Source organism: Cryptomeria japonica, chromosome 6, assembly GCF_030272615.1.
Source record: "Cryptomeria japonica chromosome 6, Sugi_1.0, whole genome shotgun sequence".
In the NCBI taxonomy this organism is placed as follows: Eukaryota; Viridiplantae; Streptophyta; class Pinopsida; order Cupressales; family Cupressaceae; genus Cryptomeria; species Cryptomeria japonica.
In genome coordinates this window covers 651,214,098-651,286,186 of record NC_081410.1, presented here as the reverse complement: position 1 = coordinate 651,286,186, position 72,089 = coordinate 651,214,098, and the positions used below count along the sequence as shown (strand labels likewise).

At 37.5% G+C, this 72,089-nt stretch overlaps 1 protein-coding gene across 1 annotated transcript; it reads right to left on the bottom strand.

Annotated features, from left to right (window-relative positions):
* Nucleotides 1–18,934: 18,934 nt before the first annotated feature.
* On the bottom strand, nt 18,935–51,334 carry LOC131033172 (probable aldehyde oxidase 4). The gene is made up of 5 exons (XM_057964318.2): nt 51,020–51,334; nt 48,496–50,235; nt 19,880–20,139; nt 19,449–19,658; nt 18,935–19,258 (listed from the first exon to the last, which is right to left on the bottom strand). Exons 1-5 carry the CDS (start codon nt 51,168–51,170, stop codon nt 18,935–18,937), a joined length of 2,685 nt encoding a protein of 894 aa, XP_057820301.2. The 5' UTR covers nt 51,171–51,334.
* Nucleotides 51,335–72,089: the final 20,755 nt, after the last annotated feature.

Genomic DNA, 72,089 nt, shown 5'->3' with positions numbered 1-72,089 from the left:
AGTAGTTTTTGATTGTTTTTCTGCAATTTTTTATGTTTTTTTGTATATCCGATTTTTTCCCGATTTTTTCCCGATTTTTTGAAAAAATCTTATACTTTTGTTTTGCCAATTAATTCCCCAAACGATTACTGTTTCTATGGTTGAAACCACAATTTTGTATATTTCCCCAAGTGTACAAAATTTTCAACCAACAATCCAACACCTGTTGTACTATAATTTTCTCAGACTCAAACCACAGTGAAGTACTTGCGGCTTCGTTGGAGGTTCTTCTCTCATTTGCCATCACATGTTCCACGTCGACTTTGGCTTCTCGAAATCTTTCCTTCTCCATATGGAGATCTGCGTATGCTGCCTTCTTTGATTGTAATCTGGTGATCACTAGTACTTCCTCATTCAAGTCCTCCATGGCTAGCATATTCACTCCTTTTCGTTTTGGACAGTTGGTGTCTTCATGATTACTCGGTCCACACCACTTGCACAACATTCCCAAATTAAATTTGATCACTTTGGTATTCTTGGGCAAAGTGACTCCATTTGTTGCGCTTTTGACACTTGATCATTGGTCTCCCCTTGGCATCATACTGTATTTTGCTTATTGGGCCACTGTTGTTATTGTTGTACGGGTTATTGTTTCCTCACTTGTTGCGATGTTCGCGAAGCGATGCATTAGAATTGTTTGATGGTTTTGGAGTTGTGGTAGTTGGGGTTGATTGTTCCCCTTGAGTAAAGAGCACTATATGCTTCTTGTCTTTGGATTGTATGGGCTTCTTTGATTGAATGTCCCAATACCTGACAAATGTCGCAAAACAACTTCTTTGGACAATTGGTTTTTATGTGCCCTTCTACTTTACAGTCAATGCACCATAGTTCCTTGCTTTCCTTAGAACTCTTCTTCTCGACCTTTAATTCCTTCATACACATCATGTCTTGCCATAGTGATTCAACAATTTTTTATTCTTCATCACTACTATCCTATGTACTCTCATCATCATCCATTTTTCGTTTCCCTTGAGAGAATGTTTTGGATTCACTCTCAATGTCCATCGCCCCATTATAAGCATCGACGTACAATGAGGGAGGTACCACTTTCATTTTCTTACGCAACAAGGGAATCAAACCCTCGATGAACCACCATTTGTTCAACCCATCATCTAGTTGATTCTCCAACTTAACCAGCAACTCCTTGAGCATATGATTGTAAGCTCATACATTCTCATTGTTCCCTTGTTTAGTGTTATAGATTTCATCCGCAATTTTGTTATCATTTCTTAGGAGTTTAAACTCCACCTCGAACGCCTTCTTCAGCACCTCCCAAGATTCTATGGATTCACCCTCTAGCTCTGAGAACCAATCAATAGCTATTCCCCATAGTGTTGTGGGAAACACTCTCAACCAATAATCTTTATCCAACTGACCGGTTGTTATTATTAGAATAATATCTTCGTTATATTTGTTTCTATTATGTTTAATGGTCAATATATTGTAAATCTTGTATGATTAGATTCTTTCTAATTCCGACGATCGTTTCTTGTAATTCTATTTAATGATTGGTTTGATCATTAGTAAATAACATCTAATTTTACCAATTACATTTGTAATATGGTATCAGAGCATTAGGTAAACAAATTTTTTCAAAAATCTTATTCAGCTTATATTTTCAAAATTTTTCCTAAGTCTAAAAAAAAACCTGAATAAGGTTTTTTCGTGGCTCTTGTGACTTCCGTCACGATTTTCCCATCGCATTTCTAGTGTTGAAACCCGCATGAAGATTTCCTGGTGTCTGCTAAAATCGCAATGAGGGTTTTTGTATTTGTGCTTCTGTTCATGCGTTTTCGCGTGACTATTTTGCACAGTCCGTCGTTTGCCTCTCTGCATAACAACCCCGTGAAATATTTTTACAGGCTCTCTCTTCTATTCACGGAGTTTGTGGATTTTCGCGTGATTTTTTAGCGCGATTTAGTTGACTTTCTGTGTGCGACGTCATTAATCACATTGTTTTTTTGTTCCACGATTTCTTCCTGACCACATTTGCTGAACAATTGGTTTTCCTCTATGTGAGGCGTGCAATTTCGGCTCACCCCTACAGCGTCGACCCTTTTTCAGTTTGCAACTCGCTACTAGTTCTTTTTTTGCACAAAATCGCAATCTCTTAGTTCGCAACTTTTCTGATTTGCAGAAATATTTTTTGTGACTAGGGTTTTGACTATAACCCTTTGTTTTGAAGTCCGATTCAAAAACCAAGTGCAAATTCTTGGTGGGTTTTTCAAAACCTCAACTGGTCACCATCAGAATATTTTGGGTGCACAGAAATCCGTACATTCGAATCTGTTGCACCAAAAATTTTCAAGATCTGTCTCGAAGTCAGTGCTTGCTTTCTGCCTTTGTTTTCTTGCACACATCGCGTTTACGCGATTTTACACGTCTTCTACCTCGATATTCGTGCCATCATTTGGTCAACCAACTTTGCTCAATTTTCAGCAATAGCATCTTTGACGAATATTCTGCTAGAGGTAAGTCAGAAATTCAATGGCAGAAATTATAACACCTGGAAACAGGGGATGCTCACCATTTTTGAGTATCGCGTTATTGATCAGTTGGTTCTTGGAAAGGTCACCCGTCCCATTGCAACCGGTCGTGAACAGACAAAGTTTGATGAACAAAATCGTGAAGCAGTCATGCTCATCAAGCTCTTAGTGACCGACGATCAGCTTCCTCAAATACCTTCCGGCAAAACAACTATCGAGATATGGGAACATCTCAAGACGCTGCATGAGACATCTGATAAGAGCAGAGCTTTCTTTCTAAAAAATATGCTCTTCTCTATTGTCATGGATGAGCGCAAATCCCTTTAGGATCATCTCAATCAGATCAAGGAAATCCGTGACCAGTTGGAAGCCATCGGCCAAAAAATGGAGGACATGGTCATGATAACTCTGAAGAGCTTACCAAAGTCCTATGAGCATGTTGTCCTCATCTTTTGTTTGCAAAAAATGAAGGACCACTATGGTAAAATTTTATGAAAAAATTGAAATTTTTACTCTATGGCATGCTTCCCGAGGCAAAATTTTGACTAATCCTTGGACTGGCTTGATCCTCAGTCCATTCTCGAACTACGTTTCGAATTTCGTCCAATTCTGGGTTCGTTTGCTATGCCTTTCCTTCAATTTCGGGTTTTAAAACCCGGATTGCAGGGGGAGAATTTTCTTCAAACTGCAAGTTTTAATGATATTCATTGTTATGGTCTTTGTAGGGGAATTTTTGATCAATTACATGTGCACTTTTGTTTTAAATATGTCACTTGTAATTTATTTTAAGTTTCCCCTTTAATGTTTTTATCTTTTTATTATTTTTGGGTCATTTTTAGTTAAAATAGGGGTTTTTTGGCTCAACTGCAAGTAAACTTGCAGTTTGTTCCAAAAAAACCCCTACTTTAATGGTTTTCACATGTAATAGGGATTTTAAATCCCCATTACATATGTGCAAGTGTTTTTAACTTGTTGTAGGGATCTTATTTCCCTTTTACAAGTATTTTTAAACTTGCAGTTTGTCTTTTAAAACCCGATTTTGACATAAAAGTGCATTTTTGACAATTTCGAACTTGTCATTTGCCTTTTAAAACCCGATTTTGGCTTGGTGAGGGAAAAGTGAAAAATTAAACTTGCTATTTGTCTTTTAAAACCCGATTTTGGCTTGTAAGTGGGAAAAGTGAAAATTGAACTTGTTGTTTTCTATCTAAAACCCGATTTGCTTCATTTTGGACAAATCGAACTTGCCTTTTGCTCCAAAAAACCCGAAATGCAAGGGAAAAATGATTTTTGACCATTTCAAAGCGAATTTTGTGGAGAAATTGTTGGAGGAAGGAGGCATTTTGGTTTGCATCTTATCTTCATGCATTGTTGGATATCTTGCACGCCATTTGGAGGATACATTTGCTGGTTTTTTGCCCTAAATCAGCAACCACGTTTTTCTTTAATGCCACATTTTGAGGGGTTAAATCTTTAACAAATTGCAAACTCCTAAATCGTTTTGCCCTTTCTCACCTAGGCGTGGAGTTTGAGAGGAGTTTTTAGTCATTTAATGATGCCATATCCATTATGCAACAAGTGCCACGTTTTTTCCCTAACGTGAATCATTATGGCTGCGTTTTAGAAGTATTGAATGCCACGCATCTTCTAGAACATGGATCGTTTTAGCTTGAAGCATCAAGGCATTGAGGTTTAAGAAGCATTCAAACATTTTACATGACATTTTGCTCTTGCTTGGAACCACGTTTTTCCATATGAGACATTTTTTGCAAAAAAAAAAAACGTGATAAAGGTTTTGGTATTCCGGTTTTGCTTCTTCATCTCAAGAATTGTTGCATTGTTGGAGAAGCATTTTGCATTTCTAAGAAAGGTATGTTCTTCCTTTCTTCTCTTCTTTTTATTATTTTCTTGTTTTCTTTATTTTTCGTTATTAGTTGCATTTTTGGCATGTGATGTTCTTCCCCTAGAAATTGGTTTTCGTGAAAGAAATCTTCCCCTTTGAAATGCAATTGTTGAATTGCATTGTTCTTCCTAAAATTCCCTCTTAAACTTGTATTCGGAATTTTTAATCTCGATTACAAGTTCGCTGGAAATTCTTGTTCTTCCCCTACGGTTAAGGAATTTTAACTATTTTTGGTTAAAATTCCAAGCTTGAAAAGTGTGAAATACCCTTCCCTTGCAAATTCGGGTTTTAAAAACTGGATTATATGTTGAAAAGTTCTTCCCATTTTCATAAAAATGACTTTCCCGGATATTCCCATTTCTATTCATTCGCGTTCCCCATATCCGTACTTTCCATTTCCATCATTTCCCGCAAGTCAAAATCCCATTTTTCATCCATTTCTCCATTTTCGAATTTACAAGTGTACTTGTATTCGGGTTTTAAAACCCCGATTGCATGTATGTACTTTCCAACTTGTATACTTGCGAAAATTCTCCCAAGATCCGAAATTGGTCAAAGTCAAGATTTTCCCATTTCTACATAACTCCCCTCTTCCTCTCACAAAACCGTGAAATTCAGAGATCAAAGTTTTACCCATTTGAAGAAGAAAGAATGATATTAGAAGCTGATTATGATGTGGCCTTAACCCTTTTAAGTCTTCATCACAGCATTCCAAGTTCACAATCAATGTCAGATTTGCCGGCATCGCCAACTCCAAAGAAAATGAAATACAAATATGACAAATACCAGAATGAGGTTACACCTTCCCAGGTATCTTCTCCATTGGATCTCATCAGGAACATGGAAATAGGGCACGTGGATATGGCAGAATTCATTCACAAGGTAGAAGATCCACAAGATAACAACTTGCAGCGGCTGTTGGACAGCCATATCCATCATGCATCTTCTTTCCCAGTAGCTGCCCTAGAACCGGAGTTCGTTCTTGCATGCGCCCATCATTTTGACAAATAGTCAAGAGTCATCAAAAATGATGACGGTGAAGCTATAATTCGACTTGATGCGGATACAATCGAGAAGGTCTTCAAAATACCTCCTGCACCTGTTTATATAGAAATCACCAAAGAAAGTGCAGCAGAGTATTATGTGAAAAAGGAAAAAGATTGCAAGCAACACATCAATAGATGGATCCAAGAGCCTCGTCCTTCCTTCTCAAGATGGGCAAAGTTGTACCGTTGTGATTTCAAGTGGGAGATAGGAGACACCATCACTCTTCTTAGCAGGATGATGGGTCTTGAGTACTCTAATGTCTTTGAGCCATGGATGTACCAATTCATTATGTTCATACGGCAGTCACATCATATTTCATGGGGTGAAATCATCAGCGATGTTTTGTGCGAACAACTTGCAGCAGTTCCTACCACTATGACCTTTTTCATGAATTCTTATTTGGTATATTTAGCAACATCACTTAGACACTTCCCAGGTCTTTCTACCAAGGGTGATCGCTCGCTTATACCAGTTTGGGAATATTATGACCAGTTGCCATTAAAACCTAGCAGACTGCATTTCAGAAGAGTCCAAGATGCATTCTTTGGATATTTCATGTGTCAGTTTGACGTGGATCTCAGAAACAAAAGAGTATCAGATGAGGCATGGGTCAAGGTGTCTGAATATGGGTGTTTATTCCTGCAATTTCCCACCTTTACCTATATGAGGATTGGATGCTATGATGGACAGCCATACATGCTTCCAAGATACCCAACCGATAAGATAATTCTTATGGAGTTGGGAAGACAGATCATGGCTGTTCATACTTTTCAGTCCGCTAGACATAGGGTTGGAATGGGGATCTCTAGCACAAACCCATTGAAAATTGGTCAATATTCCCTTGTCACATCTGTGAAGGCTAAGGCCATGGAGGCTGAATTGCAGGAAATCAAGCTTAAGAGGTTCAAACCTAGAGCTGATTTTGATTATAGAGGTATGAAGGAGAAGATCAAGAAATCCTTTGTGCATGTTCATCGCATTGAAGACATCTGGGTAGATCTCCGCACAGAAGTCGAAGTTCTGAAGATGGATTACTGCAGGCTCACTGTTGAGCAAATTGTTGACTTGAACTTGGCAGATATCCCACAAGGGATGATCGATGACGGGCATATACTTGATCCTGAATACATTTCACGAAGGGTTGAGGAAGCTCCACTTCCTTTGATCCAATGGTCACACAAGGAGTGCGTCTCCATCCTTGACAGATTTCAGCCTATCTTGGCCAATACTAACGCATGGCTGAAAAGTAATGCTGTTAGACTTATCAAAATCAAGGTTGGTAAAGAAGATGATTCTACAGGGCCTCTTGGATGGAAGTCTGAGATTCAGATTGATAACAAGGAGGGTGCTTCATCTTCAGGCACAAGGATCAAGTTACAAGTCAGTCGTGCAGTAGTGCTTCCTCCTGAGGAGACGACTACTCGTGGGAAGGAGAAATCACGGTTTCATGTTCGGGTGATCGATCTGGATAATCCAGAAGAGGGGCAGCAATCTGATGATGCGCCTAGGTCTCCAGTTTCAGACTCACCTCACGAGGTCATTCCTCCAGTTTCCATTGAGACGCCTCTTTCTCCTCCTGATTTGCTCATAAATGAGTCTCCTCAGAATGCAGTTCCCATTTTAGCATACGAGCCTTCTCCTGATCAACAACGAGAAAGTGTGTTGGAAGTTCCTGAAGATAATCCCACTTGCATTCAGTTATCAGAAATTGATACTTCCACTTCTGGTTTTGAAGAATTTATGAGGCAATCTTCATGCCCATTGGTAACTGAGCAAACCGTGGTCGCTATTCAAACAGATATTCCTCCCAGGGTGACCACGGTAATTCAAACAGAAACTGCTTCTCCTTTGCCTACGGCTGCTACTGGAAGTGAGTTGATGACTTTGGCTCCATGGCTTAGTTCTTTCACCCCGAAAAGAAAGAAGCAGGAGATCTCACCTGATGCCTTTGACTACCAGCAACTCAAACAGTCCAGATCAAAAGTTGCTAAGAAGGCAAAGACTATCGCTAAGGTAACTGTTGATAGTAACAAGATGAAAGTAGCTGAAATTGTGGAGCCTATTGCAGATAAACCACTTGATGAAATGTCAGCTGCTGATTATAAGGTTACAAGGGTAGAATTGGGCAAGCAAACACATGAGGTCATTAAACATGATGCTCAGTTTTCTGTTGCTTCACTAGTGCAAAGGTGTGACGATCTTCTTGCAAAGAAAGACAAGCTAGAAGAAGAAAACCGACAGCTCATGGCAGCCATTCATAAAATCACAAAACCTGCTGCTGAAGGGAGTAACTCCATAGGTTCTTCTGGTTCCCAAGAATCGATTCGTGGAGTGGAAAGGGCTGCTCAGAAAGTACAAGCACTGGATTCTTGGGTTGATCAGCTTCATGATCAATGTATTCAAGTGGTAAAAGACATTTTTCAAATAATGTCTAAGTTGGAAACCATTGAGGAAAAATTGGATCAGACTTCTAACACTTTCAAAAAGAATCTGGAAAGTGTTGAGAAAAGTCTGGCAATCTGGCGTACCATGCCCCAACAACAGCTGAGTATTTTGCAGGAGCACGCCATCATCTCTTCCAGGGTCATGTACTTGGAATTTGAGGAACTCATGGAAAACAAAACCCTTGTTCTTAAATCTCTCATTGAGGAAATCAGTGATGCAAGGAGATTCCGGGATGAAGTCTATCGAGGTATTGTCTCACATTGTGAAAGGGCCTCTTGCAATATAGTAAGTCGGGATGGAGAGCTGATTCTAGAAGAAGAAGTTCTTGCTGATTTACAAATGAGGATTCATAATGAATGGAGGAGCGAACAATTCTCGGCAGCTTCAATTCAAGCATTGATGAAACACCAAGCCTTTTTGCATGAGATCCAGTCTATCCTGGATAAAGACAATTCTGCACTCCTCCACTGTCACGACACTATTGTGAAGACTATGGTTGTTGCTAAGAACACCCGTGAACCGAATCCCGAGGAACTACAAGTGAGCATCAGAAAATTTCAAGGATTCGTGTCTTCACAAAAGGCAACTTAAGTGTTTTTCAACACTTAGTTGAATTTTCCCTCTTTTGTAATCTTTAGTTGTAATTTTGTTTTGACAAGTTACATGTAAAAGTAATTTTTGTAAAATACAAGTTACACATTACTTGTACTTTTGTAATTACATGTAAGACAACTACAAGTTGTGTCCAATTAGGACTGTAGTTGGAATAAGTCTTAGTTAGTTAGAGTAACTCTTAGTTAATTAATGAAGTCTCAGTTATTTATTGGATGAGTCTTGGTGGTTGAGAGAATCTCTCAAGTTAGTTAGGATCCTCCCACCTTTTTCTCAAGGCTCCTCCTCTATAAATACTTGAGAGGTCCATTGTAAATATATCTTTTGGAAAGCAAGCAAAAACTCTGCCAAATTTACAGCAAGAAGTCTTTGAGCTTATGTATGTGGATTGAAAGTTTTTGAAGAATAATAAAGAAGGATTACTCAAGTTTTGAGTCTTTGAGCTACATGTTTGAGTTTGAATCTTTTTGTTTCTTCCATGCAAAGTATTTCTAAAAGAGCTTAGTCCAATCTGATTTGAAGTCTTTGAGCTGCAAGTAGAGAAGATTAATTAAAATAGGAACTCTCTTGAAGGAGCGGCAAGTCTTTGAGCTTGCGTCTATTCTTGAAGAAAAAATTACTGTTTGATAAGAAATAGCAGCAAGTCTTTGAGCTTGCATTAGTTCTTGTCTTTGTGTTAAAAAAATAGATTATTTCAATCTTTGAGCTATTATCTTTTATTCGTTGTAAAATTTAGTATAGCAAAGGGTAGATAGGACTTCCAATAGTCAAGTCTTTGAGCTTGATATTGCTGTCCCGTCCCGAAGGAAGTGACGGAAGTCTTTGCGCTTTCAGGAAACTTCATTTCCTTTCTCTCATTTCACTTGAAAGTAGTTACTATTGTTCATTTTCAATCGCTATCCTTTTCTGTGAAGAGAAAAGGATATTGTCTTTCTTGAAGAAAGAAGGAAGACTGCTGTCCCACCCTGTTTTTATTTCAGTTTTAGTTAGATAGGGGGAGCCTTCCCTTAATTAGGAGAGTTTTTACTCGTGTGCTGTGGTTGAAACCACAATTTTGTATATTTCCCCCAAGTGTACAAAATTTTCAACCAACAGAGCACTTTGTCGAAACACTCAACATCACCTTAGCTGGTGTTGATCTGAAGTTTGCTAATCTATGCACTAAACTTCTGCAATAGGATCGATCGAAGCTGTCGTTCGGTAGCGGTAATAGCTCATCCGCTTCAGAACAAGCATTTGCAGCTAAATCCTTCCAAAAGGATAAAGGTAAATCATAGTCTTCTCAGTCTTCTCAGCAAAAACCCTCTGCTCAGTCATCAGAAGGCTCGAAGAAGAAAAATGTTCAATGCAATTACTGCCATAAATTTGGTCACATAAAGCTTGAGTGTCGTAAACGCTTGGCTGCACAGGCTAAGCAAAGTAGTTCGCAACCGAAAGCAAATGTAGCAGAGCACACTGAGCAAAGTGCATCTGCCTTTTATGCCTTCATGGCTAAAAGACCTGCAGACCAAGTCAAATCCTCTGCCTGGTATATAGATTCAGGTGCCTCATGCCACTTCACTCATCGCTGAGATTGGTTCACTGATTTTCAGCCGTACTCAGATTCAATTATATTTGGAGGGGAAGAGTACACCGTTGTCGGAAAGGGCAATGTACAGATTCAGTCTGGTGGGAGGAAATTAATTTTCCTCGATGTGTACTATGTTCCAGAAATGGAACTCAACCTTCTCTCAGTCAGTCAAATTCTGAGACATTCTCCTCGGCCACGTCACCTTCAGTTCACATCAGTGTAGTATCATTGATCGAGAGACTCGGACAATTGTTGTTGAGGGTCTTGAGGATCATGATCTATTCAGACTAGTTGATTCTAGTGATTCTTCGAAGCTCGCCATGGCAGCCAAGCGCTCCTCTATTAGTACACTCTGGCATCAGCGGTATGGGCACTTAAATGTGCACTATCTTTCTCAGCTTGTTCGGGAAGATCTTGTGATCGGATTGCCTGAGATCTAGACCCAGAACCTTGGAGTTTGCGGAGCATGTCAGGCTGGCAAACAGCATCGGACTCCCTTTTCGGATGGCGACTCTTGGAGAGCCTTTAAGGTACTCCAACTAGTCCATGCTGATATTTGTGGACCTATGGCTACTCCTTCTGTCACTAGGTCCAAGTATTTTCTACTTTTTGTTGATGATTTTAGTAGAAAAATGTGGATGTATTTTCTTCATCAGAAATCAAAGGTTTTTGCTGTGTTTCAAAAATTTAAAGCATTAGTAGAAATAGAAAAAGAGTTTGGTACACATATTGTAACTCTTCAGTCTAATAATGGGGGAGAATTTTGTTCTTCTGCTTTCTCCCATTTTTGTGAACAACATGGCATCAAGCGCCAACTCACTACACCTTACACCCCTCAGCAAAACGGTGTCGTTGGGCGGAGAAACCGCACGATTACCGAAATGGCTCGGTCTATGCTTGAACACAAGAGTGTTCCGAAGAAATTTTGGGCTGAAGCAGTTAATACTACAGTCTATCTTCAGAATCGGTCTCCTACTGTGGCTATGAAGAAGAAGACTCCGGAAGAGGCCTTGTCAGGCCGCAAGCCCATAATCAATCACCTGAAGGTTTTTGGTTCCACTGCCTTTGTTTGGATCCCTGATGCGAAACGCACCAAGTTGGATGCCAAGAGCCAAAAACTCATGCACACCGGCTACCATGATAATCACAAAGCCTACCAACTGGTTGATATTGAGATAGATTATGTCATCTTTAGTCGGGACATGGTTTTTGATGAGGGTCGAGAGCCATTTCAGCTCTCTCCTCCAGTTGTGGATTCAGAGGATCAGCCTTTGAAGGCTTCAAACTTGGGTGTTCGTCTTCCATTAGGTCCACCTGATGGGAGGGTTCTAGCTATTCCAACTCTCGCACCTTCATGAGTTCCTTCTCCTGCGGCATCAACTAGACATGCAGCTGCACCACTTGATTTTCCACAAGATTCATCCAATCTTCTGTGAGATGAACCTGATCCTGTTGCACCTCATGTATCTAATGTTGGCACTTCTACTCTCCAGCCTAAATGGTGGGCTAAGACACTTGCTAATCTTCATGATGATGAGCTCATCGAGGGTAGAATTGCTCGGAAAAAGAGCAAGCAGCCTGGTTATGTCGATTTTGCTCTCATGGCGAACATTCACAGTGTGTATGAACCTCAAACATACACAGAGGCAAAAGGGATACCTAAGTGGGAACAAGCTATGGCAACTGAGCACCAAAGCTTGCTGAAAAATAACACTTGGGTTCTGTCAGATCTTCCTCCAAGCAAGAAACCCATTGGGTGCAAATGGGTCTATAAAGTAAAATACAAGGCTGATGGTACTTTAGATAAGTACAAGGCTCGTCTTGTTGCCAAAGGCTTCTCTCAGTGTGAAGGCATTGATTACGAGGAAACCTCTACTCCGACTGCAAAGATGAGCACCATCAGATTAGTCCTAGCCATGGTAGCTCAGTGTGGCTGGAAGGTACATCAAATGGACGTCAAGAGTGCCTTTCTGAATGGTGAGTTACAGGAAGAGGTCTACATGACGCAACCTCCTGGATTCAAGGTTGCCGGAAAAGAACACTAGGTGCTCAAACTGGTGAAAGCACTCTATGGCCTGAAACAGGCTCCTCGGGCATGGTACATGAAGATTGATAAGTACCTCACAGATTAGGGTTTCTAGAGGAGTCCTTCTAACTCAAATTTGTATGTCATGACTACTGGCAGTGATATCATCATTTTGGTTATTTATATTGATGATCTGATCATCACTAGTAGCTCGGAATCTTTGGTTCAGGGAATCAAGCATAATTTATGCCAGTCTTTTGACATGACTAACCTTGGCCTTCTGCACTATTGCCTAGGTGTTGAGGTTTGGCAGCAGTCTCATGGCATCTTCATTTCTCAGTCCAAATATGTCAGGGCTCTACTAGACAAGTTTTGAATGCAGAACTGCAAACCTACATCTACACCTATGGAGAGAGGCCTAAAGTTGTCGGCCAAATCCAGTTCTCCAATTGAGAATGAATCTGATTTCAAACAACTAGTGGGCAGTTTAATCTATCTCACCTCCACTAGACCTGATTTGAGTTGTGCAATGAGCTACATATCCCGCTTCATGACAACCCCTACATCAAAACATTGGGCTGCAGCGAGGCGAATCCTGCGCTATGTCAAGGGCACTTTAGACTTTGGTATCCTTTATGGACGGACCAAAGACACCAGACTCATCGGTTTCATAGATTCGGATTGAGCGGGCTCTGTTGATGACAGAAAGTCTACATCCTGCTATGTCTTCAGTTTGGGCACAGGTGCTATCACTTGGACCAGTAAGAAGCAGCAGGTCGTGGCTCTTTCCTCGACTGAAGCTAAATATCGAGGAACAGTCAAAGCAGCTTGTGAGGCAGTTTGGCTTCGATGGAAGCTTTCAGACATCCAACTGTCTCAAGCCAGTCCTACACCCCTCTTCTGTGACAATCAAGGGGTGTTGAAAATTGCTAAGAATCCAATCTTCCATGAGCGGACCAAGCATGTTGAGCTTCATTGTCACTTCATCTACAAGCTGGTTGAAGATGGATCCGTGCATTTACAGTATGTTCCTACAGAGGACCAAACTGCAGATATTCTCACCAAGTCCCTACTTCCGGATAAGTTTGCTAAGTTCAGGGGGTTGCTTGGTGTCATAGACAGATTGACCATTAAGGGAGGGTATTAGAATAATATCTTCATTATATTTGTTTCTATTATGTTTAATGGTCAATATATTGTAAATCTTGTATAATTAGATTCTTTCTAATTCCGAAGATCGTTTCTTATTAGAAACATCGTTTCTTTTAATTCTATTTAATGATCGGTTTGATCAGTAGTAAATAACATCTAATTTTACCAATTACATCTGTAATAGTTATCCAAATAGTTTTGCATGTCTTAAAGTGCTTTACCAGATCCTCCGCTATAGTTCCTATAAACTCAGGGAGTTTCTACCTATCGACATTTGGACTTGCAAGGGAGTCACCGTCTTTCTTAGTCAGTATGTACCCTATGCCTTGGACCTATTAAATTGTTTTGCTCTCAACATTTCGGTGCTTCACTTGCACTCACAACCACATACGAGTCCTCTACGCATCTACCCTCAACGTCCCTTGCACTTAGGCTACCTTCCTCTTCGTTCCTAGAGTCTCTTCTCCCTAGAGACTTCAGATCAGCACCCCCTATTCTAGTTCTTCTAATATGGATAGCTTCTTTATGCAATATAAATTATTCTCAAGTATCTTGGGAACCTCATTCTCAAGGTTTCATCCTTCATCCCCTTCATCCCACACCAAGTGTACAGACTAGCTACTCTCCACCAACTAGGTCTCAAGGTTTTCTTCTTCATTCGATACTGACTGTACAGATGGGTTGCCTATTTGGTCAACAAGGTCTTTGTATGCTTTGTCCAAGAGTGGTAGGTGTCTTGCTAGTTCTACCCACTCGCTTTTCAATTGCACACCATCGATGAAATTCTTCCTTTCCTCCCAACTACGACTTCGACTAATGCTGCGACTTTTACTTCTTGGCAAACTAGGACTTTCCCTCAATAGTCCTCCATTTTCCACTTCTGCAATTCTTCTCAACCATCTTCATCACTCACTTTGTTCTCTCAGCCAAAGGGATCTTCTTATAGATCCTACAGTAACTTCCTAACTGCTTGGAGTACGTCTTCTATCCTTGTTTGGTTGCATAGGCATTAATTTTCAAAAGTATGTCTCGTGGTAGTGTCACGTTCTTCTTCTTCCCTCCAATTTCGTTCTCCATACCATTGCAGTAATTGTTGTCTACGTCACTCTCAGTCCCTCTCTTCCCAAAGGTCTCAAAGGGCAATAAAGTTGCATGCCAGCAACCTCGGCAGTCTCCAGAGAAGATGGTCAACTTCGTCATTCACTATTAGGTTATCCCGGATGGCAATCTTGGGAACCTCTCGCTAGAGAGCTTCCCTTTGAATATACAAGACTACAAGTTAATCGATGCTTCCCACAAGTAAACCAAGTCTTGTGTTAGTTCATCTTTTGTTGCATTTCCTCTTCTTCGGGTTTAGTTACTTCTAGTCCTTCCATGGGTCAACCCATTACATTACCATATTGCCTATCTATGAATTATATTTTCCTAGGATTCGTATTGGTAACGCCACCAAATGTTTACTACCTAACTCAACTAGTTACAAAAGTTAACAGAAAAGTACAATAACAAAACATAGGAATAGAACAGTATAACTCATTGTGCATATTAAAAAGATATAACTTTCATTTCCAATTATCACATGCAAGATATGCAATAAGTACAATAACACTGGAAAGAGATGTCCTGACTACAAACAACTACATATAAATAGTGTACCGGGTTGGTTAAGACTACCAACCGCCAATAACTGCCAACTACCAACCCACAAGTAGTCGGGAACTAATCTCCTTAATTACAATTCATAACAATATTTATTTAGCTGACTACAACTACATATACTTTTTGCCAACTACAACCTTGCATGCAAGCACCTAAGGTCTACAAACAAGTTTCAAGCATCATACAAGTGAACTTTGAAGTTTATGATGAATTTTGATGTCATTTGGAGGTGTTGTACCAATGCCATATCAGACCTGCACATGTCTGAAATCAGTTTCTACATTGATGTATCCTTATTCTAATGAGATTTGGTGAAAGTTGGAATCGTTTTGAGGATTTATATCTTCTTGTGTGTGTTTGAGGTGAGGTGGAGACAAGGTTGGGTGAGTATTTTGAGTATTTACCACACTGTTCAGACCTGTTGCAACATGCTACAAGCCGATAATGGACCTGCAATCTATCTTCTTACCACTTATTTGAGATACTCTAAATTTTGGGTTCATGTTTCCATTGATTATCTATGATTTATGAAGTATTGCAGCAATTTATTATATTTTGATGAATGATTGTAAACACTGGATGGTAGTATTGTCAGTGTGTTTGGCATAATCTCTTTGATTATTGAATTCACCCAACTAAATAAGTGGTGGCTTTGTATTAATTCCCACTGAATCAGTGGATGGTTTGGTTGTTACACACCCCACCGAATAAGTGGTTCATTTGTATTATTAAGCTTTCCCACTGAATAAGTGGAAGTCCCCTCTTTGCTTTCTCACTACATAATTGGAAGTTCCTTCTTTATTTTCCCACTGAATAAGTGGATGTTTGCAATTGCACCCTATTGAAAACATGGTTGTGTGCTTTCTTTCACTATTGCATAAGGAATCCATGGAATAAGTAGTATTGATTGGCTGGCCACCTAGTGCATTTCCTTTCAATTGTAGCATTTCAATATAATCGTATAATCTCGAACATGGTATGCTTTCACCTTGCCCATCTTGAGAACTAGGTGATCAAAAACTGGAAGGAAGTTGCATTGCGTATTAAGTCTAATTGATGAAAATTTTCAAAAAAAATAGGGGTGTATATTACAAATCCTCACAATCTCCAAAATTCCCCAGTCTCAACCTCTATTACATCATGAGCTCTTGGAATTTTCCCTACTAAAATCTTGGAACTTTGAACCATGATCCCCCTCCTTCATCCTTGTCAAGTATGTAGACTTTCAATTTTTCCTTTCCCTCATCACCCTAGTATAAGTATGCTATATCCTTAATTCTTCATCTTTGTAGTATTGGATAGTTTGAGACTCCAATCCTCAACCTCTTGCTCCCTTGTCGTTTGCAAACCCTTAGACCATTTCATTCCTCACTTTAAAACTATGCAATATCTTGAAATCATGATCCCCACTCCCTCCTACATTAGGTATCTCTGAATCTCAATTGCCACTACTTTCTACATCAATCATCTCTAGATCTCGATCCTCACTCCTTCCTACATTGGGTATCTCTAAATCCTAATCCTCAATCCTTCCAACATCAAGTATCTCTGAATATTGATCCTAGTTCCCTCTTGCATTGGGTATCTTCAAATCTTGATCTGCTCCTTCCTACATCAAATAGCCCTAGATATTGATCCCCTTTCCTCACATTGGTTATCTTTGAACCTTGATCCTCACTCCTTCCACTATTAAATGTCCCTGAGCTTTGATCCTGTTTTCCCTTATGAAGCCACTCGAGCTTTTAGAATTTTTGCTTTCATCTTGTGAATCTTTGAGGTTCTCCCTACAATCATACCTCTTGCAAGAGTTATTTGCAAGGATCTTGATAGCTCATTCCTCATTGTCATGTCATTCTGCCTTTTTGGCCTATGGACCTTTGCATCCCCTAGCATCTTAGCATTCCTACATCCCATTCCCCAAGGACCACACCCCTGACTTCAAATAATTGGAGATCATTATGCCAACATACTGAAGTAGAAATCCATTTGAACATCTTAGCTCCCAATTATGCAGTCCCTCTTGCAATTGCATCTTTTGGGCATGCATTTTATCATACCCTTGTTTTTTGCACACAAACTCTACCTATCTCCTTGCACAAACCAAGATACCATAATGGCCTCAAATGAATGCAATAGTACAGAGGAAGACATTTAAACATTGGTTAGCAAATGTTAGCCCCTCAGAGGCATAGTTGGTGTATGAACTCAGATAGTTGTTGATGCAAAGGGCATGGTTTGTTGTACATGTCCATATAAACCTGTTGCTAGTGAGCTTGGATGACCTGTACACTTGTAAATGACCCTTGCTCTCCCTCCAAGTTTTTAGTTGGTGGATTTGGTTGTCAGATTTTGGTCCCTAAGCTAGTATTATTTAGGCAACTTCATCACTTCACACTTTTTGGCCAGCATATCAAGCAAACCCCCACTTTACATAGTTTAAGAACTTGTGTTCAACTATTAAGTCTAAGGATGAAAACCCTTGGGTTCTAACGATAGGTGGACAAAACCCCATTGATTTCCTAGAAATAGGACAAAAATGCTTTGACTTCAAAAGAGCAATTTCTCATAGAAATTATAATTTGCACTGAAAGGCGTAAGTTGTAAACTGAAAAATTGTAACAGAGTTTTTTAAAAAAATCAACATTATATGTTACGATCTTTATCATGCAAATAGTATGAAGGTTATTTCAGTATATTTTTAATTATGTTTGCCAGAGTAAATTTCAGATTTGAAAAAATTCACATTAAATTTGAGTTAAGGTTACCACAAAAACAATTTTCAACTGGTTTACAATTCCTTGCATCCATGAGGCTATTAGAAACCAAAGTGGAGAAAACTGAGACAATGACCATGCTAAAGAAACTCAGCACGATAAAAGAATTAAAACTGATGTCAAACATGTGGCGAAACCCTGGTTAAGAAAGATTACTTCAACCAACTTAGACATATACAAGTCTCCCTAACCTAGGAAGCAAAACAAAGTGATGAAATGTGGGAACCAAAACAAGAGAGAAAAATTGATTGTGAAAAAAATTCAGCAAGAAGCTGACCTGTGTACATCAATCTGATTAATAAGATGGAAAAAATCAAGAAAACCAAAATGAGTTAATAAAAATAGGTCCCCTGAATTTGAGTTAGACTTGGGTGTATTGTGGTCCCAACATATTACCCTAGAGATATGGAGGATCCTAGATTCTCTTGAAAGACAATAGCAAGCTTAAGTATAAAAAAAGGCTGTTATGCTCTCAAAAAATGGCCCACAAAATGGTAACGTGAGATGAATACCCCACAATAGTGTGCACTTAGCGCACAAGGGCTTTGCATCATGCAATGTTTCAGAACAAAAGAGAACTTCAGAATCCTTGGTCTGTATGTCTACACCTTATATAGGAGACATATGGGGTCCTAACAAAGATGCCAATCCTTTAGTTGAATACCGGCTTGGTATTGACTCCGGAAGATCTATTATCTTACACTAAATATAACTCCAAAAATTGATGTACAAGTTGCTGTTGTCATGTAGTTAATAATGTAATTTTCTAGAAGATGGTGGGCTGTTATATGTGTGCAAATATATAGTGTGCAATACAAATTCCTTTAGTCGGCCTAGAGGATTCCTCTTTTTGTGCTGAGCTTTCTTCTTGATTTAGGTCAGTAAGTCTGAGAGGGATGCTGATTTTTATTTAGTTTTCTTTCCTTGATTTTCTTCAATACTGTTTTCTTGTCACAAATTAGACTTATTATATTATATATATATGAGTATGTGTAAATTATTAATTTTTTACCTAGTAGTGATTTACAGGAAACTCATTAGTCACTCTTCTCCTAACACTCTCACACCTAACCAGTTTTCACATTTCATTTATTCAATCCATCGCTACTCCGTGAATAGTACAAGGCTTTGCAAGCATTGGTAAGACAACTGGAAAACTAACTTGTTGAAACACAGCAAATATTGCGAATTTATATGCCTGTATATGAATGTTCAATGCTCTTATGCAAACGTATAGAAAGTTGTATAACATTTGATCAAGGTAGCTCTAAAACTAGTTAACAGAAAACATGGACTAAAATGAAATTTCTGTTTGCAAGAACTTACAGGTATAGATCTAAAGCCCTTCCCACCAAATCCACCACCCACTCTTCTTGTTATAACGCGCACATTATGAGTAGGAATGCCAAGACACTTTGCAATAGTTTTTTGTGAAACATCTGGGTTCTGGCATGCGCTGTAAACTACCATGCACTCATCTTCATCTGGTATAGCTAACACAGTCTGGGTTTCTAGATAGAAATAATACTGAGATCCAGTTCTGACCTGTTAGAACAACTGTTCAAGTTAGATATGATTTCCAAAAATTATTTTACGTGTATCTTTAAGGACCTTTGCTTATCATCCTATCATAGACCTTAAAATTGAAATGTGCTTCAATTGCTTTTACGGTGAACGGTGCTGCAGGTCTTTAGCCGACCTTATAACATGAAGATTAATTTTTTGAACAAATTACCTCTGCAGATTCAATCCTAATATCTGCTTCTGACATTCCTTTTGCAAGATCTCCTACGGGCTTAGGAGCCACAATTTGGGGAACATTATAGAAACTGTTTTTTGCTCCTGCATCTTCAACAGAGAGAATAGGAGGACCTAATGTCTCACAATCATAATCTACACTCACTTTATCAGCTGCCCTTTTTGCATCATGCCAAGTATTTGCAACCTACCAAATTGCATGCGAGCAATGTAAACTTATAAGAGAAAATCGTAAAGAAATGAAAAAACAATGTTATAAATTTCAATAAAAAGGATTTTAAAGGTGAAATTTAATCAAGCTGGTGATGAACAGATGCTACAATAAGAGCACTAAAATAGTAGTCTATCGTCTGTATGGAAATGTAAATATTTTGACGCTCAACTAGCAATGCGTTGTAACTTAATTACCATAAGTCCTATCGGTTGACCAAAGCACTCCACAGTATCTTCAGCAAACAGAATTTCTTCGCCATACCTTCCATCGACACTAATATTTTTTCCTTGTTTAGGGATATCACTATAGGATATGTAGTAAACTACACTGGGAGATTCTAATGCATCTTTTACATCAACCTTCTTAATTAACGCCAAAGCCTTTTTGCTGTAAACAAATGCCCCATGCAGGCAATTATCTGGAGAAGGAATGTCATCTACAAATACAGCTTCTCCTGCAAATGTTAAGGCAAAGTCAGGCAATTCCATTAAACTCGCTATTCATTTGGGACATAATGAGATGCAAATCTTGGAAACCTCAAGTCATAAGACAGCATATCACCAATTTAACTTTACTTACCAAACAAATTTATATGATCCACTCACATATTGCTCCAATTTGAGCTGAAAATGCAGGTTTCTTTTATGTGTTACTGTATGTTTTTCTAATTTATGTACTCACGGTATATAGCAATTATGAACTTCATATGAACAGGCTGCTTATCCAATCGTGGAATTCCTTTCTGCCTTACGCAAAACTTATATAGAAAAATTAGTATCAGCACTTCTCCTAGGAAGATTACTATGGAAGATGTCAGCAAAGTCTGAAAGAAACATCAATTTGGGCAGAGAAGAGCTAGAGAAGAGCTGGAGTGGAGCGTATGACGAATAAACTCTCATAAAAATGTAACTACTTTGAAATTTCTTGGCTCATTGAGAAAGGGTGCTGTGCTCTAGAAATCAGTTGTTGCATTGATTAAAAAAAAAATGCCAGAGTCCATTGTTTTTTGTTCACTGATGTTTGAAGACATCAGAAAACCTAGATAGAGATTATAACGTTCACTAATGACCAAGTTGTAGAGCACAGTAGGTCGCAAAAGTACATTCAGTTATAATGGAGAAGTACTGTGATCTGCCACAAATTTCAGTTCCGTACAGGAGTAATATTTATCATAAAAATTGTGTACAATTTACCACTACTAAATATGCAAAAACGACTTTAATGTTGTAAAACACATCAACCAGAGATAAGGTGAAGGCATTGACGGCTTTTATTAAGGTTCTTTACAGGGTCGATAAGTATAAACCACCACAGGTTTTCATTGATGAGGCCATGGGCAAGGCCAAGGAAGATGTCACAATTTCTTATTATAGAAAGGATGACAAATAGTGTGGTATATGGGATATTATTCACAGGTGGCGACCACCACAATTCAATATGAAACTTGTTGCCTGTACATCGTCTTCTCATATTTAATTGAGTCAAACGTAACAGCCACAAAATTTTGCGACAGTAGCAGAAAAAAAGGGGATCGCGCGATTGAAGGTTGTTGGCGGCAAGGTTAGCACAGTCCCGTGATCAGAGACCAAAACGACAGCAAAACGCATAGCAATTGTGCCATTCCATCACTCCTGTCCGCCAATAACATCAAAATCGCGCGACTAAGGTTTTTAAAAATCGGCCAAGAGCTTTAAATCCCCGAGATCAACAAGTAGCCAGCGGCAACCAGATAGAAGTAGAAGTTGCAGAGGAGGTGAATGAATTTTTAACGAGCATATGATCAGATAAATAATTGTTGTCCGTCAAGTGTAGTTTGTCGCTCAAGTTTTCTTGATCGAAGAAGACAAATCAAAAAACCCCCTCTTTGTAAACATGAAATACTCTTAATTCATTTTAGTCCATGTTAGTCCATAAAGAATAGATGACCCAGAAGAAGAAACCCAAGGCTAGAAGACCTTCAGAGAGGGTGCTGAGATATAAAGTTATGGCAAGGGATATTGCAAGGGCAAACAGCTGCCCCTTGACGGAATCAACAGAAATAAGAAATGAAGTTCCTCTCCTGGAACATAAGAGGTCTCAACAGTCCCCAGAAGCAATTCGCTATAAAACAGTACATCTTGGAAATGAAACTTGATATTTGTCTTTTTCAAGAGGTTAAAATGTCTTACCAAACTTTTGCAACCATTGCTCGTAAACTTTGGTCGGGGGCTGCCTTTTTATATGTGGATGTTTTGGGGGGTTCTAGGGGAATTGCTACCCTCTAAGACTCCCTCAAAATCCAAGGAAAGATTTATGTCAGCACTCAGAACTTCTTAACGGTTACTTTTCAATGAGGTGAGCACTACTAGCACCTGTTCAATATATATGCCCCCAACTCCAAAGTGGGAAGGCATCTGGTGTGGGAGGAAATTTATGAACTCATCCTGGCGGACTAGAAGTCTCAGTACATGTTGGCTGGAGATTTTAATACCCCACTCTACCCCTCTGAAAAAAGTGGAGGTCTAGTTGATTTTACAGATAGCATGGGAGATCTCGCCAACCTCATTAATGTCTCTAGCCTCTTTGATCTTGATCTTCAGGGTGTCCCCTACACCTGATCGAATAATAGGAAAGGCAATCACCTAATTCAAGTCAGACTGGATAGATTCCTTGTCTCTACCAACTGGGATATTGGCCACAACTCCTCCCTTAAGACTCTCCCAAGGACAGCTTCTGATCATAACCCCCTCCTGCTCCTTTGGAAGGATAGACCCTACCTGGGTCCCCCCCTTTCCGCTATGAGATTATGTGGGCCTCACATTCGGATTTCAAAGACCTGGTCAAGGGTTGGTGGGCTACCCCGATTCAAGGGACTGCTATGTTCAGAATTGCTGAGAAATTGAAACTCATCCGCGGGGAAGTCAAAGGTTGGAATAAGGCAACTTTTGGTGACATCTTCAAGAAGAAAAAATAGTTATGCTCCAGACTGGAACAACTCTAGAGCAATATGGCAGCAGGTGACCCCCCCCGCCCCTCACCCCACTCTATGCTGGGTGATGAAGAAGAATGTCGTAAGAATTGGAAGGAAATCCTCTCTAAGGAGGAAATCTACTAGAAACAACTTGATCCAAAATTTAGTGGCTGAAAGAGGGGGACAAAAACTCGGCCTTCTTCCACTGCTCGACGAGCATCCATAAAAGGAGAAACTTTATTAAAAGTCTAAGGGATGACTAAGATCAAGAGATCACTAGAGATTCCTTAATTGGCCAAAATGCCACTGACTTCTTCATAAGAATGTACACAGAGTCTGGAAGGAACAATGTGTCTCTCCAGGACAGTCTTTTGAGTAAGCTCCCTAATACCATTGGGGAGGAGGATAATTGTCAACTACTTGCTCCTATCTCCTCGGAGGAGGTTTGTTTGGCAGTCTTTGCGATGGGTGCTTTCAAGACCCCAGGCCCGGATGGCTTCCCCCCGACATTTTTCCAAGATTATTGGGACATCGTTAATTATGAAAGCAGTGAAAGATTTCTTCAAGACTGGTAAATTATTGAAAAAAATGAATAACACTTACATTGTTCTTGTCCCCAAGTCATCGAACCCAATTGCATGAAGGACTTCCGACCCATAAGCCTCTACAATTCTATCTACAAAATAATATCCAAGGTCCTTGTGAATAGAATCAAGCCCCTTCTGGCAAAGTTTATCATTCCTTCCCATAAAGGTTTTGTCCCCGGTCGCCAAATTATGGATGTTGCCATTGTCACTCATGAAATAATCTACTCCATGGACAGGAGCAGAATCCCAGGTATGACTTTCAAGCTCAACATTTCAAAAGCTTATGATAAAGTAAACTGGTGTTTTTTATTTAAAACTCTCTCAAAACTGGGCTTCAGTCAGAAGGTTGTTGATATGATTCGGGAATGTGTTACTACAGTCCAGTTCTTGGTCTTGATTAATGGGACCCCTAGAGGCTGTTTTAAGGCTAAAAAAGGTATTTGACAAGGAGACCCTTTGTCACCTTATCTTTTCATCAGGATTGCTGAAGTTTTGAGTATAAATGTGGTTGATATGATGATCAATGGCAGACTGCAGGGATTCAAAGCTGCTTCTACGATCCCCCCCTCAGTTATCCAACAATTTTTTGATGACACCTTTCTGTTTGGTATGTCATCTGTGATGGAGGCCAAACTATGGAAGAATTTACTAGCGGATTATGCCAAGGCATCTGGGCAATGTATCAATTATGATAAGAGTAATCTCTTCTTCTTCAACACCCCTAATGACCTTCAACTTAAAATCCTCTCTATATTGGGGTGTAGGACTACTGCTCTTCCAGGGACTTACCTGGTTCTCCCCCTCACTGTTAAAGAGGTCACTTGCGCTTTCTGGAATACTATCCTTGAGCGGATACAAAAGAAACTTGCTAGTTGGAAAGGGAAATTCCTTAGCAGTGCGAGCAAGCTTTAACTCCTTGCTGCTTCCCTCCAGGGCATCCCGGTGTACTTCCTTTCCTTGTTCAAACTATCTGGTGCTATGGGGGAAAAACTTGAGAAAATCTAAAGAACCTTCTTGTGGACGAGTATGGAGGAAAAAAGACGCCTTGCTCTGGAAAATTGGGACACTGTTTGCTTACCCAAATCCATGGGAGGACTTGGTATCATAAAGATAAATGCCTTGAATAAGGCTTTAATTGCAAAAGTGGGATGGACCCTGGCTAAAGGTGAGGCAGATTGGTGTAACATTATTAGGGCTAAGTATCTAGAAAGGGAGCAATTCTGTTGTAACTTGAGTACGGGAGACCTTCCTCGGGGATCTAAACTATGGAATAACATCTTGAAAAATAGACCGGTTATCAGAGAAGGACTGAAATGGTAGATTGGAAATGGTAGAAAGATTAGGTTTTGGGAAGACTCTTGGGTGGGAGACAAACCTCTGGCAGACACTCATTTCCACCAAATTATGTATCACCTAAAGGAGCACCTGGGGGATTACATTGCTGATTATATGGAACCGGAAAGAGGAAGATGGAAGAACATTGTCCAGTTCTTCTCTAATCGGCCCAACCTGTTACCCATTGCTCGGGAGCTGCAGGATATTATGCTGGAATGTAGAATTCCCCTTACTCCTCAGGAAGACAGGTTCATTTGGAAAGGGACTCAGTCGGGGGCTTTCTCAGTAAAGTCTGCTTACAGACAACTCCTGAGACCCACTGGCGATGTCGAGTGTTGGAGGAAGATATGGAACTCTCAACTGATCCCAAAAGTCAACTTCTTTTGGTGGTCCCTAATGCATGGAAAAATATTAACTCAAGATAATCTAAAAAGGAGGGGCTTCCAACTTTCCAATAGATGCATTCTTTGTAAAGCTAAAGAGGAAACAATTGACCACCTATTCCACTGCCCCCTTTGCTAGACACCTGTGGACTAGAACCCTTGAAAAATGTGGTCTGCAATGGGTCTTTCAGAATAGCATTAGTCAGTTTGTTACTGGATGGACTCCCCCCTTCCACCACCCCCTGATCCTCCAATTATGGAGGCAGATCCCACCGCACATCTGTTGGGGGGTATGGAAAGAAAGAAAAAACATAATTTTCAAAGATATTGAAGCCCCCCCGGATAGTGTTTTCCACAATTGCCTCAAAATGATTTTAGATAATATATCTGTGACCATGGAAAACCCCCCACAATCCTCCTAACTCGATGGATTAAAAAATTGTTGAACTTTGGAAGCTCCCCCCGAAGTTCGAAGTCTTCAACAATAGTGCAAAAATCAAAAGGAAAAAGACCAAATGGTTAGCCCCAAAATCCCATTGGTACAAACTAAACTTTGATGGGTCTGCCCAAAATGCCTACCAAGCTGGAGGTGGAATCATCCGTGACCACTTCGGGAATACTGTGGTAGCTTACACGGGCAACCTAAAGAACCATATTGTCACCCAGGCGGAGGGAATGGCTCTCCTATGGGGTCTGAGATTTGCCACTTTCATTGGCATTAAACAACTGGAAATTGAAGGTGTAAAGCGGAAAATCGAACCCTAGGTATTCCCCCACTCCAAGGAGAGAGAAAGGAGGTCACTAGGATTGACGGTTTTCACTTAGGAGAGACTTTACATTCAAAAGAGGGGTTGAAACTCTCAAGATCCAATCCCACACAATGCAAGATTGAATTCTAAATGAGTTTCAAGGGTTGAGACAGCAAGGATACCCTCTTTTGTAAAGAATGTAGATAGAAGGATTGAACTAGGAGTGTATGTAAAAGTAAGAAAGATTCGCTTGTAGATGGAGATAGGGACACGGGATGAAGCTGCGGACCTGAAATTAGCAGTAAAATGTCGAGACGATGTTGTCCTGCAAGTTTGAGCGAAAGTTGACGGGACGATGGCGCCCAGAGTGCACACGGTCCTCCGAAAAATCCACGAAACGAAGGGGGATCTGTTCGTCTCTGCACAAGGATTCCAGATTTTCAATTACAGCTGTGTACCTGCAACCTGCACACAAAAAAGAGAGGACGATTGGGGGGGTTAGGGATTAGGGGTTTGCCTTCAGGTCAAACCCCGGTTTTGGAATTAACCAAGAAATGAGAATGCTGTAAATGTAAGTGTTTGTAATGTAATCAAGTATTGATACCTTGTTGTAAGAATGTTTGTATTCTTACATGCGAAGGTGTAATGAAGTTGTATGTTGTATGTTGTAGGTGATCTCCTCTTCAATGGTTGAATCCTTGTCTTGAATGCAACACCTAGCCTTGAATGGAGACCTAGAATGCTCAATTGCTTGAAGGAATGCTTGAATGCTTGAATGTTTGTCTATCGCTTCCGCCTCTTGCACACATATGTTTCTCACCCCCTATCCAAATGGGAGGGGAAATGTAGTTTATATACTTGTCAATTAGGGTTAGGAGACTGATTTTTCCGACCTTAGGCCGACCTAGGAACATTATTTTCCAAATTGCAAACTTGAAGACCCGATGCCCAACAAGAGACTGGGCCCAAAATAGGGCCAGGGACCAGGGTGTTGGGCGCCATGGTCCCGCCTCCCGGGACAGCAGGGTGCAAGGAGGATCAGGCCAAGGTGTAGAAAGATGCAGTTTTTGATGTCGTAAACAGGTTTGGGGGTCTCCATTCAGGTTCAACGTTACGCCACCATCATGAAGACCCAAATGCAGTTGAAATTGCAAGTGTCACAATTTTATGACCCTACAGAGGGTGACTCGCAGATCATTGTGGAAACGACGAGTTGTAGATCTACTGCTGGGTGGAAAGTGGATCCCATTTTGAGGGATGTCAGGATGCTTCTGGCTAACCTTAATGGCTTCACCATCCGTCATATCTTTAGAGAAGGGAATGCGACTATGGACTCCATGGCAGTGGTGGGAAGGATGCAGAACAACTTATGATGTTGGAGGAACCCCAATTTGCTTCCAGTAACCACCGAGGTGATCTTGGAGACTAAAAAAAACCAAGTCCAATGATGAACCCTTATAACTATTACCAGATGAAGAGACCCAATTTTCAAATTTCAAATTTAGAAGGGAAACCCGCCCATCATGGGCTTGGTTTGCCACGTAGCCACAAATGGCCTTGTCATCACTCCCAAAAGGGGTTTAATAATGATGATAGTACTGATATCGGGAATGGTAATTTCTTGATTATCATCTGAACTGAGTTTATTGGCGACGGTAAAGGCGACAACTGAGATAGGTCAAATCACATTGGTTGGATTGAGGGTCCGCACGAGTATAGTAGATTTCATGAATGTGATATCTACTTAGGCATAAGTTGCAATAATCACACCATTTATTGCGTGATTTTATCTCAGGATAGGCTAAGTTTTTATCACAACTTTTCTCTTGCTCTGGTCCGGCTTTGTGTTTCTGCTACCATATTTCTCCTCCGCTCTACTAAGCTGGAGGAAACGACTATGGGGGGTGATAGGCTAAGACTGGAACTCGACAAAATTGATGATTTTAAAGCTAAGACGACGGTGTGGTTTGTCTGTTCAGAAAGAGGGATCGACAAATTTATGGAAAGCATGAAAGGGAACGATGATAGATTGTCTAAGCAATTTGTGGCTTCCTGGGAGGATAGAAGGGTTACCATGGGGGGTATCTCCTTCGAAATAAATGAAGAAGTTATTGCTCAAGCGACGGGTCTGTCTATGGAGGGGAGGAAACGAAAGAAACATAGTCGCATTTTGGATACCACCAGTCTGAACTAGTTCTTTCGTGAAGGCGAAAACCTAGTGAAGAGGGTAGGCGGTTTCAACCGGGAGGAGCTTTCGCCTCCGTGGGACGAGGTCTGCTATATTGTTATGAAATACTTCACTCTGGAGGGAAGGTATAGAATCTTTTACTATTACCACCTCTCGTTCCTTAACCACCTTATAAACAAGGATTACATCTCCATTCTATTTAACCTGCTTCATTTGTTGGATTCAAATGTTAAGGATATTGCCGAGGCCAAGAAAAAAGGAAAAGACTTCCCCATTCTGTACCAAGGCCTCATCCTTCGTCTCTACAACTTCCACCTAACCCTTTGCCCGCCCCAAACTATCTCCATCCAGAATGTGGTTGATAACCGCCCCCTGCTATTGCTACCATTAAACCTGATGCAAGCCCTCCTTAGCTACTTAAAATTGGCTCTTGCAGCAAGAAAAATAAAAAGTGCCCTCCTAAGGATGTTAGAACCCCTAAGAAAGTTAGAATCCAGGAGATTGATTCCAATATGGAAATTACTGATGAGGCCAACACCCCCCACAATTCAGTGAGACTGGCCTCCAAACCCCATGAAAAATCACTAAGAGACCCCTCCTCTTCCCATGAAATTGGGAATTCAATCCCTTATGAGAATGTGGCCCTGTTCCAGTCTACATCGACCCCCCACTCTGTTAGCTCCACCCATGCCTCTGAAAGCCCTAAAAATTCTATGAGCTCGAAGACCAGCCCCAAATCCCAAACAAATTCTCCCTCCTCGACTCTCAAGTTCGAGAAGATGATGGTGGTGGAGGAAGTGAGCAGCATAAAAGGAGGAAGAAGACAACAACCTGGCGGAGTTGGGTAAGAAAGTGGAGGCTTTATTTGATAATGTGCAGGAAATCACCAACAGGATGGAGGCAATGGAAAACAAGTTGCAGAACGTCTCCAGGTTTGCTTTGAACGTGATGTGTTGCTCGATGACCACTCTATGTCTTCTGCAGGAAAGTTCTACCAAAGGCAAAAACAAGGAAGACAATGACTACAGGGCCCTTTTCAAATTCCTCACCAAGGAATGGGCTAGGAAGCTCCTCCCCAAGAGGAGCCATGGAAAAAAGAAATAGTATGTTTCTATGTCTCGAAGTCTAGTTTTTTGTTTGGTCCTAGTTGCCTACGGGCTGATAGTTTTAATTTCTACTTATATTTGAACTTATCCACCTGTTGCCCTACGTGGCAAATGTTTAAAATGTTTATTAAGACTTTTATATATCTGTTGAACTTACGTAGAATGATCATAGTTTTTTATAGAGGAAAGTTAGAAAGCTGTAATTTTGTTGATGTCTTGTTGACAATTGGCTTGCCACTGTTTCTTTGTTCTAGTCCTGGGTCATCCCCCTTGTTTTGGTTGCTTTTAATATAAAAAACAAGTGTCATATAGTGGCAAGTATTTGTCTTTTCAATATTGCAATAATAAGTTTCTTTGTTTAAAGTTAGGTTGGATAATAATTTGAGATAAAATATTTTTGTAATAATATAATGAAGTGTGTCCACAATTGTAATATAATTATAAAATTACAACAATATCTATAACTAATTCAAACCTTAACAATAACCTTAATTCTAACTTGTAACATAATTTGTAATCAGAATTTTAACCTTAACTTCAACCCTTGTTTTAACACTAATTGTTATTATAAACCTAATTTTAATCTTATTATAGTGATTTTATAATATTGTAATTAATAAGAATTAAAATTAAAGTTATAATATAATTAATAATTATAAATTAAGTTATAATCTTAAAAGTAATAATAATAATATTACTCTCAATTAATAATTATTTAATTAAAATATTTAATATAATTATTAATAATAGATTTATTATTATATATTTTAGGTAATGTTATTATTAATAAATTATTTATAATTAATATATTAATCTTTATACAATACTTTAGATTATATTATTAGTTCTTGCTCTAGGTAGGATACTTATGCATTTACCTAGGTGCAAAGTATTAAAAAATTTAGACAAAAATCCTATAATTTATATTTATTTTATATTTTACATAATTATAAAAATATCTTTTTTCTTTATTTCATTGGCTAATGTCAAAAACAGTAGGTAGAAAATTCAATTTTCTCAAAAATAAAATACATATTTTTACCATTTCATTTATTAAACAAGTGTGACATAGTGGCTAGTACTTGCCTTGTTTTTAGTATAGTTTTAATAATAATTATGATTTAATTTTAATAATGATTATATTTTTAAAATTATAATAATTAAGATAAAATATTTTAAATTTATTATAATAACATTGAAATCTAAATAGTAAATTTATTCTTTTATTATGACTCTCATGAACCTAATTATATTTTATTAATTTGCTTAAATTTTATTAGATTGGATTAGATGAAAACGTAAAAATTAAAAATAACATAAAATGTTATATATATATAAAACTAAATAAAATTAAAAAAAAAAAATTCTATGTTATTATTCAAACGGTGCAACTAGCTAAGATCTTTTGAACAAAAAAAATCACATTAACTAATAAGTTCATCCAACAAAATAAATAAATTACTTTTAATCATCTTTTTTATTAATGTTAATTATTCTTCATTTGAGGTGGAATGATTTCACTCTACCTAATTCTAAAATAAATAAATCACTTTTAATCCTCTTTTTTATTGTAATAATATTTTGTACAATTAAGATTTTTAAATTAATTTACATTTATTCATATTTAGATTTTTTTATTAAAATCAATTTATTTATATTACAAATAATTATCATTAATAAATACAATTTCTACATTCTACAATTTTCTATTAAATGCTATTATTTATATTAACTCTTTTTTTCCCTCCTTCGTCACATTTAACAAAAATGCACTCTCATTTTTTTCAGTGGATTTTTATGGCCAGAAATGCTTATACTAATTGAGCTCATAGAAAAAATATGAAAGATTTTGGCGCATGGCACTTTTAAGGAAATAATAAAGAACAATATTTGATGAATTTTTTTTAATAGAAAATATTTTAAGTAAATTTTAAAGTTGATTTTTAATATAAATATTTAATATAATTTAAATTTTATTTTATTGTTAATATAATTTAAATTATTAAATATATTAAAAAATATAAAAAATTTAAATATGTATGTTTATTAAAATAAAAATATAAATTAAATATGTATAAGATATATAATGAATATCAAATAATATTAACATCAATAAAAAATATTGTTTAATAAACATACATATCTAAATTTTTATATTTTTACTCTAATGAGAAATATTGTTGTAGTTGGTTTTAGTGTTGTTGTGAATCAACGATATGTCTTTGATATAAGTATTTTTTTCTTTATGATTTTCCTAAATTTACATATATTATGGCTATACCACTAAAACTAATTATTTTGGATTTCCTAAAAATCTGCTTATAACAGCTAAATTGTATTTAGCCAATAAGTGTACAGAAAAATAATTTTCGCAATTTATAATGTTAAAAATTGTACAATTAGACTTTGGTAAATAAAAAGATTGAAAAAATTAAAAGTTAAAATTTGTTTATGATTGGTTCAAATTAATTTTTTTAATAGTACTAATAAGGTCAGTAGTATTAAAAGTAATAATTGATGGCCCATAGTCTATATAGAAACATGCATCAATCCAAATTAATATCGTGTGAAGGAAGTCATATAAAAAATGTGTCATTAATATTCACAAACCCCACACAGGGAAGGACGTGTCTATTAATGTGTCCGTTTTGGAGCCAGAATAGACACAACCAACAAGGAAGGCATGCACATGGATAGAGTACAATCATTTAACCGCAATGCTCATAATTGCTTATCCTTTATGAATTCACTTTTACGAATTGTTGGTATTAATTATGAAATTATAGTGAACAAGTTTGAATTATCATTTTCATTTTCCATATAGCAATCATTGTTTTCATTCTTATGATTTTAATTAATGACTAATATCTTCCAAATCACTATCATACAATATTTGAAAAGATTTAACAATATTTATGAAAATATTGTTTAAATGTGTAATTTGAATTTTTTGTTAATTTAAAAAATGATTTATTTTATTTAATTATTTATAAATTTAATAATTTTATTATTTATTAATATATTTAGTTATTTTTATTAATATTTATATTTTTGTTTGTATTTATTTTTTCTATTTTAATTGTTAATCTAAATTTAATTTGATATTTTTTTTTTTTCTAATTTAATAGTTCTATTGGGCAAGCTTCCTTTTATATTATCAAAAAAGTCTTACATCTTCTAAATATAGGCATATATCAACCTTACACACATCAACCAAGCCTTTGCATTCAACCACTACCATACTATATTTGATTATACCTATATATATCCAAACCTATAGATTAAGAAATTCCAGTCTATCTAACAAAAAAAAGTGGAAGCATATTATCTTCCTATCCCAACCTATAGAATATGCAATTCCACTCTATCTAGCAATTTGAGTTACTTATTAATTAATTTAATAAAATAATTATTTATTATTATATTATTTTTATAAATATTTGGATTTTGATATATTTTGATTCTTCATTTGTTTTATTTGATTTTAATTTTAATTTTTTAAAAATTGTTTATCATTTAATGAAATTGTAAAATAATTAAAAACTATTAAGATTAATTTAATAATTCTATCTCTCTTTCTCTCTCTATTTTCTCTTCTCCCTCTCTCTATCTCCATGAACATTGAAATCAAACATCATCTACAAATAATTAGAATTAGAATCAAGACTCTAATTTATAAGCATATATATATATATATATATAGAGAGAGAGAGAGAGAGAGAGAGAGAGAGAGATCCCCCTCTTTTATCTCTCCCAATCTCTTCTCATCTCTCTCGCCCGCCGTATCCCTCTCTAGAAATATCCCCTATTTCTTTCTCCTTCTCCATCTACATTTTGCTATCTCTACTTCTCTCTATTTGTTTCTCTCTTTGTCTCTGTCTCCCTCTCCCCCTCTTCTACCTCTTATTTAGCCATCTCTCTCCCTCTCTCACTCCCTTTGCATCTCCTATCTATCTCTCAATCTATTCATCTTCTTCTTCCTCTTCCACTCTATCCTTGTAGCTACCTCTATATTCTTTCTCCCCCTCCACCCTATTGGCAAGAACTTGACGCTTTGCATCTCTTGTTATAATATATAGATTCAATATTATATGATAATGATATATAATATTTTATTTCATTTTGTCCAAGGGGTTGAGCTTAGTTGGTTAAAGCATTGAGTTCTCAATGTGGAGACCCAAGTTCAACTCTCATGAGGGACACCTTTGTGTGGAATTCTAAGTTGTGACCCTTGGTCTTCCAATTGTTGTTTCTAGTTTGGTGCTCGGAAGGAGCTAGTATGTAATAAGTTTGTAATGGATGCTCGAATGAGCAAAAAATGAACTTTGTGATTCTATGATACTTAATACAAAAAATATTTTATTTCATTTATGTTATAAAAAAAAATTATATTAGAATTAAACATTAAATTATTCAGTCAAACCTTAATCTCAAATTTTTCATATTTTTTAATAATTTAATATAACTAATCTTACTAATATATTATTATATATAATTTTATTATTTACTGATTATATATAATTAACATATTTAACTCTTTGCTTTTAATATCAAAATAATATTTAATTCTAATATAATATTTTTATTTTTAATTTTTTATATATATAAACTTAAATATATTAATAATATTTATCATAATATTTATTATATCAAATTATTTATTTTTTATCTATATTTAATTTAATTATATACTATATATAAAATATATATTAATATATTTATAAAACTATTTTTTAATTTAGGTATTTTCTACTATATAAAATATAATAATAAATATTAAAAAAATTAACGTGGTCTTTTTCACATACCTCAACAAATATTAAAAAAATTAACGTGGTCTTTCTCACATGCCTTAACATTTTGACGGAGTACACTCAAAACTTCTTAAATTCTTTTAGATATGTATGAGTGTACTAATGGAATTTTTCCATCAAGAATTTAAATTTCATAGAGTTTAAAAAAAAAAACGCATGGAGTTTAATGGTGTAGGCATAGCGGAGAGTACTTTCCATTATTTTTTATTATTATTATTAATTTTGATTTTTTTAAACTATTATTATGTTTTAATGAGTGGAGAGTATTTTTCATTATTTATTTTTATTATTAATTTTGATTTTTTTAAATTATTATTATGTTTTAGTATTAAAAAGCAAAGTTTGTTTGAATTAATTAATTATCAGTCTATTAATAAAGCAAAGTGAAATGTAAGATTGAAGTCAATGTGATTTTACAAATTTAATTTTAATAAAAATAAAAAATATTTCTAAAATTTAAAAAATATTAAATTAATTTACAAATATTCATGTAATATTAAATTAAATATAATATTATTATATAATAAAAAATATTTATCTAACACACACACACACACACATATATATATATGACTTATGGATTAAATGATTGGTATATTAGATGGCTTCGCGTTTGTGAGTGGGTGTTGGTTTCGAGCTAGGGCATCTGAGCCCTAGCTCGTGAGCGTGGTTTCTCTGTCTGTGTGCAGTGGGGAGGGTAGTGTGGTCGATTGCAGGGTGGGGTGGTTCCTTGGGTCGTCGTGTTTGGTGCTGGTGGCTACGGAGTGGCTCGTGGGAGGTGTGTTGGTGCTGGGTGCGGTTGGGGTTGGCTTTGCGGCAGTGTTGGGGGAGCCTGTGGGGTGAGGGTCTTTTAACCCTTTCATTTATGTGGATGCGTTTGGGAAGGGAGAGTGTTTGGTGTTTGTTGCAGTGGGGGATGGTCGGTGCTTGCCGTGGTGGGAGATCTCCTTGCCCTCTTTTGTTAAGGGTGTGGTTTTGCAATTGGGTGTGATGTCTTTTGTTGGTGATGATGCCTCGAGGGTTTCACCTAGTATGGATTTTTGAGCAGCGTTGGGCTCGAAATCCCCATCCAAAGGTAATAAGACCTTTGTTAATAATCTTTTTGAGTCAGATACGGGTATCGTTGGTGCAAGTTTGTCCAATGGTTCTTGGATTTCAAAGATTAATGGTTGTCTTGAGAGATGCTTGCGAGATGCAAAGAGAGGCCGAAATTGGTGATTCCGCCTGAGATGATTGCTGATGATGTTGAATATTTTTCAAAGCACTCGCTTTACTGCAAATTTTTGGGGATGAGGGTTTCTCTACAGTTTTTGGAGAATTGGGCTCAGAGGACTTGGGCACCGAAAGGGGAAATGGATATTATGTTGTTGGCAAACAATTATTTCATGGTTACATTCAATTGCATGGATGATCGCAATCGAGTCTTTGAGGGAGACCCTTATTTTTATAACCAGGTGGGGTTGTTCATCAAACCTTGGCATGTGGGATTTAACCCTTCGAAGGAGCTCCCAAATTGAGTCCCAGTGTGGGTTCAATTACCTTGTTTTCCGGTAGAATGTTGTTTGGAGGATGTGTTGTGAATGCTAGCTTCACTGCTTGGGTGGCCTGTTGGATCTTCAACGCAAACCTTGGGGAGAAAGGTAATGACTTTTGCTTGCATTTGTGTTGAAATTGATCTTAGTAAGCCTTTGCCAGATGCTATAGATATGTGTGTGGGCTCTTACTCTTGGGTCCAACAACTTGATTATGAGACTTTACCTTTCCGATGTCATCTATGTCATGAGTATGGTCATTTGCAACGCAAGTGCCCTAGGTCTAAATCGGTTGAGCATTAGCCTCAACAGTCGTCTCGTAACCTTGATGGGGTTGATAAAGGAAAAGTTTCCATGTCTCGTGTGGTTGTGGGTGCTGATGGTTTTGTCCCAGTTAAGACAAAGAATAGGAACCGACGTCAAAAGAGGTCTTTGTAGGAGAGTCAGGAGGAGGATACCTTTAGCAGATTTGAAGCCTTGGACGACCTTAGCCAGTAGGAGGTGAATCTAGGGATGATTCCTTTGGATCATAGTGCAGTAGGGTTGATGCCTGATAGTGTGAACTTGGATCCTACCCAGGGTCTACAGGAGGTTGGAAGTCAACGGATGGAGATGGATCAGTAGGTTTTGGCTCAAAAGGGACCCATCTCTAGTGTTGAAGTGAAGATGGATGGTGGGGATGTTTCTCCTGCAACACAAAATTGGACTCTGCTAAGGTTAAAAGTAATAAGATCTCTTTACATCTGGGTCTTCTTCAGAAAGACTTTAAGAAAGGAGCAACGAAGAAGATTTCAAAGGTTGGTAGAAAGAAGGACTTGGATAAAATCAAATTGATGGGGGAGAACTTGGTTGAGTCAAGGTCAGTAAAGACTTTGGATTCTCATTTTTTTAATCCTCCCAAATGATTGTGCTTTCATGGAATGTGAGGGGCTTGAACAATGGCCCTAGACAAAAAGGTGTTTAGAAATTGATAAGGAGTCATTCTCTTGATATCCTTTTCTTGCAAGAAACTAAATTATCAGTGGAAAGTATGTTGGGTTTGGTGCCTAAGCTATGGGGGAGAGGAGAATGTCAATGTATTGGGGCATTTGGCTCCTCTGGAGGTGTGGCTTGTCTTTGGAACCCCTTGAGGATTCATCCTATATGGTGGGTTTCTTCCAGATCATCTTTATCTGGGGTTGTCTCTAGTCTTGTGACTGGGGAATATATCTTGCTTACTATCATTTATGCCCCCACTGATCTTCAGGGTAAGCAAAATTTGTGGTCTCATATTACTTTTATGTGTGGATTATGGCAAGTGATTTCAATGCCATCTTAGAGTTGAGTGAGAAGAAGTGTGGTGTTATGCGGTTGAAGCCTTCTTCCTTCCTTCTTCGAGATAGTATATCAACCTTGAATCTTGTTGACATCAAACCCGGTAATGGTCTATTCACTTGGAACAACAAGAGACTAGGGGAGTATTGGATTGCAGATAGGCTGGATCGCTTTTTGGTTTCTAGTTTTTGGGTTGGTGGGTGATGGTCCACCTGCTTTGAGATTTTAGATTGGAAAGGCTCGGACCACTAGCCCATCAAATTGGTGTCCTCTTCTGCTCGGGTCACTCACATTCCTTCATTCAAATTCCAGCTTATGTGGTTGCGAGATTCTTCCTTGCAGGTTCATGTTGTGGAGTGGTGGAAGAAAGGGAGGCTAGCATTTGGCACTGTCATGTACACTTTTGCCAAGCAGCTGCAATTTGTTAAGTTTCAGCTTGGACGATGGAATCGTCAGTGTTTTGGTAATATTTTTCATGCTAAGACAACTACTCAATTAGAGTTGAATGACATTACTAGAGAGATAAGAGAGCATGGATTGTTAGAAGCCTTGCTTAGGGAGGAAGTCAAGGTAGTCAAGGATTTAGAGGAGTGGGAGTTTAGGGAGGAAATCTAGTAGAAATAGAGAGCTCGTATTGATTGGCTTCAAGCGGGGGATAAGAATACTGTGTTCTTTTTCAATTCAGTGAAAGCAAGAAGACATGACAATTCCATCCCTGCTCTAGTTAATGATAGAGGTGAGCAGTGTTTATCCTTGCAGGAGATTTCTAGGGATTCTATGTAGTATTTCCAATCCCTTTTTAGTGAGGATTCTCAGGGGAAATTGGAAGAGGAAAACCAAGTTCTTGCTTGTATTCCTTCTCTAGTTACTAGGGAGATGAATGAGCAGCTTATGGGACCTATTTTGTTGGACGAACTTCAGAGGATTGTTTTTCACATGAAGAAGGGAAAGGCTCCTGGACCGGATGGGTTTCCGATTGAGTTCTATCAAGAATTCTAGGATGTTATCAAATTGGACTTATTGGAGGTGGTCCAAGAGTCCCAGAGGAGTAAGCAGATGCTTCGGGCTTTGAATGCGACTTTCATTGCGCTCATTCCCAAGTGTGATGGGGCTGACCGGTTAGGCCAATTTCATCCTATTTCGCTTTGTAATGTGATTTATAAGATTATTTCTAAGCTGATAGTTGAAAGGTTGAAGAATTGGCTTGGGAGGGTCATTTCTGAAGAGCAGAGTGTGTTTGTGGAGGGCCGTCAAATCTTGGATGGAGTGGTCATCGCTACTGAGACCATTCATTCTATGTTACTTCCAAGGAAAAAGCTATGTTTATCATGTTGGACATGGTAAAGGCTTATGATAGAGTTCGATGGTCCTTTCTCCAGAAGATTCTTAGGGCCTTTGGTTTTGCTGATGAATGGATCCAATGGGTTATGGGTTGTGTTTCGTCTACCTCATTCTTTGTGCTAATTAATGGAGAACATATTGAGTTGTTTGGTGCATTTAGGGGTCTTCATCAAGGGGACCCTCTTTCCTCGTACTTATTCATTCTTTTGGTTGAGGGTTTGGGGAGATTGATTAAGTATAATGTGGGATTGGGTATTATTCATGGCTGGACTTGGGGTAATGACATACCTCCTCAGTACCATTTGCAATTTGTGGATGATATGGCCCTGATGGGACTGGCTAGGATCAGAGAAGCTATAAATCTGCGTAAAATCTTGGATGTCTATCTTGTTGCTTCTGGCCAGTTGATCAATGAGGACAAATCTTCCATTATCTTATTCAACACACCTGGAACTATTCAATTGAGTATTGCTCATATCTTGAGATTCCAGGTCGGTTCTCTTCCCTTGACTTACCTGGGTATTCCTATCTCTATTGGTAATCCTCCTAGGGATTCTTGGTAGGGTATTCTAGACAAATTTTGCATGAAGGTTCAACATTGGACTCATAGATGGTTATCCTTTGTTGGGAAGGTTCAACTGACCCAGTCGGTGGTCCATGCTCTTCCGCTTTATAGGTGTATGCTCAAAGTGGCCCCAAAGTGGTTTGTGAAGGAATTGGATTCTTTGGCAATGAAATTCTTATGGGCAAACAACCTATCCTCCTATAAATGGAGTCTTGTCAAATGGGACTTGGTGTGCAACCTAAAGCAGTTGGGTGGGCTTGGATTAAGGCAGTCTTCTTTATTTGGGGAGGCTTTGGCAGCTAAATTGTACTAGAGGTGGTGTGTTGAACAAGATCAAGGTTGGGCTAAGATTTTGTCTTTCAATTATATGCAGAGGATCCTGAAGGAGGAAATCCCAAGATATCCGCTTGCGGGAAAAAGGCTCTATGATTTGGAGTACTCTCAAGAAAGGGGCTACACTGATAAAAGAAGGTCTTTTTTTGGATCTGTAAGAGGGGGGAAGAGGTTCTTTTTTGGTTTGATTCTTGGGATGGATATCCCCCCATTATTGATTAGTTTCATAATTTAGTGAATCTTTGCCAGAGGTTCCTGGAGGCAGGATGGTCTAGAGTGAGCGACTTTAAGTCTATTTATAGGTGTGGGCAACTGGAGATGGTGCGGTGGAAGGTTCCTAATGAATGGCCAGTTGTTGATATGGAGGAAGACTACGTTGTGCTTCATGGCATTTTGGCTAGTAGACATTGTACAGTTCCCTTAAGGATAGGGATAGACTTGCTTGGTCCTTGAATCCTAAGGGTGTTTTTACTGTTGCTAGTGGGTACCAGGAGCTGTTGTTCGATCACTCGGAGGGGAGGAAGGTGCACTAGTAGAAATATGTTTGGAACAATTTCTCTTGGCCGAAGTGTAACTGTTTTGCTTAGACTTTGACTTCGAATAGATGTCTAACCTGGGACAATATTCGCAAGCATGGGTTCCACGAGCCTTCCATTTGTGTTTTGTGTGGTAATGGGGAGGAGGATTCCTCTCACCTGTGGTAATGGGAAGGAGGATGCCCTTTCTTGTTGCTACTCTGGCATTACTGGTGGGGGTGTGGAATCACCCCTGTGTTCGCGCGGATTCTTTGGTGGAGTTTTGGAGCAGTTTGGGCAAGCCTCCTATTTTGTCCTCTTTTCTCCAGACTATCTAGCACATTGGGCCCATATTCATACTTTGGCAGATCTGGCTAGAGAGGAATAGGAGGATCTTTAGGGAAGTCAGATTGTTAGTTCAACAAGTGTGGAATAGAATCATTGGCATGATCTAGGAGACGGTGCAAGCTAAACGTGAGATGAATTTTCCTCTGGATAGAGGAGAAGCTGATATTGCGAGTAGGTTGGGTTTGCAGGAGATGTCTCATGTCTCAGCTTGTGTCAGGAGAGGTAGACGTGCTAAGTAGAAGGTTCAAAGGGCAGGAAGATGGTTGCCCCCTCGGGATGGTTCCATTAAGATTAACACCGATGGCTCCTCTTGGGGTAATCTGGGTCCTACTCGAATTGGGGGTGTTGGTAGGGATTGTATGGGGGATGTGGTTTTCTTCTTTTCAGTTCATAAAGGGCAACAGTCTAATAATTTTATGGAGGGACTAGCAATTTTCTATGCCCTGGAGCATGCATATGAGCTGAGGTGGCATAAGGTTATCTGTGAATCAGATTCGCAAATTATTGTTAATATGTTGATTGAGCAGAAGGTGAGTGGGATTAATTGGCAGCTGGCAAGGCTTGTGCACCATATTTTGCAAATTAGTGTTATGATGGAGAGGGTGTCTTTCATCCACATTCCTCGTGAATGGAATAGAGTTGCGGATTGTTTGGCTAAGTGAGCTTCGAAACATGGTGATGTTTGGGAAGTTGAGGGTTGGGAGCATCTTTCCCCTGATTACTGTCAGGATTTGCATAAGATCTTTGCTGAGGATATGGATAGTTATGAAACTGCTTGATTTCTGGTTGGGTTCTTATGGAGCCTTGTGGCTCTAGCTTTCTTGTGTAATGTTGATTTCTGATTATTAATAAAGGCTTTTACCCCTTTATTCAAAAAAATAATAATTTAAATATATTTGATATAAAATTATATATCCACTAATAATTTAAATATATTTGATATAATAATTTAATTATATTTGATATCCACTAATAATTTAAATATATTTGATATAAAAGTTTTAAATTGAAATTCAAATGGGGAACTGATTCACCTAAAATATTATAAAGTACAAAATCTCAATTAATACTTGCGATATTTTTTTAAAAGACTCGTACAATTATGTGAGGATTCATTTATTATGGGAGGTACTTATTTTTGCACAAATTGCAAGCAGCAATGTCCATGGCATAAAAATGGATGGCAAATAGCCGTAAAGATATAAAGCGAATTTTTTTTTACGAGAATTATGCCCAAGAAAACTACAAATAAAAGTGTTCATTTGGAAAATTCAGTATTCTTAATTTACAATCCGAAAATTTTGTGTATAACAGCTAAATGAGTGTTAGCCAATCATATCATCAAAAAATCATTTTTATAAATTATAAACATAAAAAATTTGTATGTATACTTCAACAAAACAAAAAGATTCAAATAAATTAAAAAATACTTGTTAGTAATTGGTTTAAATAAATTTGTTTAATAACTAGTTAACTAGGAAAATGAAAAACTCATTACAATATTCCTTAGCCTAACGGCAAGTACTAATAATAAGAAGAATATACTAAGTAGCAATTAATAAAATTCAGTCTAAAGAGAAGATTGTACAAGAAGAAGAAAAGGACATCATTTCCATCACCATAAAAACCAGTTATAATTGTGGGAAGTTTTGTTTCATAATCGATAGATAGATAAATTGGCAATAAGAATTATCATAAAAATTTGACAATGCAAAATGTTACCAAAAAAAAAAAACATTTACACTATCAAATATTGTTGTCTAGTAGCAAAACAAACAAAAAATAAGGAAAGAGAATATCACACCAATAAGAAAAAATCAATTTTAAAATTATATTTGTTAATAAAGAGTTGAGGTATGCTTTTATGTTGTGTTTTAAGTAGTGTTATTTCACTATTTGTTTGATTTGATATTCCTTTTTAATTTATTTATATATAAATATTTAAGATTTTATTTTAAAATAATAATTTTTGAGAATTAAATAACTAGTATATCTATCGTTAGAGAAATATAAGTAAAGTACACCGAAAGATATCATATTTATTTATTATTTCACTTGAAAAATAATTATATTATTATATTATAATTAATATTAATTTATTATTATATTATGATATTGTAATCAATATTATATTATTATTAAGATATTACCATATTTTTATATTTCTATTAAACTCTCCACCAAAGCAAAAAAATCTATTAAAACTAATTATTATTATATTATCATATCTTTATATTATTATTATAATATTATTGTGACGAAGTTAACTATTAGTATAATGAAGATAAATAGAATTGATTAATAGTTAAACTTAGAGTGAGTGGTAGTTGAGAGGAGAAAATAAATAAAATATTTCTTTTGGTTTTTCATGGATTTATTTCCATTTAGGTTATTTAAAGTTATTTAAGTTATTTTTATTTAAGTAATAGTAAAACTAATTGTAATTATGACAGGTGTCATACAATATGACGGGTGTCAGTTTTAATTATAGGGGTTTTTTAATCTCGCATATCTATCAATCCATTATGTGAGTATTAATTGATTAATAGTTAAACTCAAAGTAAGTGGTAGTTGAGAGGAGAAAATAAATAAAATATTTCTTTTGGTTTTTCATGGATTTATTTTAATTTAGGTTATTTTTAGTTATTTAAGTTATTTTTATTTAAGTAATAGTAAAACTAATTGTAATTATGACAGGTGTCATACAATATGACGGGTGTCAATTTTAATCATAGGGGGTTTTTAATCTGGCATATCTATCAATCCATTATGTGAGTATTAATACACCTTTTGGCGTAATTATATGATTTTTAGTATATTATTTAACTAGTATACCTATCTTTAGAGAAATATAGGTAAAGTACGCCGAAAGATATCATATTTGTTTATTATTCCATTTAGAAAATTATTATATTATTATATTATAATTGATGCACTGCAAAAAGGACTCAAGAAACACAAGATTCAAACATTAGTGTTGTTAGTATCAATCATAAATGAAAGAAGAATGAAACTACAATCCTAAGCATGCATATCAAGAGAGATATGAAACAAATTATAGAAAGCACACAAAAAAGGAAGAAATACACTAAACCCTCCCAAATGCTCCCCAACATGCTCATAGTTGCTCCTCCCTTGTTCCTCTCCTCTCCAAGTTCCACATGAGTGTAGCCCTCAACTTTTTGCACTACTATGGATGTCTTATGGAGATTCAAGATTATGAAAATGATTAATTATGCAAATACAACAAGCTGAATATGAAAAAGCCTAATTAATCTATGTTAATTTTATCTAAAATAACAAAGTAAAGTGCTCCTAGATGCTCTCTCAAATTTGGTATAAGTTTGATGCATACAAGATTTCTGGATCTTGATTAAGAAGGAATGGGCTCTATTTATAGGAAAAATGAAGAAATGGATGGTTGAGATTGAGTAATCTCAACAAGGGTCAGGATTGATGGGTTTATGATCCATGTGAGGGCTTTCAACCCAATCCTAGGATGACAAATGTCAACATGAGATGGCTTGAGAGGAGAGGGAAGAAGCATTAAATGCTTGAGATGACATGAAGGTTACCTTAGGAGGTAAGGTTAGGATTGAGTTGAATTAATAAAGCTTTTATCCAATGAATAATGTCTTTATCCAATGGACAAACTCTTGTGCAAGAGTTAGTGAGGATAACCATGGTCAAAGCAATAAATGCTTGAAGAGACCCATGAGTTAAATGGGAGTTGAGTTAGAGGGTGTGGGTGAATTGAGTTTAACCATTTATGGTTATGTAAGAGCCATAAATGGTTATGTAAGAATCATTAATGGTTTGGAAAACTTTAGGGGTCAACTTGTTGGAGAATAAAAGCTTTTAATGCTTTTCAAAGACTTTGAGACTTTGAAAAGTGACTTCAAGTTGCTTAGGAATGTGACAATAATTAGGGAGGGTGATACTAGGTAAATTAGGAATGGATTAGAAGAATCTATAATGGGTTAGAAGAGTCTAGTGGGTTTGGTGGGTGAGAGAAAATGGGATTTTAATTAAAATAAAATTCATTATTTCAACCAAATAGGTGCAACTTGCATTTGTAGGAGAATGCAAGTGGGGGTAGTTTAGGGATTTAAATAAATATTTGTTTATTTATTTTAAATGAGGAAAGGGGGTTAAATTAAATAAATGTGCTTTATTCATTTAATTGATTGTTAGAGTATGACTTAATGAATTAATTTAAATAAATTGAATAATTTATTTAGTTAATAGAAGAAGAGGTTGAGGATGAAATTAATTAAATATTAATTTAATTAATTGATTTATTGATGATTAAATAATCAAATAAATAGTAAATATTCATTTAATTAAGTGGACAGATTTATGTGACTACAATAATTAATATTAATTTATTATTATATTATGATATTGTAATCAATATTATATTATTATTATTGTCTTTGGACATGTAGTGTCGCGGTTAGAACACTTTGTTGGTGAAGCGACCACCAAGGTTCAAATCCCTGCTGGGTCGTTGAGCTCGCAGATTTGAACAAGTGAAGTGTGGGGATGAGGTCCCCGTTTGTGGCCTCGCCGGTTCATAGATCCGGGTCAAAATAGTTTCTCGTGGAGCCGGAGGGCGTGCCATGCCACCGTCACCAGTCACATTAAAAAGTTTACTAGGCATAAAATTTAAAAAAAATAAAAATCATATTATTTTTGAGATATTACTATATTTTAATATTTCTATTAAACTTCAAAAAAATCTATTAAGACTAATTATTATTATTATATTATCATATCTTTATATTATTATTATAATATTATTTTGACGAAGTTAACTATTAGTATGGTGGAGATAAATAGAATTGATTAATAGTTAAACTCAGAATAAGTGGTAGTTGAGAGGAGAAAATAATTTATTTTTTTAATCTGGCTTTTCAGACATTTATTTTAATTTAGGTTATTTAAAGTTATTTAAATTATTTTTATTTAAGTAATAGTAAAACTAATTGTAATTATGACGAGTGCCATACAATATGATGGGTGCCAATTTTAATCATAGAGGGTTTTTAATCTCGCATATCTATCAATCCATTATGTGAGTATTAATACACCTTTCGACGTAATTACTATTTTAAGTTCTTTAAATTAGAAATTTTTTGATATATAAATAAGTGTTTTAGGCACATATAATGTCTCTTTCTTAATGATAGTAAGTTGTGGATCCCATTCACTTAGTTATATCATTTTTCTATGAGTAAAAAAAAAAAATCCTATATTTTAAAGATTTTCCTTATTTTTTGGAGATGGAACTAAAAATTGATTGACTTTAAATTTGGCTTGAGTCTTTTGAATTGAGTTTCTAACCTATTAAATTGTCAAGATGTCAATCTCAAGTTATGATTTTTAGTAAAGGTCTAATATTTCTAGAATATGTCTTATAGGTGTATTGTAATTTTGATTAAAACCATAAAGAAAAAAATAACTAGTGACATTTAATAATAAATGGTGTCATTTTAATACCCTAGACTTATGTTTAAGATGTAATTTTTAAAAAAAATGGCATTCCTCTTACTTAGAATTGGTGGCTATATAGAGGGGGTTTGAGGGGAGAAATGCATACTTTCAGATTTTAAATTATAAAATATTTTTTTGTTCTTCATGGCGATGGTTATGTGACATCAAACAATAATAGATTTGATGATGAAAACATTCAAATCTCAAAGCTAGAGGGCATAGTTCTTTGAATTTGGTAGGGAAATTCATACATAATCTATATTTATGCATTCAAAGAAATTTTAGCTATTGTTTATGGATGATTTGGTTGGAATTTTGCTTGGAAAAATTTATGAATAGATTTAGTCTTAATCTTTGAATTCTAAAGTTATCAATTATAATTATCTATGCTCACTTTTTGGATTTCTAAGGTTGTATCAATGAATAGCATGCTCTTCTTTTATGATACCCCTAAACATCATTAAATGGATGCAAATACCAAGTGTATTATTTATAGTTTATTTAGGTGTTCAAATTGTGTGATTTTATTGCATTGTATCCAATTTAAATAAACATTCAAAATACAAAAAAAAAGGTTTCTTTAAATTTTATGTTGGAAACTCTATATTTTGGCTTGGAAATTTGCAGATCAATTTGTTTTTTTGTCAAGGATTTTTACAACATATATGATAGTTAAAGATAGTTGAAGTTATGCTTATGTTACATAAACGGTAAGTATCAAATATGTCTTCTATGTATGATTAATGTCTTCAATTTCATTAATTGGTTTAAATTTTGAAAAATAGCATTAGGCTTTGTATTAACACTATGATTCAACTTATCTATAGATTTGAATGCATATAAGTTATTCAATCTATGAAATCTTGTATCGTTTGTGTGTGCCAAAGACAATTCACTCATGTATGTGATTTACAAGTCTCTAGTTGTAGCTAGTAAAAAAGTGTTTGCTATGCTTAGTTCACTTGACATTTCATATAGTTGCAACTATTGAAAAATACTTGTTCACATTCTTAAGATAAAAAGATAGGGCATTAATCATTTCAATTATTTCATTTATACAAGCCCCTTTAGAGAAATCTTGTATAGTTTTGATAAGTGTAAAATCTAGGGTTTTTTTAGTTTTTTTTTGGATTTTCCTCTTAGAATTTGAAGAGAAGTTTATCCATAGATACTATTGCATTTTGTGTTGTTTCATAAGAGACAAAATAAAATACTAATAAAACTTATTTAGTAAGGATTCTCTTTTCATTTTGAGTAGTTTTTAATAAATACTTCTTTCCATTATTTATTATTTGTAGATCTTTATTTGTTTTGAGGCACCTGATTATTTCCTTTAAATTTTTTGTTCATTCATAATATATTGAGTTCTTACTTCAAACTCTATTATTTTTAGTTGGACCTCCTTGAAAGCACAATTTGATAAAAGTAGAGAGAGATTCTCTTGTTGAAAATTAATTATTCTTGAGTTACTTTCAAGTTCTTAAAATATTGCTTTTAAAAGATGCCTTCTAATAAGTCTCTTTATGATTTTCATTGTTTAAGGATAACAAGAATATTATTTGGCATTTCTTAGACTAAATTACAAAAAATGAATTACTAATACAACGTGAAATCTATAAAAGAACTTGATAATCGTTCAATGTAGTTGGCAATGCTCGTATCAAAGTTATTATTCTATAACAACATTCGACTAGTAGTTCTCGTTGATTAGCTCTCACTAGTTGACAAGAAAAATGGTGGCTAAAGGTTATTACCAAATTGATGAAATGGACTTTGGTGAGAGATTTTCTCTTATAGCTATGTTTAGTTTCATTAGACAATTGTTATGCATAGCTATGACATATGATTTAGTGATAAAACAAATGGATGCTAAGACCACATTCTAGGTGATCTAGAGGAGGAAATTTAAATGAAATAACTCAAAGAATTTGAGGTAATAGGTAAAGAGAATTTGGTCTATAAATTCAATAGGGCTAAGTTGTATGTTAAGGCAATCATGACATATGTAGAATCAAAAGACAAGTGCTAGAGATAGGATGACCACTTTTGATGGTGTTCATGTTAATTTTGTTCTATTTCTTCATAATATAAAGTAACTTGTGGATTATAATTTATTTTCTTATTATGTAGTTTTTCCTTGCTTGCATGTTGGACTATGGCATAGCTCCTTGTCGTACATGGGATCCAAACTACCATGGTGAAAGTTTGTTATGGCAAGAAGTTGGGGGCCATGGTGCATTAGGAATACTCTAAGTGCATATTAAGAGACATCATTTGCTATCTCCAATTTTTTTCTAAAGCTCTAGTATAGAACAAAGTTTGTATTTAAATGCATCACATGTTTTATGTTATAAAACAGCTCAAGTGAATTTTTTATTTAACTCATATTTAGTGATCTTTAGTGATCTTATTCAATAGCCAAGTAACGTAAGAGAAACTAAGCAATATAAGAATCTTGCAAAAGTTTGCCAATCCAAATAAATTATGGAGCTCTATAAGATTAGATGTTGTAGGCCACTCTTAGATGACAAAAACTTTGGTTGAGTCCACATGTACTCCCATGCTTCCACAGTCTATCTTAGACATTATATTTCCTTCGAGAAAATTGAATATTTTTCCAAATTAACATAGGGGTTTCGTTACCACCTTGCGTGAAATACCTATCAGATGTGGCATAGATGTTAATCCAATGTTTGTTGAAGATAAGAATTTCATCAATGTAGATAATAATGATCGAGTTAGTGAATGATCGAGTTAGTATATTGTTCATCATCTACATGAATCATTGTAGAACATTGCCTAAGATGAAGGGTAAAACCAACCATAAGAATATGTCATCCTTGTATTAAAACTTGTATTCTACATGTTTGTAGGCTTAACAAAATCTAATGATATCCAAACTTTTATTTTTTAAAAATTGTCATAGTTTAATCCTTGTGAAAGGTTTATTAGAGGTTTTCATAACTTCTAATGATGATGCAGTTTTAGATTGTGAGGCTCTAATTGAGAATTACTTTCCATATATGATGAAACCGCGTTTTAGTGAGAAGGTTATTTGTCCAAAATAAATTACTACAATCCCTGAGAAGATTGCCATAAATTCTTTATGGCATTAAGAGCCACTGCACAAAATAATACTTGGAGGATCTGATTGTTTCAATTCGTTTTCAATATGTAGCTCTCTCTACTATAAAGCAAATAACTACTCTTATTTGATATTTGATAATTTAAAGTGAAAAAGGAAAGGGAAGTACCTGATGCTTGAAGCTCTGCAGCAACTTTTGCAGAAGGCTGGCCTACTGGAGTATACTCATCATGAAATTCCATTGTTTGTTTACCATCTATAATGCTTTTTGTTTTGAAGGAGCATTTCTCATGATTGAAAGTACTGTCACTCTGGTTGTTGTTAACTTCCAGAGAATCAGTGATGCAAGGGGGAACTATATCTTTTACAAGAGGACTAATGAAGTCAAAAAGAAAACCAACAGCCACACTTTGCCTGTAAGCAGATTTTGGGGTACCTTCCACAGGAATGATCTGTAGTTTAAGCATTTCAATTGCCTCCAGAAGAACATCTGGTGATATAACTTTATTGACTAAGAACTCTTCTACAGTGGTAGCCCTAATAGCATGGCTCACCCCATATGCACCAAAAGCAAGTCGAAGACTCTTTGCAACCAGATTTCCTTGATGTCTACTGAGAGAAATTTGAGCGAGGAAGGCAGCATTAACATAAGACACTGCATTACCAAGCGGTCGAATGGCTGTCCTATATGTTTTGAACAACAATTTTTCGTCAAATTTAGCAGAGCCATTGTTTCCAGCAGGATTGCTAACTTCATTCCAGTTTGGAATGAATACCGAGAGCAATAGTACCCTTGAATCAAGACAAGGCTTATCAAGGAATTCCTCCATGGTTAACTCAGATTCTAATCTCTCAGTTGAGATAATTTTGACTGATGTATTAGCTCCAAGGAGAATGGTTGCAACATCTGAATCAAATGACAATTTCTTGGCCATAATTATATTGCCACCGATGCTAGCTGTATTTCTAATAAATGCAGAGGCTACCTTTTTCAGGTGATTGGCAAGGCTCTCAAACACTAAACTTCTAGTAGGGTTTTCTTTTCCATGATCCAGAATATCATCTGCAATGGCATTTGTATCCTCCAATGCTTTTATAAGCTTGGCAATGGTTACAGCTGCTCCAACTTCAATCCCAGAATCATGTCTTTTAATAATCTGTAGCTCTGAGATGTTTCTGATATCAACAAAAACTTTAGGCTCTATGTTTTTGTAGATTCCAGCACTTGTGTTACCTACTACAAGCTTGGGTTCAACATTTTCCTCAGCAGCTTTTTCCAGAGCCCCCAAAACCTCATCCAAGGTGGATGGTCTAATCCAAACACGTTCTTCTCCACTGAATTCATCTTTGTAAGAAAAATTCAATGAGGATGTTCTAAAATCTTCACATCTTGGTCTACAGAATTTGGAATCTGTAGAAACTCCAGTTGGATTGTATTCAGGCAGCTTATTTGGGTCAGGAAATTCATCCTTTTTCCAAAAGGTGTTGAGACCCAAGTCTTCTAAATCAACATCCCCTGCAAAACTTTTACAAACATCAGCAATGGGTCTGTAGCCAGTACACCTGCACACATTCCCTGCAACGGCTTTCTCAGCTTCCAAAACCGAAATATTTGAAAACCCATGTCTATGATCATTGTTTCCTTTGGCATCAGCCTGACGAAGAGCACCATAAAGAGACATACACCATCCTGGAGTGCAGTACCCACACTGCGATGCATGAAAACCTGCGACCCTTTTGTGGATAGCATGATATCCATCCCTGCAATTCCCAAGCCCTTCAGTAGTTGTGATGGAACAACCATCTATAGATCCCAACAGTGTCAAGCACGAACTTATTGAAAATTCCTGTGTCTCTTTTGTATCAGTGTTGTATTTTGATAAATGCACAACACAAGCCCCACATCCCCCTGCAACCAATCAGATAATTTCAAGCCAAATTGTTCTGTAGAATCCGGCAAACATTATCTAGAATCTAGATGATTGTTTCTGGTTCTAAAATAAATTCATCAAACTTAAATTTATGTAGCTTTTACAGTCCATGAAGATCATTAGTAATTTTTTTGGTTTCAGTTGTGTGTAAATTTCAAGTTTCGAATCAGACCGGATGAAATATACAGAAAACAGAATTATGATGAATCATGTGATCTACTCTAAAATATATATTAGTGAAAAAATCTATCCACAACTTAATCCAAAAAAAACCTACTAATGTTCATCAAACTTCTTTAATTGTCTACGAGTCTCTAAGACTTTGTAGATATAGATAAAACAAATTCTCCAAAACTTGTGAAGTTTTAGCTGTCTTATTTAAGATTTCACTTATTCAGGCTTGTTAAAAAATGAAGTGTGTTGCACGTTAGTTTTAAACGTCATGCTCCGTGCTTCAACAGTTACAAGGTTCACTTTTTCATCTGAATGAGGTACAGAGTGTGTTGCATACTGTATAGATTTTAATCTAGATTCCTTAAAAATCCTATGATATTGAAGAACTGAATAACAGTGTTTCTTGGGTGGGTATGTCTATAAATAGATCCTGCTAAATCTAAAAGGCCATATTCGCTAGAGAATCAACAGATAAGAAAAACAGAGATGATGATGCGAGTTGAATTCAAAAACATTACAAATAATTTCAAAGATAAATGAGTTACAGAACATAGAATTCAAATTAGATTTTGTGTCTGATAAGCATACCTTCTCCACAGCCAAGTTTGGCTCCTTTGTACTGAGTGTGATAACGAAGATAAGAAAGCAGAGTAGTTTCTGGGTGGATTTGAGATAAATCCACTTCAGTCCTTTGGCCATTCAGCACAAAAACCAGACAATTTGCATTTGCTAATTCCATGATGCCACTTCTACTTCGTCTTCTGCACTCACTCTAAAAGTTTTCAGTGCAACCGATTTTAAATTGGAACCGAAAGTCAAAAATCCATAATTCTTGAATTTGACGAGCTGTTATTGTAAACCCTCCCTTCCTATTCTGCTAGAAAAAAAAATTGCAAGGTACAGGGTAGCCGCCCACGAAAGTTGCCATCATAAATTTAAATACATATATTTGCCATCAAAAATTTATATTCATATTTATATATACATATGACTATTAGCAGGGGTCCCATGATGAGGGGGGCTTAAGTTCTATTTTAAGGAAGAGGCGGTCCCATGAATAAAAATATTTTGGAAACTTTTCAAAATATTGCCCCACCAGCTTAGGGATATTATTTGCCACTTGTCAAAAATTTAAATTTAATTTCTATAAAAAAATAGTTTTAGAGGGAAACGAATTAATTTTATTTGTTTTTATTATGCACGTAGTATAAAAGATATTCATGAGACCACCAACTTCCTTAAATTGCAAAGCTTAAATTTTTAAGTTGGATTACACTACAAAATTCATGGGATCACCAGCTTTAAAATTTAACTAAAAAATCTCAGTTGCTCCCGCTCTATTTTTTAGGAAGCCCCCCTCCATGGGACCCCAGCCTTAGTAAATAAAAAAATAAAAAGATTCCCTAAATTGAATCATCAACTATTTTTTGTCCAAAATGCATGGTAGTCGAAGTTGCGTGTTGTGCGTAATTAGTCAAAGTTGAAGTAGCTATGTAGAATAGTTAGGGGAGAGGAGCCAATACACATGCGAGATCCAGAACGTAATATAGTTCGTGCGTTGTTTGGGCCCCACACTTGACCACCTAACCTGCCAAAACATGCGCACCCCAACCCGAAAATATACACAAAATTAAATCAATAAACATGCACATACAAATATAACACGTTTTAGATCCAAAGTGTATCCATTATATTTAAATATAAAACATTGTGTGCCACATTGGAAGGGTCAAACAAGTACGACCGCCAAAAACATGCCGAGTCTAGCCATGTACACAAGCCAACGTGCCATAAAGTGGCCCGAAATAACAAAAGTTAAGTGTCTTTATAAAACCATAAAGGAGGAAAATATGACCGGTTTACAGACTCTGACACCAACATTACGAACATAAATAAAAACTTCACATTGCCACCCGCACACACGTGGACCCAAACGCGACCCATCATATAGCACCTAAACAAATGTTTAGGTCCACGTGTGTGCCATGAAACGTTATGTCCTTGACACTGTTGCCAACCCTCTGTCCCATTTGTACTGCTCGAACCATCGCCTTCAGGTATCTTCAACACGTGCTTACCGGTGCTGTCATGACTTCTCCCTCCTATAATGACGACAACAAGTTTGTAAGGCCACTATATTCCATTAAAAAACAATCAAATCAGGCTTAAATGAATTGCCTCTACAAATTCAATGGACATTCAAATTTTGAATTCGAATCAGTACATTAAAAGGGGGAAACCACAAAATGTTTGTATAAAAAAAAAGTCTCCTCTCATTGCAGTCACAAACAAACACACAACAAGCATTGCAACAAGAGAAAGACACAACAAGAATCAAAGAGGAGCAAATAGGCACACCAACAGAGGAGCTTCAACAAAAACACACGGGAATTAATCTTGTTACCCTACATCTTCACAGTCCTTTACTGTCACATTTTGTTCATACATATATTGATTGTGTTTGAACTATTCTTTTTAGTTTTAAAACTGTATATGGTGAAAATGGATAGCAATAAACAACAATATTGAAAGACTAAAATGGATTCAACCACCAAACCCTAGCCTAACAATGAACAAAGATCCACCATAACATATGAAGATAACCTAAGACAATGCAAAATAACTCAAAAATCACAAAGATTATACCATCACATGTCCACTAGGGTTTTGATCTCCATTCTTCCTATCTCCATTGATCTTGTTTGATATGCTTGCTCTCAGATTTTTTATGTGCACAAGAGCTCAATAAAGAACGGAATGTGGTTGCAAGTAGAATTGTAGTGTAGCTAAGTCCTCCAAAATTAGTCATTAGGGTTTGTCAATGAAGAAAGCATCTCCTTAAATAGAAGACACAATAAGAAATGGAGGGTTAAGATTGAGAGGTGTAAAAAGGAGGTCGGCTAGGATTAAAGGGTAGGTATAAGAAATACCAAAATAATGAAAGAGGTAGGTAGTGTAGGAAATAAGAGATGAATGACATGTGTCATGTGTAGAAAAGGTTAATGAATTAATTAAATAAATAAAGATTTATTTAATTAATAGAAGAAGTAGGACAATTAAATAAATAAAATATTTATTTAATTTAGGAAAGGGATAATTTAAATAAATAAATGTATTTATTTAAATGAGAAATAAGGCTAGAAGAGGATAAATGAATTAATTAAATAAATAAAGATTTATTTAATTAATAGAAGAATTAGGCTTAGATAATTAAATAAATAAAATATTTATTTAATTAGACATGACAATTTTGGGTGTCTACATTTTGCCCCTCTTTGAGACAATGCGGCTTGTCGCGTTGTTTCAAAGAAAATAAGATGAACTGATACAGAATTGCCCCAGGATGGGAATGATATGCCCCCTCGAGAGATTGGATGAAAAAGTCTGGAAAGATTGCAGACAATCTCTCGATAAGAAAGATGGGATAGAATGGACTGATCAGATAAAGTGACAAAGTCACGGGATGAAAAAGACTGACTCGGGAAATGAAGACGAGGGCTAGGCTAGGCTATAAGATAGACCACGGGCAAAAGACATCCTCATTGTCATCTACACCCTTACGAGATCACAGTGCAGAGCGAGAAAAGAGCAGCAGCAGTCAGCAGCGATGGCATTCATTCATAGATTCGACCGTGTCCGCCGATTCCAGCGACCAGCCGATGCAGGAGAGCCGGTAAGTACCCGAAAACCTCCTCGTACTTTCACGCATTTCGAGTTTTTGTCATAAATGCATGTTTAGGAGCAATAAATGCGCTAGAAATAGGATAGTTTAAAAGTGCAAAAACGCGCAACCGCGTCTGTGTCAGCGCCAGGCGCGTCTGTGTCCAACAGGCGCGTCTGTGTCAGGTCCAGGCACGTCTGTGACTGGAACCGCGTTTGTGTTGAATGCGGACGCGTTTGTGAAATGCAGAGGCGTCTGTGATTTTTAGTAGCGTTTATGTCATGCAGGGACGTCTGTGTTCCCTGGTCGCGTTTGTGTCTAGCATAGGCACGTTTGTGTTCAGAAAGCGCGTCTGTGTTGCAGAGGCGCGTTTATGCAGTCTATAAGCGCGTTTATGAGTTAAAAGCGCGTGTGTGTTGAAAAGGTGCGTTTGTGTGTTTAAATGCATGGTTTTAGTCGTTAGGTCAAATCGGCAGTTCTGTGATGAACATACGCTGTCGATTGGATAAGCTGCTGAGAGGATACACTCAAGCAGGTCCTCTAGGAAGATTAGGATAGATCAAGGCACTTTGTGATGAACAGGGAGCACCAGGATAGACAGCACTTTGTGATGAACAGGGAGTGCGAATGTGAGTGACACTTTGTGATGAACAGGGAATGTCACACACGTAGTACTTTGTGATGAACAGTGAGCACTACTAGGATAAATAGCAACACTTTGTGATGAACAGTGAGTGTCACTAGGGTAGATAGCCATATGCATTTAGGTAGCAAGTAGCATTTTGTGATAAACAGTGAATGCCACGATAACTAACAAGATTGATTTGCTTGACTGCAGGAGTATTTGCCGATGTTGGAGTCACGGGAGAGATTCCCATCGACTCAGAGGTTGCGACCAGAGTTGTCTATCCAGGACATGATTTCCGTTGAGGAGATGGGCCTCACACATATGCTCTATGTGCCCGAGTTTCGGGCAAACATGGGGTTGCTGACTGCGTTGGCCGAGAGATGGCACTCAGAGACATGCACGTTTCACCTGCCGATGGGTGAGATGACAGTGACACTGGAGGATGTATACAGGATATTACATGTTCCCATTGATGGAGAGTTGATCCCCTACGACCGTGATGGTGACAGGGAGGCCTTGAGACGGGTCTTTCAGGATCCTGAGTTGGAGATGCGAGCAGGCCATGTAGCCTGGGACACCATGACTGCCACAGGATTAGCATTGCCGGCAGTTGTTGGGGGAGTTATCAGTGGATACTTGTGTCCAGACAGGGCCACACGAGGATTGGCAGTGGGCTGGGGAGGGGCCTTGGAGACGCTGATGGCAGAGCATACTAGGTATGCATGGGGGCCATGTGTCCTGGCACATTTATATTATGAGCTGCATCAGTTTGTATACCATGGATCAGTGGGTTTGGGCTGCGGTGTGACGCTCTTGCAGGTGTGGGCCTATGAGCACCTTCCCATCACACAGCCTATTCATTTCAGAGGCAGAGGACAGGGACAGAGTTTTGTGCACCTATATGCGATGATTACATCCCAGCCTCGGATTGGGAGACTCCGTCGAGGCGAGGCGGCTCCGAGGGAGGGAGTTCCTCATAGCTATAGTGGGCTCCCATTGTATCAGTAGATGTATCATTGTTGTATTGTAGACACCTGCGGGTGATTCTTTTGTAGCCATATGATTCTTTTGACATCATTGTATTATGACACATTTGATTATATATATGAGATGATTCATCTTTTGCGGCAGCTATATGCATGTGTACCTTATGTGATGAGATGTTCTTATGTGATGCATGTTTTATGATATGGATGCTTATATGATGCAATGCCATATATTTTTGTTCTTTTATGTTGTATATGTGATGCATGATGCAAATGAAAATGTATGTGATGCAAATGAATATGATAATGCAAATGATTATTTACATAATGAAAATGTGAGATGTGCTAACATGTGTTGTATGCAGGATGTGATGCAATTATAATATCTATATGTATGAAATGCTTATATGTGGTGATGCAGGTGCAACTATATGAAATGCAAATGTTTTTGGTGTGTCATTATACTCAGTCATGTGATAGCGGGCTACGCGGACTCGAGAAGGACAATGGAAGTCAATCAAGAAAGGGGGATGGAAGACAGAAGATATGAACGTGAAAGAGCTTCTTGTGCGTTATCATCATTGAGCTTTATTATGGCAGAATAGGTTATGACAATCGAGACATATGTTCGACCCAGAAAGTCATTGTACCTGTTTGCATGGAGATAAGACAGTCACAAACAAGGAATGCCCCAGTTCATACTAGACTCACAGTGTCCTCATATCCTTGGACAAGTCATAGCATTACTAAAAGACAATCCACAGACAGCAAATGCAAATAAGTGACGATACCCCATCCTCGCCTTTCTAGTCAAAGACATCCTGGAGATAGAATCTCTAGTCAAAGACATCCTGGAAAAGCTAAAAGACATGTCACCAAAAAGATAAAACCAAAAGAAAACCAAGACTCGACACCAACATCCACTGTAGTCCTCAAGTTTGTGTCTCTTGTCACTTGTTTAAGTCAAATTTTGATTGTGGTCACAATGTTCACTTTCACAAAAAGGATAGATAGCACTGAACCATATGTTGTCTGAGTCTGTTGAAAGATTTGATTTTGTTGAAGCCCATTGTTGCTGCTGTGTCTCATCTGAAACTGACTGATTCCATGAAACTGATACTTTATTGCGGAGAAGGTGGAACTTTATTGCGGATCTGTGATGCAAGTGCTGCTTTATTGCGGATTACGCGCGGATAGACTAAAGAGAGCTGAAAGAAACTGTACTCCTCGAAACATGTGATGTTCTCAGTTCCACACCCATTACTAGACGTAGGAATTGGCCGTAGTCACAGATAGGATCTGATTTATTATGGATGGAAAGAGAGTGAAAAGGGAGGGTTTATTATGAATGGCTAACCAATCTTAGGTAGATCAATAACAAGCCATGATGGGAATGGGTAAGTTTATTGTGAGTGAATTGGTCGTGAGTGTGTGCGAAGTGAAAAGATGAAAGAGAATCCTGAAAGAGGTAGGAGCAAAGTCTCTACGCATGGCGCTGGTGACCCAGTTTTCACCATGGTACTTTGCCCAGGGCGCCACCGAAGTGGTTTTCACCGTTGGACGAAATTATTTCTCTTTACTTTTTTGATTTTTCAATTTTTTTTTTTGTTGTCACAAGGCGCCTGTTTGCCAGGTTTTCACCAAGTAACGATTTTTTTGTTTTATAATTTTTTTGTATTTTTGAATTTTTTTTGATTTTTTTTGTGTTTTTGCATTAGGATACTCAAAAAGAGCTTATGTGTAGAACTTGCGAAGGTGCATGTTGTTGATAGGATCCTCCAAAGATTCCCCTTCTGTAGTTGAGAGTTGATATGCCCCAGATCCATATGCTGCTGTGATGATGTAAGGACCAAGCTAGTTGGGTTCAAATTTGCCCTTCTTTTCTCTATCTTGCTGATTCTTGGGGTTCTCTCTGAGGACTAAGTCACCTACCTCAAATGTGCGAGGCTTGACCTTGTGATTGTAACTGCGACTCATTCGTTGTTGGTAAGCCTTGAGATGATTAAAAGCAGTGTGTCGTCGTTCTTCTAACAGTTCTAGTTCTTGTAAGCGAGAGACCCTGTAGTCTTCATCGTTGATTATGTTTCTCAAGGAGACCCGTAAAGAAGGTAACTCGACCTCAATAGGCAAGATGGCTTCAGCACCGTAGACAAGTGAGTAAGGTGTAGCCCCTGTAGGTGTGCGGACACTGGTACGATAGGCCCAAAGTGCGGGATTGAGTTGGACATGCCAGTTACGGCCAGCGTCGTCGACTGTCTTTTTAAGTATTTTGAGAATTGTTTTGTTAGACGCCTCAGCTTGGCCATTACCTTGGGGGTAATATGGTGTGGAGAAACGATGAGAGATATGGAAGCGCTCACAGAGTTCACAAACATCCTGGTTCTTGAAAGGACGCCCATTATCGGTAATAATGGAAGTAGGAATCCCGTATCGGCAAATGATGTAGTTCAGGATGAAAGTAGCGATTTGTTTCCCAGTAACTTGCGTGAGAGGCACGGCTTCAATCCACTTTGTGAAATACTCTGTGGCTGTGATAATGAATTTATGTCCGTTGGAAGAAGGAGGGTGAATCTTGCCTATGAGATCGAGTCCCCACTGACAAAAGGGCCAAGGAGATGCAAGTGGCTGTAGTTCTTGTGCTGGTGCGTGTATGAGGTCTCCATGAATTTGACACTGCTTACACTTCTTGACAAACTGATATGCATCTTTTTCCATAGTAGGCCAGTAGTATCCAGTCCTGATGAGTTTCTTGGCCAAGGTAGGACCACTAGTATGCGGACCACATATCCCTTCGTGCACTTCTCGTAACTCAATCTGAGCTTCGTCACTCTCTAAACATCTAAGGAGGGTGCCATCTAGACCTCGTCGGTATAGGATATCAGCTAGGATAACGTATCGGGAGGATTGGCGGATGAAAGTGCGGCGTTGGTTGTTCGATAAATCGGGAGGTAAGATGTTGTCGCGAAGGTATGTGAATATGGAACCATATAACTGGGATTCAGGACCAACAACACATATCATTTCCGTAGGAGTGATCTCATATGACGGAATCAGCAGGTTGTCAACCAGGAACTCATAGCAGGTCTCATTTTGCGGTAGGTCAATGAGCGAAGCAATTGTAGCCATGGCATCAGCAGCACGATTCTGTTCTCTTGGTATCTGCTCAAACTCTATCTTTGCAAAGTGCAGTTTCAGATTATCTACCAGTTGTTTGTAAGGCATTAGCTTTTCATCTTTTGTTTGATAATCATCAGTTGCTTGACAGATGACAAGTTGAGAATCCCCAAAAACCCGAAGTTCTTGGATCTTCCACTGAACTGCAATTCTTAACCCCGTTGTTAATGCCTCGTATTCCGCTATATTGTTGGTGCAAGGAAATGATAAGCGGTATGACTTTGGTATAGAATCGCCTTGGGGAGTTATAAAGAGTATACCCGCTCCTGCCCCATGCTGTGTGTATGAGCCATCAAAGTATAGTTGCCATGGCTTTGCAGGTGATAGTGTTAGAATGGACTCATCTGGAAATTCTGACTGTAGAGGAACATCATCTATCATGGGAGCATCTGCCAGTTGATCTGCAATGGCTTGTCCTTTTATGGCTTTTCTGTCCACGTATTCAATGTCGAATTCACTCAAAATCATTACCCACTTGGCCAGTCGCCCAGTAAGTGTAGCTTTGTTGAGCAGATATTTTAGTGGATCAATTCGGGCAATCAACTTGGTCTTGTGAGTGAGCATATAATGTCGTAATTTTTGTGAAGCGAAGACCACAGCGAGACATGCACGCTCAATTGGTGTGTAGTTCAGCTCATATCCCACCAATGTGCGACTGATATAGTAGACTGCCTTTTCCTTGCCGTCAGGTATTTGTTGTGCTAGTAGTGCCCCCAGTGCTGTTGGAGTAGCTGATATGTAAAGTAGCAATGGTTGATCCGGAATTGGTGGCATCAAAACTGGCGGGTTCAAAAGATAGTCTTTAAGTGCCTGAAAAGCCTGTTGACAGTTCTCGTCCCATTTGAACTTAATGTTTTTGTGTAGCAGGTGCTGGAAAGGATTGCACTTATCTGCAAGTTGTGCTATGAATCTTCGTATAGACTGGAGTCTCCCTTGTAAAGACCGAAGTTGACTGATATTCTTGGGTGGTGGCATGTCCAAGATAGCCTTGACTTTTGCTGGATCCGCTTCTATTCCTCTTTTAGACACAATGAATCCTAGGAGCTTCCCGGAGGTTACTCCAAAGACACATTTCTTTGGGTTTAATCTTACCTTGTATTTTTCCAGCCTATCAAAAGCAACTGAAAGTATGTCCAAGTGTGTATTTCTGTCTATTGATTTAACCAAAAGGTCGTCGACATAATCTTCCACCTTTACATGCATGAGATCATGGAAGATAGTAGTCATGGCTCGTTGATACGTGGCACCTGCATTTTTCAGCCCAAAGGGCATGACATTCCAGCAGAAGGTTCCCCATGGACAAGTGAATGATGTTTTATGTTGATCTTCAGGTGCAATCCTGATCTGATTATATCCAGAGAATCCGTCCATTAAAGATAACATCTCATGGCCTGCTGTGAGATCAACAATTAAATCAATGTTTGGTAATGGGAAATCGTCCTTCGGACAAGCCTTGTTGATATCCCTGAAGTCTGTACATATTCGGATGCTGCGATCTGGTTTGCTAACAGGCACTAAGTTGGAAATCCATTCAGGATAATCAATTGGGCGTATGAATCCGACATCTAGTAATTTCTCCAGCTCTGCCTTGACTAGCAATGCCACCTGTGGATGCATTTTCCTCAATTTCTGTTTTACTGGTTTTGCCCCCGGTTTGACTGTTAAATGATGCATTACTAACTCGAGGTCTAGTCCAGGCATATCAGCATAAGACCATGCGAAGTTGACTTGTCGTTCCTTAAAGAAGCTTATGAATTTTGCTCTCTCGGCCTCTGTCAATGATTGAGCCAAAAATATGTTGTGTGGAACCTCTGCTGTACCAATGTTTGTCTTTATAGTCTCCTCTACCAACATGGATGATTTTTCCTCGTATGATGCTGGGAGAATGTCAAGCCTTCCATCTTCGGGCACCTCAGAGAGGTTTTCACCCTCAGATACGTCCTTTCTTTTTACTTTTTTAGAGTCAGAGAGCGCCACAGTGTGGTTTTCGCCATAAGACCCTTGTTTTGTCTTTATTTTCACATTTTTGCGACTAGAAGGCCCGACACCCTCACCAAAGTATGCCATGTTATTTAGCTCTATGGCGTATCCTGCTTTATGGTCTCCAAGAGGAAGATCATCGCGAATGCCAAGATAATCAACAATAGCTTCGTCATTTTGAAATGTATCAATCTGTGGTGGTCCATCCTGATCCCAGTCAATGAGTTGGGGGTGAACGAGGGGAAGGTCTTTAGTGTTTTTAGAGTCCGCAAGGCTAATAGTGAAGATGTGGTTATATTCAGGTATGTCAAGGTAGTCATCGAGGTCGTCAATGGCACTCTCCTCATCAGTGTCGATCGTGAGTGAGTCCAAATTATCATCACTAGTAGCACCCTCAGGGACAGGTGTCCTCATCCTATGTGATCCTAACCTAGGGCCCTGAAACGAAGCTTGTGCGGGATCCTTATGGGTCGGTTCTTGACCAACTCTGAATTTCTTGTAAAACTCCTCCTCCTCTGTAGGTTCATCTGGCTCTCTAAATGTCTCATTAAGTTCATAGTCGCTGGAGGATTTGTCTGAACCCCATTCCCACTCATTGGAGTCTGTGGAATAATTATCCTCTTGTTGAACTTCAGCCACTTTGACTCGCCATATCTGTTTTGTTCTCTTGTTTTGAATCTTGGGATTTAGAAAACCAAGCCCCTTAGAGCGTTCCCTTCTTGTAGTTAGCTCAGGTTGTAGAGGCTCCATGACACCTTCTTTGCGTAGTCCGAGAGGACTTTTTCCATCATACCCGAATCTCTGCAGAATTTTGAAACCTTTACCATAGTTTTCACAGGGTATTATAATTTGATCATGTGTATCATCTTCAGCGTCCTTATATAGCATTTTATATAAACTTTCCTCCTCTAGTTCGCCCCATTTTTGAAAGACGGTAGGATCCCATTTGAGGAGCATGATGGAGATTTGCTTATTAGGATGTGGTCTCCCATATTCCTTGGGGGAGTTCATGACTTGTCGTAAGAACATTGTTTGATTCAGAGTGTATTCTCCCATGCCTTTGTCTTGAAACTTGGCTCTAAGTTCACCTTGTTTGGATGTCGAGGGCTTTAATGACTCAGGATCAATATATGCTGAAGAAGGAGTAGCCTCACGATTGCTGGGAATGATAATCTCAGTATGTGATCTCAAGTTATTGCAATATATGAATGGATTTGGATCACCATTGACCGTTACCTCGACTCCATTATGAGGAAATTTTATGCACTGATGGTATGTTGATGGGACCGCTCTCATTTCATGAATCCACGGACGTCCTAGCAATATGTTATACGTGAGGTCTAGATCCAGGACTTGACAAATCACGTCCTTTGTGACTGGCCCTATTCTTAGTGGTAAGATGACTGTGCCCTTGGACGAACGCTCTTCATCATCATAAGCCTTAATAGTGATTTGGTTTGTAGCATTCACAGCTTTGTCAGAATATCCCAATTGTCTGATGGTGCTCAATGTACAAATATTAAGACCTGCTCCTCCATCTATCAGGACTCGTTTTATTCGGTGTTTATGTATGAAGGCTTCAATATGTAGAGGTGCATTGTGAGGCTGACTTATGGAGGCGTCATCGGCTTCTGTGAATGTGAGGGAGTGTGGAACGGATAGGTATCCCACCATGGCTTGAAACTGATCCACGTTTAGATCCGTAGGGACAGCAGTATCTCTCAAGGTTTTGTCAAGGACAACTTTATGTGCAGGAGATATACGTAAGAGCTCAAGAATAGAGATGAGTGCGGGTGTTTTCCCTAATTGCTCTACAAGATCGTACTCAGGCTTAGTTGACGAAAGATTGGTATTCTTAGTAGAGGTACCTGGCAATGTGATCTTACCTCGACGGGTTGTAACATGACATTCAGAGGTAGCTTCGGATGAAGATCCCACACCTTTTAGGATAATTTTAGGTCGCTGAGGAGGATTCTCAGGATTTTTATTTTTGATAGTGATGGTAGAAATATGATTGTCCATTGAGATGTGATTAATAGTGGAATCATAATTGTAAGATGTTCTGGTGTAATTGGCTTGATCATCTGTGACTTTGCCTTTTCCCTTGTCATGTTTCGGGAATGGTTCCTTAAACACCTCATGCTCTTGGTTAGATGAATGTCCCTCAATCTCAATATCTCCTCTGTCAATGAGATCTTGTACAATGTTTTTCAATCGATGGCAATTACTTGTCTTGTGACCCTTGCTCTTATGAAATTCACAATATTCATCATCATTCCACCAATTCGGTTTTACCTTTGGTTCATATGGAGGAAAATCTGGGACCGTGATCACTTTGTTTGCTACAAGCTTCTTGAATACTGATTCAAGTGGTTCTCTCAATGGAGTGTACTTCCTTCGTGGTTTAGCAGCCGTTTGATTGTTCACTTGATTGTTGGTAGAATTTGATCCAGAAAAGATGAACTTTGGTCTCACTGTGTTGGCATCAACAACACCATCATTAACTGTGTTCTTGTTCTTGTTCCAAAACTTTGGTTTGTCCTTTCCCTTAAAGTCCTCTTTGTTTTCTTTGAATAGTTTGATAACTCCTTGTTCAATTAAGACCTTTTCTGTTGCTAAGCCCTTTTCAATGACATCCTTAAATGTAGACAAACAAGCTTTTCTGAGATCATAACCAATAGCCTTGTTAACATTTTGTGTGAACATTTCCACCATTTGTTTTTGCGGGATTTCACAAGAGCATCTGCTAGCTAAGTTTCTCCATCTTTGTAAAAATGACGCAAAAGATTCTCCTTCTTTTTGTTTCGTATTGCACAAGGTAGTAACTGAGACATCTGTTTCAATGTTGTAAGAGAAATGCTGAATGAATGCCTCTGCTAAGTCACCCCATGACTTAATACCAGGAGGTAATTGAGAAAACCATTCCATCGCTTGATCTCCTAAGCTCTGTGGGAACAACCTCATTAAGTATGTTTCTTCTGCCGCTACCTCAATGCAAGCTGTGAAGAATTGTCTTATGTGTGCCTTGGGATCTCCTCTCCCTCTATATTTGTCAAATTTCGGTGTTGCAAAGTGCGGAGGAAACGGAGGCATTGGAATGCTCTTATCAAAGGGATAAGGGCATATATCTCTCATAGTATATGTGGGTTTTGATGTGCCCATGTCTTCCACTTTCTTTTGTAGATCTCTAATTTGTTGCTCCAAATTATTTTTGGGAGGAGATGGATTTCTTGTAGCATATCCCATGTTTGAAACACCCATTTGAGGAGGAGCTTGTTGCATGTATGGATGATACTGATCGTAGAAATGTCCATATGGAGGTCGATATTGTTGCGACATGTATGGAGCACTTGGCATAATTTCTTGTTGAGGGACCCCATATCTGTTTTGTGTATATAAACCATATTCAATGGGCCTTTCATTTTCCATTGTGTTGCCCCCAATTTTGGCATGAGGTCTTCTTGTGTCAAAATTTTGAGGAAGTCCTTGATTATCCATTTGTCTTGGTTGACCCATATCTTGAGCATGTGTTTGAACATAAGGCCTCCATGATGGTCTTTGAGTGTAAGTATCATGCATTTGAGCTTGTGTATGTGGGATTGCTGGTTTCTGAAGCAAAACTGATGGTGACTCCGGCATCATATTATTTGGTCCTCCACTATTAGGTTGAGTTTGTTGTGAAGGTCTACTTTCCATAAGTTGAGATAAGTCAAAATCATGTGGTATTTTAGCTCCACTTTGTGCCATCATGTTTAGAAAGTATTGACGATCTCTCCTCATTATCTCTTCAACCAATCTATTGAATTGAGGGTCCATTATAGATTCTTGTATGTCTGCTGATAGTATTGAAGAATTGTCCACAATATCATTGTGTGTAGCGTTGTGTATAGCGTTTGCGCTTTCCATATTTGGATTGTGTCTATAAACATTCATGTCTGGTAATGTAGTGTGCTCAGGATTGTAGAAGACATCATTGTCATACTCATAAGAACTCATGTTTACGGACCCTTGAGCTTCTTTAGCTTTTCTCCTAGATTTTTGAAGACGGGTTTCAACCATGAACTAGGTGTTTAGCAATATGTGAGAGACTAGACGAAAATGACAAGAGTATGTAAGACCAAGAGTTGTATGGAGTGTAAATGAATCTGAAGTTTACTTGCAATGTCCAAAGTGTAAGACCAAGTATGTATGTAGTAGAGTAGGTGTGACTTCCAAAGAGAGGATAGTTTCTCTTGATGAGGTAAGCTGACCTTGACTCTAAGTAAGACCAAATGAGACCCAAAGGTAAGAAACCTTGATGAGGGACCACTTAGCAAAGTGTTGTAGTATGTAGTGTGTTGACAAAGTATAGTGAGGACAAGCAAGTGACCTTTTGACTCAGGTTTAGACAAGTATGAATGTAAAATGAGGTATGAAGCAATGATGAACTGTGTAAGACCTTAGAACAGGCTGAATGCTAGATGAAACTTGAAGAGACAACCTAGGAAGCTCAAGTGTGCCGAAACTGATTTCTTTGTTTGCTTGACTGTTAAACTTTTTTCAAATCCTGACACAGACGCCTCTGTATACTTCACAGACGCGGTTTTAAGACACAGACGCTATTCTGTTTGACACAAACGTGATTCTGAGATTTCCTGTTGATGTTTGCTAAGACTGTAACAGTTTTTGCAATTGTGGACACAGACGCGCCTGTATACTTCACAGACGCTATTTCCAGACACAGACGTGTCTCTGTTCGACACAGACGCTGATAAAAACACAGACGCTATTATGTACTTCACAGACGCGTTTATCAGACACAGACGCGGTTTTAACAGACACAGACGCGTTTCTGTAACCTTAGTGCAATCTTTCCTATCTGTGAATTTGTTTTGTTGTGACCAAATCTGATTTTTCGACTGTTTTTCGTGACAAGAGGACACAGTGTTGATAACCCAATGTTTGCAGACTGTTTAGACTCCAAAAAGTGTGTTGTTTGATGTAAAAAGTTTTTGCATACACTTGAAGACACAAAAGACACAATGTTTTGCTGTTTTGTCTTGATTGTTTGAATGTTTATCATAAGTCAAGCACAATTCTTATGGCTGGCCAGGACAATAATTGTTGATCCCACATGGGGTTTTACCCCCGAGGCTATGCTATTCAGAGCGGATACTTAGATGCTTGACCTCACTGGCTCCACCCTCGGCACTCACTTCTCGGGTCAGCCAAGCATCAGTCCCCATGAAAACTCCCCATGGCAAACTTTGTATCTCTACTAAGAACCATATGTGTGTGGGCCGCTACCAGAGGTCCGACCTCCTGCCTCAACAACTAGAAGGATTTGGGCATCTAAAACAATGAGGTGCTAGTAAGGGCATCCGCTTGTGTGGCCATACATGCAGCACTTTCAGCTCTGTAAATACAGAAGGCTCCTAGCCGGTAGGGGTTACGCCCTACAAATGATCAAATAAATTTGATCAAACGGGTTTATGGGGAGACATAGTGTCGGTATGAACTAATCAGCACACGTTATTCATAGTTTTCACCATGAATACATTTGATTATAGTGGCTTGGAAGAAGATGGCTTTTCTTTTGCTACCACTTGGGTCGTTCTCTTCTCACTAGTAGTCCTAATGACCACACGGGAAGACAGGCCCTCTAAAGAATAAACAAAAAGAGCCTATTGCTCAAGACACAAAAGACAATGGTTCAATTTTAGTGCACCAATTGAAGTGTTTGCTAAGCTATGAAGACAAGGCACACAAATAAAATTACAAAACCCTAGCTAAGGCCCTGCAACAAAATTGTTAGTAGTTTGGGCTGTTTCAAATGATAACCCCTTCCTGCAAGCACACAAGTTAGGTAAATTTTAAGAAAACCCAAAAAGACTTTGTGAAAAGGGGCCTTCAACAAAACGTATTTGCCTCCAAAGCAAGCTGCACAAACCAGGTTAGCTAGATCTGCAAAGGTTAGCCAAAAATAAACCAGATCTGAAACCCTAAGTACAAAATCCGAAAAGCCGAATCGAAAAACTTGAAAAAATTTTGCAAAACAGAATGCACAGACGCTGTTATACCAGACACAGACGCGTCTGTCCGACACAGACGCGGTTATGTGATTCGCAGACGTGATTTCAGAACACAGACGCCTTTTTATTCTGCAGACGCGATCAGATGGTTCACAGACGCGATTCGAGATTACAGACGCGATTCGGGATCACAGACGCGACTTTCAGAAACCTGCAAAAATAGAAAATGACAGAAACACAGACGCGATAAAAGATATCACAGACGCCTTTGAAATACAAAAACGCGATCCGAACTCTCGCAGACGCGGAAAAAAACCTAAAATGTCGTCGAAATCGTCCGATCTGCAACTTCAAAAATGCAAAATCTGCAACAAAAATGTTAAATGCAAAGGGACAAGAGTCCCACCGGGCGTGCCAAAATGTATATGGTGAAAATGGATAGCAATAAACAACAATATTGAAAGACTAAAATGGATTCAACCACCAAACCCTAGCCTAACAATGAACAAAGATCCACCATAACATATGAAGATAACCTAAGACAATGCAAAATAACTCAAAAATCACAAAGATTATACCATCACATGTCCACTAGGGTTTTGATCTCCATTCTTCCTATCTCCATTGATCTTGTTTGATATGCTTGCTCTCAGATTTTTTATGTGCACAAGAGCTCAATAAAGAACAGAATGTGGTTGCAAGTAGAATTGTAGTGTAGCTAAGTCCTCCAAAATTAGTCATTAGGGTTTGTCAATGAAGAAAGCATCTCCTTAAATAGAAGACACAATAAGAAATGGAGGGTTAAGATTGAGAGGTGTAAAAAGGAGGTCGGCTAGGATTAGAGGGTAGGTATAAGAAATACCAAAATAATGAAAGAGGTAGGTAGTGTAGGAAATAAGAGATGAATGACATGTGTCATGTGTAGAAAAGGTTAATGAATTAATTAAATAAATAAAGATTTATTTAATTAATAGAAGAAGTAGGACAATTAAATAAATAAAATATTTATTTAATTTAGGAAAGGGATAATTTAAATAAATAAATGTATTTATTTAAATGAGAAATAAGGCTAGAAGAGGATAAATGAATTAATTAAATAAATAAAGATTTATTTAATTAATAGAAGAATTAGGCTTAGATAATTAAATAAATAAAATATTTATTTAATTAGACATGACAATTTTGGGTGTCTACAAAAACAATAACAATTACAAAGCTTACCAAAAATTCCTCCAGAAAACCTTCAATTCTTCTTTACCCACGACTCTCGCATACGATTAGTTGACTGGGGTGGGGTATAATCTTCATCATATTTCAAATCTTCATCATCTTCCAAACCTCCATCTCCCTTCGAACTTCCACCTCACTCTGCACCTTCACCTTCACCTCCCTCTGCACCTGCACCTCCCTTTGCACTTGCACCTCCCTCTGCACCTTTTCCATGGCCATCAAGGCCTGACTCTTGCTGACGCAGAAATAGCTCCAACATTGTCCACCCCAGGGCCACTTTTATCCTCCTTTCTTGCCGGTCCTCCCCAACTTTCCATCTAATAAAGGGGAAGATGGTACTAAGTCCACCTTCATTTCCCCCCTTCTGAAGATCAAACCCAATACCTGGAATTATCATGAGGAGCAAACCATCGAGGCCATCAAGCCATTCCTCCCCCACACATGCCTTCATCAACCACTTTACCTTGTCTGAGCTCTTCCCAATCTCCAACCCTTATGCAACTACCATGCTAACGATATCCACATTCGTGTGATACTGGTGACGTGTTTGCATGAAGCAATCCCCAAGAAACAACTTCAAATGTCTTAGAAATTTTTCATCACTATACTTGAAAATGGATTTCAACCTTTTCTCAAATATCTTGCCAAAAAAAGCTAGTTGTTGCTTCACTGTGTAAACAGTGAATGTGGCTTACATTTTATCTACAACTACCCAACACCCACCCGTCCAATACACAGATGAAGAAACCTGCCAAAACTATCCACGAATGGATTTTTTTTAACTCCTTTAAACTCTTACCGACAGATATATTAAATGGCAACTTAACTGCTTTCGCTTATATGGCGGTGTCCTAAATATATCCTCTCTCTCCCAACTCAATGCACACTTCCCATAATGTAAGAGGATAACGCTACCTCATCCCACTAGAGCATGGCATTAATTGTCATACACATTGTAAACTACTTTGTAAGATTTTATCATTTATTGGATTTTTATTCTCTCACTCGATCTTGTCATTTATTAACCAATCAATAGTGTCCCTTTGTGATTCCCATGTGTATACAATTAATACACACACACATATATGCATGTATATGTGTGTGTGTATGTATATATATGTCTAGTTGTGTCTACCTATGTGTATATATAGATATATAGTCACATGTATGAATATACATATATGAACATGTGTACATCGAAATATTTAATGAAACATCGATTCAATCTTTTAATTCAAACTTTCAACCTCTTTAATTGACTCCTACAAACAGTGACAATGCAACCCTCAACCAAGGAATTTCAAACCATTAACCCCAACATTTGTAACAATGATATACAAATTGTGCATAAAATCGTGATTCAAAACACACCTACATGGATGTACACTGAAACTCTTCAATTGAGTCCCTTAAAGTGGTTTGCAATGTTTGAAATGATGAAATACAATTGCATATCAAATCATATACATGTATGTATATATAGATGAACATATTTGTATATACATATATACATGTAAATACACAATTTCAAACGATATATTTCCTTTTGTTTCTATTTATATATGTATATATAGATGTGCATTTTTGTTTGAATTACTTAAAATATTTAATCATCTTTATCCTTTCATCGTCACCCTCATGCTTGCTATCATGTCCATGTTTGTAAATGATCACTCATTGTTGTACTGCAAAGTAATGTTTTGAGGTCACATGATATATTTGTAATCTATATCATGATGCAGATGATTGTGTACAATTCAACATGATACATTCCAAGCAACACACAAGGACACAACAGAGCGTGGAAATGTCAAACACGGATCATCACTATCAAATTGTAAAAAAATATGAAAACGATAGGCAAAACTATTTGAAGGTTCATCAAACACTAACAAGTCAAGGTCTTATTTCAACCCTGCCTCCAAATGATGCAGATTATGAAATCTTGAAATATCTCTGTGAATCTTTCCCCACGTCCCATTCCGATATTCCACCCATCGAATGGCCTGTTCACATCCCATTTCTACACATCCGAGCACAACAAGAGGGGATTGTGAGGCATGCTCATCATATTCACCAATTCTTTGTCTGTCCATACCCTGTGATGATCTTGTCTTCCCCACAAGATCTTGTTTCTTTTCAAAATAATTCAAGGTCAGGCTTGAATCATGGTAAACCAACTATATCAATAGATTTTTCTTAGAAAACTGTGGTCCTCAAGTTCGACAATGCTCTGAAAACCTGTCATGGCAACGATTGCTTCGTACAGTAGTGAATGAACAAATCCCCTTGTGGATTTTTTACCAAAGTATACATTCAACCTAATTGATACAGTCAAGTATTTATTTGGAAAGAACCCATTCCAGCTACACCACCCCATCTACTTGACCCCAAAGGTTTCAACCAAGAATCTGTACCAGAATAGGTGTTATGGGTTTATAACAGTAACCGTTTTAAACCCCTATTGTACAAGTGTCCAATACACTAAACCAATAAATAATTGCAAGACTAACTATAGACAACATATTACGTTTCATCAAAGGCAACCATAGTTCTACTGTTCAAGCATCACTGACATCTTGCACCGTGTTGTCATTGAATCTAAAAATGCACCTCCATTTCATGTCAAGCATCACTGTTATCTTTGATCATCATGCATCGGTGTACAACATGACATGGTTAGTTGGTTCCATCTCACACTACCAAATTCCAAATAGTATACCAGTTGTCTTGTGACATAAAGTTAAACATATCAATCATATTAGTCTATAGTTGTTATTAATTTGTATAATTTAAATGATTAGACAACTAACATACATGTTCTTCTTGTTGTGTGTAGACGTGGAAGGCAGACAAGATGGCTCCTCATGGTTCAAAGAGATCAACATGCACGAGGTTGTGTTCACATAAAAGAGGAGTCATGTTCCCTGTAGAAGTAGAAGCCCTGCCTCCTGTTAAGAACAATGCAGACCCTATACCCCCATCAACAGAGGATTCCAATGAACAACCTCTCCCGCCCATGGTGGAGGATCGTACTCCACCGTCAACTTCAATAAAAGTTACTATGCAACATAAGCAACAAACATGAAAGGTGCTCTCCATGATGTTGAGGACAATGACATGTCCATATGAGGTGCATCAAAGAAATGGGGCATCCCAACTGCAACATTGTCAACAAGTACAACAACAAAAAATAAATATGAATTGGACCCTTCACAATAGATGGCAACTATTTAAAGAAATATGGAAACTATTTAAAAAACTAAGAAAGAAACATGACATCTATTTATATAAAAAACCTGGCAACTATTTACAAAGAAACATGGCAACTATTTAAGTAGGGAAGTTCACAAGTATTAAGAAACATGGGAACTATTTAAAAAGGAACATGACAACTATTTATAAATAAAGGTGGCAACTATGGAATTTCTCAAGTATTAAAGAAACATGACAACTATTTATAAAACTAAGAAAGGAACAAGTTCAACAATGAAACCAAGTATTATATATACCATTTTTCAAGGCACTAAAGGAAATTGGTTGTTCATTGACTTAACAATACATAAAGGAACATGGCAACTATTTAGCAAAGAAACAAACAAGTACAATCAATGAATCTAAATAAGTTACATTGAAAGGGTTTGAAACCATTGAACCCTTTAAACCCTCAAACAATGCAGGCGAAATTGAAAACCATTATACATTTACAAATGCAATGTGATGCTCTAAATGAAAACAAATAATGTATGAATACGAGGGTGAAATTGTGAACCATTATACATTTACAAAATACTTTGCATTTGAAACCTCCAAATCCGTCTACATGGTGGGGTTTATGTTGAAATGCAAGGAAGGGAACAAGAAAACCCTAAATGAACAATCCATTTTAAACAATGGGTATAGATATATTGTGGATGTGGAAACCGTTAAACATGAACGGTGTAAAAAAACTATAGGAAGAGTGAAAAAGAAACCTTCAACGAGTTAC

What these genes read in the sequence shown, in the direction of transcription:
- LOC131033172 (XM_057964318.2), bottom strand. Translation starts at nt 51,170, where the DNA reads ATGGAATTAGCAAATGCAAATTGTCTGGTTTTTGTGCTGAATGGCCAA. An exon ending in TGCAGAGCTTCAAGCATCAG is followed by an intron (nt 20,140 to 48,495) that starts GTACTTCCCTTT and finishes TAACATTTGCAG; the next exon opens with GAGAAGCTGTATTTGTAGAT. An exon ending in GTCAACCGATAGGACTTATG is followed by an intron (nt 19,659 to 19,879) that starts GTAATTAAGTTA and finishes GCAATTTGGTAG; the next exon opens with GTTGCAAATACTTGGCATGA.